The 72089-nt window shown below is 37.3% G+C and overlaps 4 protein-coding genes across 7 annotated transcripts; 1 reads left to right on the top strand and 3 right to left on the bottom strand.

Annotated features, from left to right (window-relative positions):
* Positions 1 to 1710: 1710 nt before the first annotated feature.
* On the bottom strand, positions 1711 to 6046 carry LOC105046633 (eukaryotic translation initiation factor 6-2). The gene is made up of 8 exons (XM_010925283.4): positions 5867 to 6046; positions 5409 to 5448; positions 5081 to 5177; positions 4884 to 4969; positions 4754 to 4798; positions 2701 to 2831; positions 2192 to 2302; positions 1711 to 2102 (listed from the first exon to the last, which is right to left on the bottom strand). The coding sequence occupies exons 2-8, from the start codon at positions 5416 to 5418 to the stop codon at positions 1845 to 1847; spliced, it is 738 nt and encodes a 245-aa protein (XP_010923585.1). The 5' UTR covers positions 5419 to 5448; positions 5867 to 6046; the 3' UTR covers positions 1711 to 1844.
* A 7543-nt stretch (positions 6047 to 13589) lies between these two features.
* On the top strand, positions 13590 to 18551 carry LOC105046634 (probable inactive purple acid phosphatase 2). 2 transcript variants are annotated; one of them, XM_073259794.1, is made up of 3 exons: positions 13590 to 14478; positions 17043 to 18123; positions 18230 to 18551. In XM_073259794.1, the coding sequence occupies exons 1-3, from the start codon at positions 13798 to 13800 to the stop codon at positions 18265 to 18267; spliced, it is 1800 nt and encodes a 599-aa protein (XP_073115895.1). In that variant the 5' UTR covers positions 13590 to 13797; the 3' UTR covers positions 18268 to 18551. The 2 variants fall into 2 exon arrangements, with proteins under 2 accessions (XP_073115895.1, XP_010923587.1); XM_010925285.4 differs by having other exon boundaries at positions 13593 to 14478; positions 17043 to 18551.
* A 697-nt stretch (positions 18552 to 19248) lies between these two features.
* Positions 19249 to 22447, bottom strand: LOC105046635 (uncharacterized). Its single transcript, XM_010925287.4, is given in 3 exon segments — positions 19249 to 20980; positions 21095 to 21408; positions 21411 to 22447. Coding segments are annotated over 3 exon segments (1131 nt in total). The 5' UTR covers positions 21715 to 22447; the 3' UTR covers positions 19249 to 20467.
* Positions 22448 to 22586: 139 nt separating this feature from the next.
* Positions 22587 to 38753, bottom strand: LOC105046636 (SNAP25 homologous protein SNAP32-like). Of its 3 annotated transcripts, XM_073259797.1 has the most exons (6): positions 38539 to 38751; positions 36161 to 36754; positions 24213 to 24306; positions 24010 to 24137; positions 23824 to 23921; positions 22587 to 22833 (listed from the first exon to the last, which is right to left on the bottom strand). In XM_073259797.1, exons 2-6 carry the CDS (start codon positions 36665 to 36667, stop codon positions 22734 to 22736), a joined length of 927 nt encoding a protein of 308 aa, XP_073115898.1. In that variant the 5' UTR covers positions 36668 to 36754; positions 38539 to 38751; the 3' UTR covers positions 22587 to 22733. The 3 variants fall into 3 exon arrangements, with proteins under 3 accessions (XP_073115898.1, XP_073115897.1, XP_073115896.1); XM_073259796.1 differs by having other exon boundaries at positions 24010 to 24306; positions 36161 to 36807; positions 38539 to 38753; XM_073259795.1 differs by having other exon boundaries at positions 24010 to 24306; positions 38539 to 38752.
* Between the last annotated feature and the right edge of the window lie 33336 nt (positions 38754 to 72089).

Raw genomic sequence — 72089 nt, forward strand, 5'->3', positions numbered from 1 at the left:
TGTGAACGGATGGCCATGCAAGGCCTACTCCAGCATGAGTTACATTGTAGGATAAAGACAATATGCTTTCGTGGCACTAGATCACCAACATTTGTGGATGCAAGTTTGGTTTGCTTTTAGATCTAGTTTGAATTTGATACAATTCCAGCCTGACTTAGCTTTAGGTCTATATCTAAGAGTTTGGATCCTCTATGGTGTCATTTTTGCATCACATAATCTTGTATCATCGTGGATGGCCACCACATCATTCATGTCAGAGATACACAGCTCTCATTTATCCTGAAAATATATCTGGATACTTTTCGATGCAATGTATTGTTGCAGAGATGGAGAGCCATGGATGATGCGATGACTATCCACGATGGTACCATACTTTACAATGCAAAATAATCGTGCCATAGATCTTGATCGCTATATGTAATCTGTTACCAAGTGGGTCTGTCTCAAGCCAGATCTCTTTATGTCAGGTCTGAGGTGTATGCTTGAAGAGCTAAATCACTGCTTCTAAACTGTTTCTCTTGCATTGAAACAGCTGTGTTCATATCCAAACCGATAAAAGTGTTTATGATTACATGTATGCAAAGTCACAATTCGGTGGATGGGTGGGTTACATGGAGATTCTTAAGGTGGATGGCTGGAGGACAGGATAACAGGAGGGATGGGTGGTGCAGTCATCAAAAAGTATCTCATTAATCATGAAATAACAGAATTATTTACCATGGTAACACATCCTACATCTCCACTGGATTAGTTTGGTAGATTGGATATAAAACCAGATAAAGATTCTGAATTGAAGGACCATTAAGTGTATGGGTAGCCATCAGGTGATCATGCTGGTACCTAGTTTGTCAGCTGGGTCTAAAATGGGGTCATCTAATGTAACTAGCGGCATGTTATGTGCTTTTCTATCTCAATCCATAAAGAAGAACCATTCAAGCTTGACTTTCCCCTTTGGCTTGTAAAATTCTAATGGCGGAATGATGATGATGATGATGATGTATGATCATGCCATGCAACAGGCTCTCCAGTTTAATTCGGAATAAAAATGCAAAACTCTGCATAAGATCTTAAATTAAACCAAAAGGTTTACAAAGTAAAATAACCTATAGATCTTACAATTATTATGCTTTTAAAGGGTGAAATGCTGGTAAATAATTCAAGGTCACGTGATTGTCTCAATAACAAGGACATCGTTCTGATTGGCAGCTTCCTGCAAAACTGTGAAGTCAACAAGACTGCTGGATGAGGCAGCCAGTGGCTCCCGTTAACCACATCCACCAAAAGAAGTCACATCACAAAGGTTCAAACTAAACTGCATCAAGTAAATGGTTCCCTCACATTATTCACTGATGTTGCTGGAACATTCAGCAATTTTATCTTTGAGAAAAGATGGGGGTTTACCCAGCACCACCACATACCTCCCACCATGAGAGCACCTCCGGTGTCGGCAGATTCGAACCCAGATTATGGAGGATCACAGCTTAATGCCCTCACAAAACAGACTAGCAGTGGACGCTCATGGAATACTAACATTTTTCACAACTGTGATGCTGCACAGCACTGCCAGTTATCTATAGACTGAATTATCATTCACCATGCTCCATTCCCATTTGGTAAGAGTACAAAATGTTGGGTGAATTCCATACCAGACAGAAGACAAGTGAGGCACCTACGGAAAACATTCCTTTTTTTTTTTTTGCAAAACTATCATAAACAACATAAGCACATGCATTGACATAACCATGACATGAAACATAACATCACAACATTGAACAGAATCCTTGTTTAAAGGTCCTCAGGAGAAAAATTATGTTGCATTAAAAATAGCAGACTATCTTAAAATACTAAACATAGCTGTCAATAAGTGATTTCCGCATCTCATCGACGATCGTGCTTGGTTGGGCTTCTCTCAATTTGAACACACTTTCAACAACAGAGAGCTCAGTCGCCGTGGTGTCTGACCCACAGAAGGCAGTCCAGTCATTCACAGTCATACCAGCAGCAATGACCTCACTGCCTCTGTTCACAGTCCCTGCAACAAGAGGGACTTGAAGTAGCGTAGAAAGTTCATCTTGGTCCTCGATGGATGTGTGTGGATGAACCTGTTTCAATATTTAGAGCTGGTGAGCAGCAGTTGATGCCTACAAGAAATTTTTCCCCCTAGGATAAACAAAAGGCTGAGGTAACTTACCAAGCCTCCTCTGTTTGAAAAAGCACAATAACTGCCAACAAGAATGTTTCCAGCAATTGTCTGCCTAAATACTTCTACTCCAAGAACATCTGCAATAAGCTGTTCTGTTTCCTGAAAGTTCAAAAAAAGAGCAGGCATCATGACATCTGTGATGATATAAAAATGCGGCAAACCAAAGGATGCAAAATCAGCAATGGACTTCATTCCTAGTTTCTAGGGCACAATAGATAAATTGCACCTTCATCATGAAACATATTTATTCAGTTGTTCAGGAAAACCCTCTTCGCTTCATTGTCATAAATGGTACCCTTGGAAATCTAAAATAACACTTTGGAAAAACATCTACTGATGAGATGGTCTCACATGGAGGCCAGCCACAGTATAATAGAGGCCTGCTGGCACTTCATTTTTCATATTTTAGGCCCCAATTAGTCCTTTAGCTGTCATCTTTTCTTTTAATATCTTCTAATAGAATCACTCTCCACATATTAAGGTGAACAAGAACTAACCCTGTCAAGATCAGGATGTGTAAGAGCAACATGGTCGTTGCAGGCTATGCAATTGCCTAAAGCAGACAGTTTTTCCTCAATACGCTGAACCACCACCCGGTCAGGTAGACTGTTCCTCAGATGTTGAAGTTCTAGAGGGGAAAAACAACAAAAAAAAAAGGGGCAAATAATATCAATCTCATGTTAGAAATTTATTGGTAAATGAACTCAAAACTCAAAAACAGTGTTCTGTACTCTGTCCTTTAAACAAAGATATGACTAAGGTTTCCCTAAGAAATTTCACAAAAACTACATTTAAGAAAGGAAAAGCAAATCCATGAGACATGACATGAGCACACATAATACAAATAAATACAAATGCATGTTACAGCCTGAACAGACAAAATTAATATTTATAAAGTCACCACATTTCAAAGATGTAGTAACTCATGTCACTCATGCTCATAAGTGGATTTTCAAGTCTTTTTGTTTATATATATTTGCATGTGCAGAGCACATGCGCCATGATGCTAATACAGGAGGTTATTTGGATCCCAAGGACAACATTTCATGTTTAGAGCTCTTTGGGCACAATTCTAATGCTTCAATCAGGTCGTGAAAGTGGACAAGTCAGGCTTTCACCATAATCCATAACAACGAAGGATTTTAAAATAGAGAACAGATTTTTTATTAATAAGTAACATCTTGAAAGAAAAATGAGGTCGATCACTTAAGGAGACAAAAATATCAGCATATTGAACAAAAGAATGGTGCAGAATTTAAGGCTGTTAAAAGAGTATAGTTTGACATTAGCTGTAGTATACAACAAAAGCAAAAAAGACATAAATTTCACTAACAGTAAAGAACCCAAAAGTTACACTAATGTATCAAAAAGAGATAAATATGTCACAACTCCCTTGCAATTCTTTTGCAGTGACACTTCATAAATTCTAAAATCTTATGCCATGTGATTTAGTTAAGAAATCAACTGAAATCAAAAGTATAACTAATGGATACTCGGTAAACTTCATAGGACCAGTATCTTCAAATGTTGATTGATATACTTGCTTGAGTAAATGAAAACATTTATATAACTAACCCAATGATTTAGCTTGATTACCACCTTTACTAAACCTGTAGCCTGTTAGACTGGAATGTTGATTACATATTCGAGTTTAATTACAACCCCAAAATGGACATATTTATCGCCAAAACCCACTGCCAAATTGTTGATTCAGCATCCCTGATTAAAGAAGTTTCAGTTCTATGTGCAAGATATCGCCCATCTAACATTATGATGTTAGGCATGATTAACGCCAACCTTTGACCAAAGTGGATGGCAATGATCTAGCACAGCATGCCTATGTAATGGCTGAGATATGGTTATATTTCAGTTCAAAGAACATGATAAAGGATGCCAAGGGAGTGAAGGTATCATGTAGAAATCTGTAAGAATAACCTACAGTAGATGTCAATTTCATTCCTTGGATGGTGCTTCTGATAGTTACTGAAGATAATGACAGATCTATGGCCTGACTTTACAGGCAGTAAGATCAAACAACTCCTACCACTACATTAATCCCATCTTTTTTATTTCAATTCCACAAAATTCCATAAAGTGCATCTCTCGGTTGTTCCGACATTATATTGCGTGGTACTTCCAGGCTAATGACGAATTCCATTATCTTAGTGCTTATCCTACATAACTGATGGATGAAGAAATTAACATCTTTAATAAATAGAAAATCCACCTTCGTAATCTTACAGTCTAGTACTTATAATCTTGGATGCTATTTATCACTTCTATCAGATAGACATAAGAACAAGACCCTTAGTTAATCAAAGCATATCAACTTGATCGATGATTACTGGCACAAGATAAAACTTCTGAACTGATGCCTTCTATGATGATACCAAAATTTTTAAGTCAGAGGCTCTGTTGCTCATATCCTGTAGACCCAAAAGAATAGGGTCCACAAATAATTAAAAAAAAAAAGAAATAGCAAAATAATAATATTAAAATTATCCACTAGAAATAAATAATGCTGGAAAGAAATTATGGGTGAAATTTTACCTTGGTCAGTGGTTGTATGTGGCAATAGAAGCCCGTTCTTGTTTCCTAAATAAAATAAAACAATTACAGTGAGATGTTAATAGCGGCAACCTCATGCAAGCTTTCAATGAAATGGCCTAACAACACTAACCAGCACACAGCCGCCCAATTATTCTAGTGCCTCCTATAGAGGTTTTGACCACAGGAATAACATCAGCAAGCTCAGCTTCATATGCACTGCACTTTGCTCCACATACACACAAAACAAAACAATACAAACATCAGCAGCTTATAGGAGCACCACGACATTATAAATCACCAAAAACTAAATGCACTCAACAAATTAACCTATAAAAATTTTCTGATCCTCCAATTGCAACCAAACAGTATGCATTTGTCAACTTCGAGAAAACCCCAACTTCACAAGAGTTCTCAAATTGAAGTCCTGAAAAGATTTATACGGCAGTTTTCTTTAATTAAAAAGCATTTCAAATACCATGATTCTTTAACGACGCTACAAATAAATCATAAAGTTCCCAAAATCATTGAGTTGTAACAATCACAAAAGGCAGCATTAGTTATCCTATTGATATAAAATAGACCTACTATCATATAGCAGCTATCAAAACCAATAATCTGTAGCAGCTACAAGATAGCGGCATCAATGAAAACTTACGAGTTGCCATGATGGAATTGGACCAGCAAGCTCTAAACACCTGCAACAACAATATTTGATAAAAAGCTCAAATTTCGTGTAGACATTTTTAAAATGGTAAAAAAACAAATTTAAGGATTAATAAACACACAAAAAGAGGGACGCGGGTGGAATCAATCATCAGCCGACAATCGATAGCTTCACTCCCAAATTTCGGTTCGCAAAAGACTCATAAATTTATCAAGAAACCGAGCTAAGTGAGAAAAATATTATTAGTAAATAAAATAGCCCATTCGTGTAAAATTTAACAGACCTAAGCGCTACAAACTTCAATCACAACAAAGATTTACAGTGACAACTCCTGATTCCTAATTTATCAAGATATTAATGATTCGAGTTCCAAAAATGGAGCCAAAATTGGTGTTTTCCCGAAGAAAACTACAATCTTTGATGGAAAAGATCCATCATGAAACTCTTACCAGGATCGAACGCGCGAGCTTCGGACGAGCAAGGAGGATCCAAAGACCCAAAGGGGTCGCGAGAGAAGCCGGCGAAGAGAGGAAGGGAGCCGGATCGTTTCTTGGGGAACAAGGTTTTGGAGAACTCCCAGGGTGTGGTTAAGGTTTTTTCGCTTGTTCTCGTAGGGGCATCTGGACCTTATAATCGGTGATAAGCAGCGAGGCAAGTGGATAGCAGCGCCATGTCAACCGTCCGGGCCGGGTTCGGGCCAAACCCCGGACTGAACCGGACCCACCATTGAAAGAAACTTAGGCCGGCATTTAATTTAAGTTGACATAAATGACAGCCCAAATTTTTACACTAACCATCCCCATGTGCCTACGTACATGTACATACATACATATATTTATATATACATTTGATAAAAAATATATTTGATAAATAATAATTATAATAAAGATCATCCACCCTTATGTTGTTGAGCTTATCAATTTTATTAGGAATGGATTGGCTAATGGTGCCCATCACGATAAATAGTTAAGCAATTATTGATAGATGATAAACAACTGTATTCGGAACATGACATAATCATATTAACATGAAATATTGTCGACAATAATATAAAATCAACTATATAAATTTATATAAAAATTTATAATTGATAAATAATAATTATAATAAAGGTCCTCCATTGTTGTATCGCTTGACTTATCAATTCTATTTAGAATAGATTGGCTAATGGTAACCAAAGCTTAATCTACCGCATTACGCAGTTAAGTGATTAATTGATGGGTGATGAGTAGTTTTATCTGGAATATGACACAGCCATACTAGCATGGGCTAGTACCCCATGATAATATGAAGCCGATTGTACAAATGTGTATAAAAGGCTAGTTTATATAAAATATAATAAAAAGGGTCTAGAATCAACCATCCATTAAATGAAGAAATAGATGCCTGTACAGAACTTCTAAACGCAAAATTAAATGTGCAAAAACCTAAAACTTTAAAAATTTATAAAATTATGGACTACAAATTTGTAATTAAGCAGCAAACTAAAAATTCTACTACAAAAACTTTTTAGCATGAACTCTGGATCATTCTCCATTATTAGTGATCTTATTTATCTAAAAATCAATAAATAAACCTTACATTATTTTATGGGTCAAGCATATATTAATAAATTATTTTAATTGCAAATGTCTTTTATTGCAAATAAAATATTTCATAATAGGAGTATAATAAAATAAATCATAAAATCAATCATACTTTCATATATGTAGAAATTATGTAAATTTAATAAATATGATTCTAGATATAATAAATAATTAGTATCATAAATATTTATCATTTAATCACGTCATAATTTAAAATATTATTTTTAGACTAAATGTTAAGATTATCTTTATGCATGATAGCTCTGAAATCAATAATATATCAACTACTATAACCTATTGGCAGGATACTACGCTAACTATTATAATTTATTGATGAGAGTTGTATACCAATTATTATAATCTATTATGAAAGACTACATACTAGCTACTATAACCCATTGATAAGGATCATACGTAGCTATTTGAGAATCTTCAATTATGTTTCTTAAATCATATTTTTTTTAAGTCCTATTTTCTTATAATATATTTTCTTAAATTATAAATAAATAAATATAATATTTGATAATAAAAATATAAAATTTTTTAACATAGTGTCCATAATTTATAAACAAATCATTAATAGTAAAACATTGAACTATTATTTCATAACCAATCATAGGCTCGTAACATCATATGCTTGATCTGTAATTTTAAAATTATATATATTGAATATCATTTATAATTTTAATAAATTTTTAGCATATAAAAATCACTGATAGTTTGAAAACTAGTAATGAGTATCGAGATTTCTTCCTTCTTTGATGCTGAATTCTCAAAATTTAACTACACAAATTATCTAAATTTATTCAAAATTATTAAAATCTATAACAAATAATTTTGAAATCAAAATACATATTAAAAAAAATCTAAAGGTGCATTTGGTTAGCCATTAATTTTTTTTTATTTTTTGATTTAAAAAAAATCAAAAAATAATATTTGATAACATCATAAAAATAAAAAATAAAATTTAAAATAATTATTTTATATATAAAATAAATTATTTTTATTTTTTAAAATTTATTTTTTTTACTTCCACACATCTAAAACGTCAAACCAAAAAATAAAGAGCTCGAATCCTTCTTTCTTGTCGAGCTCTTCACCCCCTAACTCCTTTCTCCCTCCCTTCCTGAACCATTCTTTTTCGTTGAGCTCTTCACCTGACGTTCTCAAACTTGCTTTTTACTTTATAGCAACGTAGTTATCAAACATATTTTTTATTTTTTATTTTTATTTAATAATAAAAAATAAAAAAATAAAAATATTTTTTAAAAATTAAAAAATTAAAAATGAGAAAGTATAACCAAACACATCCTAAAAATCCGAAAGCACGTTGAAATTAGACAAAACAATCCCATATACGGTACTCCAGAGTTTGTGGCTTCATGTCGGAATTGAGGTGGAGGAAAGATAAGATCGGCCGGCGGTGCATGAAAAGGCTCTGGCGGGCGCGCCGACATGCTATACCAGTCAACGAGCGGGCCAGAGGCCCTTACCAAGGACAGAGGTCAACACAAAGTTTCACAAGCTACAGGGGAGGGAAACTTCCTTCCATCCAAGGAGAGAGAAAGTAGAGAGAGAAAGAGAGGAAGAGAACAGGACGAAGAAGAAAAAGAAGAAGGCTGTGGCCTGGCGGCCGCCAGAGGACGGGCGACATAGGGAACGGCGGCGCAGCCGGAGGTCCGGAAGCAGGCGGCGGCGACCGGTGCAAAAGAAACGCGGGTTGGTCAGAGAACAGGGCCGAACAGGGGATCTCGACTGCGGGCTCCAGCTGCTCGCCGGCGGCTGGGGCTCCAACACGAGCCTCAGTCTATCGGGGGAAGGCAGCCGAGGAGGCTACCGGCAGCGGCTGACTCCAAACGATAGAAAAAAAAAAAAAAGGAGAAGAAAAAGACCAATAATCTGTGAAACAGGGGATTGAACAAGAGAGATTTCATGTTGCTTTGCAGTGAAAAATCTCAGACGGTGAGAGGGGAGCTACACATAGGTGGAAAGGGAGAAGAGAGATTACCTCTTCTCCGGCAAGGCCTTCCGGAAGAAGAAGAGGAAGAGAGATACCAACAAGGATTTCCGGCGGTGATTTGGCGATAGAGCTCAAAGGGGTTGCAGGGTGATCTTATATAGAGCGGAGGCTACCGTTTCCTAGCCTCCGGCGGAGTCCAAGGAGCAGGAGGAGGGGTGGAATGTGGAGGCCAGCTTTGGCTGCAGGGCCGGCCCAAAGCCCAGCCACATAAAATGGACTGGGCCGGTTTCATTGGTCTAGGCCGGTCGATGAGCCAGGCCTTATATTATAAGTGAAAATGTTAGAACAAATAAAACAATGTTAATAAATAATTAGAAGGTCTCATGCCTTCTCTTCCTACCGGACCTTTGGTCTCATTCTTCCAATTTTTACATACCCTCAGCAAAAAAATTTCAAGCACCAGTACCTTCTCCTGAATTACGGTCTTGCATCACGAACTCTTGAGCAGTCTCTCCACATGCAAGAATTGAAGCAAAAAAAAGAAAAAGAAAAAAAAAAAGAAAAAAAAGAAAAAGTGGTAAAATAAACTTTATTAACAGAATCAATTAATGAAAACTGATTATGTTGAAAAGGTATTTATAGGAGAGGTTTCATGAAGCCAAATAGCCAATAGAGTGTTCCTCAAGGGGTATTATTTATCGATTTGAGCTCGGTCTGATTCAATTTTTTTTTTTTTTAAACCTTAGGCTTTGTTGATATGTAAATTTAATGGGAGAAGATTTAAAAGTTTAAAGTACCTTATTTTAGTTTTTCAGTATTGAAGTTATTGTTGTCAATATTTAGTTATTCCTTCTGGTATTTTAACATAATTTTTGTACGGTCTAAAAATGGAAATGTAATTAGGAGTTTAGAGTAAGAGCCGGGCTTTATCTGAAAAATAGACTCGAAGGTCAGGCTGTGGAGTAATTGTGTTTACTTTCGGAAAAAAATTGATCTAAGTCTGGCCCAGTTAGACCTATGAATAGGTTTGTAGATGACTAGATACAATATAAAATCTTTATGCACCATATGTAGTGCAATAAAATTGACATGAAGTACACCGTTTAATCATATTGAAGCACATATCATACTTAATGATGAGATAGACATTTAATGCTACCCAGCTTTCTCCAATTTTCAGTGAAAAAAATATTCTTTCTTCTGTAGAACAAAGAAAAAATAATATTATTACTTTTTGATGTCTTGTATGATTTTTCATAAATATATATGATATTCTGAACCATATATATGACTTCCTGTGTATTTATGATATCTTGAACAATCTATATAGCTTTTCGATGCCTTGCATGATTTCTTATGAATATATATGACATCATGAACAATATATATGACTTTCTATGAATATATATGGGTTCCTAATACCTTATATGACTTCTTATGAATCTATATGATATCTTCAATAATATATATGACTTCTTGTAAATATATATGACATCTTGAATAATATATATGACTTCTTTATATGACTTTTTGTCAATATATATGATATTCTAAATAATATATATGATATTCTGAATAATATATATGACTTTTTGTTTGTTATTATGACCAATAAGAATTTATATAAAATATCAAAAAGTCATATATATTATTCAAGATATCATATACATTGACAGAAAGTCATATAAACTATTAGAAAACTATATTTATCATTTAGGATATCATATATATTCACAGAAAGTCATATAAGGCATTAGAAAACTATATACATCATTCAAAATATTATAGATATTTCAGAAAGTTATATATATTATTGAGGATGTCATATATATTCACAGAAAGTCATATAAGATATCAGAAAATCATATATATTATTCAGAATGTCACAAGGATATAGAAAATCATATATATTATTCACGATGTTATGTATATTCATAGGAAGTTGTACAAACTATCAGGAAATAATAATCATTCTCTTTCTTTGTTCTATGAAGAGAGATATTTTTATTATTAAAAATTAGAGAAAAAAAAATATTGAGTGGCATTAAATATCTATCCCATCAAGTATGCTACATGTCTCAATATTATTGGATGGGTGCGCTCCTATTACACCGCACGCAGTGCATAAAAAATTATGCAAAAACATCAAGACCCATGAGGTAGGGGTGGTATGGAGCATGTTTCTTGTGCTCTTCCACAATACAAGAGATGGTCACCAATGGAGTTCCTCTTATGTAACATTCTAGAGGCTCCAAGCCCCTTGGCCGCTATTTTAAGGCCTTCACGGTGAGATGTCCTCTATGGTCCAAGTGGGAATTTTATGACCTGATTATTTTCATTTATTTGGTAGACTTTGATAGGACAAAAAGAAGTATATACATGAGCTCCTCTCCCACTTAAAATCGATCTTCGAAGTGCAAATCCTATACTGTCCCGTACATCCTGTAACAAATTCACCAAAAAGATGGTTTTTTAACCTATCAAATCTATCGGGGAATTTTTTAATCTATCAAATTTTACCACCAACATAAATTATAGAAGTATGTTAGACCTAAGTTGTTAAAGGATACATCGTTGATGACTTTGATGGAAGTCATAGTTGCATGAATATATAAATAGCTCAGCCTTTTCTTTGAGTATGGTGATCATGTGCTCCTACCAAGATTTGAATCTTTAACCACCTTAAGAGGAAGCTCTTCAGAGAAGGGTGCCAACTAATGCAGCTAACAATCGCTAATAGGTATAGATAGAATTTTATGCTAGAAAAATAAATGTAATGTTACAAATGAAAATTCTTAGAGCTGCTATGATAAGCAACTTCGAAGTTGCAATTTAAGAAACCTTATTGTAGCCACCCATCAAATGAAATATAAAAAGAGGCTCCAAATTGGTTATGGTTGTCGATCTATTTTAGCTGATCAATAAATCAATTATCCAATAAGTATTGTTGGTTGACCATGAAGTACTTTGCATGATTCTTGGCATATATCAGAATTTGCATGATTCTTGGTATATATCAGCAGTGCTTGTAGAGTGAGAGATTGCTTCACTAAAACATGATGGTAGCCCTATATATAACCTATAAAAGCAAATATACTAACTTGCTATATACGTATGATGACGGTGGTGATGATGATGCATAGTTAAGATGATAGGATGTATGTAGGATTAACATATGGGATTTTTTTTGGGTATTGGCATGAATAAATGCATCTATAGCCTTGTCAATTAAATCTAAAAGTTTTCAAAAAAAGTTAGATTCAGTTTCTTGAGATGTGGTTGTTTCTTGTGCCTTTGAGGTCATGCCAAAGTATAAAACAGCTGCTTTGTTATTAAGAATCATAAAGGAAAAAAATTTTATTACATTGCAGGAATTTGTCACACCAAAAGTTTTTGAGGCACAATCGAACTACAATTTTTCCTTTGTCTTCCAAACCTGACGTTTACCGGTCAACAACCAACACTTGATGGGTAGTCCGTCGGCCATCACACGGCTTTACTTCTTGGATTGAGAGGCTACAATGATCTTTGGTGAAACATAAGCGAGCCTTCTTCTCCATCTTCTCATCTGCCAAATCCAAATCAAACACGTACTCGTCCACCAACCCAATTCAATTTAGGTTGCTTACAAAATCCAACCATTATTTTAGATTGCTTGTTTTGCTCGACAACACGACCTATCAAGCAACAGCCTTATCATGTACTCTCGATGAATCTATATCAACTATAAATTTCTCATATTTTTTTGAGATATTAATTTTTAAATATTTTTTGAAAAAAAAAATCCACACGTAATATATTGTGGATGCATCATAAAAGATTCGAGCCTAGGATCGTTGTTAGATATGCAAAATTAAGATATGTATAACATAAAAAACAACCAATTTTAAGAATCACTTTTTTATTTTGAGCCATTGATGAATTTCTCTTTAATTGACTTGCTATACTAATTATTATTTTTATTTATAGAATTAATAGATAATTATTAAAATTTATAAATTATATAAATTATCCTCCGTTCACTGAGTGCGACTAATAAACTACAGATCAAGAAACCATCAAAACATAAATTACAGAGTACGGACCGTTGGACTTACAAAAATGTATAGAGGAAACTAATCGACAGCAAAATGGTCAAATAAAAAATTAATTATATAAGCAAAACTATGCATCACAAATGCCACCTTTTTTTTTTTTTTTTTTTTCATTATACTTTGTGTCAATGCCAATTATGCCATGCAAAGCCTCCAATATAACGTGTAAGCATCCCTCTCTATACAATATTTATGCACACTTTTAGCATATATATAAAGCTGAAAATATAACTTATTATTATATCTTTTTCGTTAATACTCATTATTTTCGGCCACCTTTGCAGAATTATGATACTATAAATACATTAATCATTAATCAGCCTTCAGCCCACTCTTAATTTTCCTTTCTTTCTTCCCCCAACTTCTGTATGCCTGTATTCTTCCCAAAACAATGATATTTTTTTTTTAGTAAAAGCAATTTCTTTTCACCTGTTAATTTTTGTTTACCCAATAATATATATATATATATATATATATATAAACATGAAAATAAACCTATAAATACATCAATAACCTCAGATTTTATAATGAGGTTATTTTCTAGTTCTGTAGCTCATAATCCTCAAGTAGTCTTTTATATTATTTCCCTCCCTAAACATTCCATTCTTTCTCGGCACTCTGGTTTAAAACCCTCCTAATTCCACCATCAAACACATAATCCAACGTATAATCTTCTTCTTCTCCTCCGTCACCTCCATACCTTCTAAACCCCCATTTTCCCTCCTCTCAGATCCAATTCCATGGCTTTCCTCCTCCTCCTCCTCCTCTCCTCCCTTCCCTCCTCCCTCTCCTCCCACCCCTCCGTCTCTGCCACGCCCAAACTCCTCACCAAATCCAACAACACCGTCCACATCGAGTGGTCCGGCGTCCCCTCCCCCTCGCCCCTCGACTGGCTCGGCATCTACTCCCCCCCGGACTCCCCCGACGACCACTTCATCGGTTACCTCTTCCTCAACTCCTCCCCCTCCTGGCCCTCCGGCGCCGGGGCCATCCACCTCCCCCTCTCCAACCTCCGCTCCAACTACTCCTTCCGCATCTTCCGCTGGACCGCCGACGAGGTCAACTACCGCCACCACGACCACGATCACAACCCCCTCCCCGGGACCCGCCACCGGCTCGCCGTCTCCGGCGAGGTCGGCTTCGAGAGGGCGGCCGGGCCGGACCAGATCCACCTCTCCTTCACGGATGCCGAGGATGAGATGCGGGTGATGTTTGTGAGCGGGGATGGGGTGGAGAGTTTTGTGAGGTATGGGTTGGAGGAAGGGAGGTTGGATCGGTTGGTGGGATCGGAGGTGAGGAGGTACGAGAGGAAGGATATGTGTGATTCGCCGGCGAATTCCAGCCTCGGGTGGAGGGATCCGGGGTTTATACATGATGGGGTGATGAAGAATTTGAAGAAGGGGAAGAAATATTACTATAAGGTATGGTGGATTTGGCTTTTATATTGCTGTTCTTGATTCTATTATCGTCCCATGTTTGAAAGGCTGTTGTCTTTATATTTATATTCTTTGAATAATTTTGACTATTTTTTTATTTGATAATATTTTATTTTTTTTTGATTCCCATGAATATATTTTTTTTTCTCGAGCAATATAAATCATCCAATTTATCAAAAAAAAGCTGCTGCCTTTTTGGTGTTAAACTGCTTCTAAATCGGTAAACTTATGGATTTTGATATTGTTCATCATTTCTAAAGTTGTTCAGAAACAAATTGATGGATTATTATGTCTAGCCATCACTGCTGTGGAAAGCTTATGTTTCTATAACTCTCATCAATAGTTTAATCATACCCATGAATCAAGATGGGAAGCAACAAAAAATTACATTTTTGATTTGTCTCATGGGCATGCTTATGGTGATGCTGCAGGCTTCTGCATCCAGCTAGAATGGTCCATTGTGACATGACTTACTGCATTCACTAAATTTGTTGGCTAGACAATCTTTCGGTGCATTGTTAATTTTATCAGTTCATTGGATTTAATTTTGCTTTTGTTTTATGCACCTATTTATTTGCGCTTTTATATGTGTGATCGCTCATATACTAGGGTTCATTTTATCAGATTTTCTTGACCAAAGTGGATCTTTGCACTGAGACTAGGTTATTTGGCATGCTTGTTAGTGAGTTGTCAAAATGGTACAGGCATGCACCTCTCCATTTTTAGATTTTAGAACATCAACTGCAGGCTAAAGGTTGTGTGGATGATACTTAGAATTGCTTCTTGACAGTTATCTGGAGAATGTTCTGTCGATTGGTCTTACATTAGTTCGGGTTAGAAACCAAACAAGGCATTCTTTCTTTTACACCAGTCCTTATTGATGTTTGTGTATGGCCTTATGTTTCAATGTCGATTTCTTTCTTTTTCTTTGTTTTCCCTTTTTTTCTGGCTACCATCTTTCTGTGCCTTGTGAGGGGCTGAGAACTTGCTTGTTGGGCTTTGTTTGTGATTTTGTTCACAGTGGAAAGAGATTGGTATCGGTGGTGCCTCTGCTTTTCTTATGAATAAAAATACTACTTAATTTTCAAAACTACAGTTCATTAGCTGTTTGCTGATATTTTATGCTCTTGATGATCTTTATGCTGTTTTCAGCTAGTTATTCTTGTTGGTTTGGCATATCTTGATATTTTTATAAAGAAATCGGCTCCACTGTGATGCATATGATGCACCGCAGCATACAATGCATCACGCTGGCCGTCTACCAAGCAATTGATGGCCAGCAAATAATATACACTGCATGTATGCACAGCTTGTGCTCCTGCATATGTTATTTGCTAGTTGTTCATCTTCTATGATTAAAGCTGCAAATGGATTAGATTGATCTGTGATTCGATCTGATCCGAATTCATTTAAAAGACTTATGAAGCTAGATCGGATTCAAAAATTGGATTCGTTTTCTTTTTCGAATCGGATCTGAATTTTCTAAATTTGAATCCGATCCGTTCCATAAAAATTTTTAGATTAATTTAAATCTTAAGATATATGGCCCGACCTGATCCAATCTGAATCCAAATATAAGACTCGAATCCAGTTAGAGTGACTTACCCAAATAGGAATTTGAGCTTAGACCAAAATTTTTCAAATCCTTCGGTCTTCCTCATCCGATTCCCAAACTAAAAATCTTCAAAACTAAAAATTTTTCAAACCCTTCAGTTATATTTTCTGACTATTGTAACATCTATAACAATCCGAAAAAAAAAAGACGAGATAGATTCCTGATAACTTAAATGAAGGGCACCTTGATTATTTCTTCTAACTTTTTGCTAGATTCAATTTTTTAAACTTTCTGATTTATTGTATCATGATACAAAAACAAATTTTTTTTTTAAATTCTAATTTTATTTTGTCGACTTTAAAAAATTTTAGAGCATACTCTAATGTGCACAGATGTTGTGTCATCTACGGTATATACAGTCTTATTTTTAACTATTCATAAATGGGACAATTATATTATTATATAAAATTTATTTTTTTTTTTACTTTTCTTCTTTTGGGTAAACTCATGAAATCTTGACTCTTCTCAAAAATTATTTATTTTCTTCTGTTATTCAATACAATTAATTATTAAAAACTACATAATTGGAGGAAAAAAAAATCTTTCTTAATTATCATTTAACATTAATATTTATTAATGGTAGGTTTCAAATAAATTAAATTTATGATCCGAATTAAACTCGAATCGGACCAGCATTTCATAGATTGGAGTCAGATTATATATAGATCCAATCCGAATGATCCAATGGGTCAATAAATTCGATCATAGATCTGATCCGATTCGATTCAATTTTTTATTCGAATGGATATAAATTTAATATCAAAATCTGATCAAAAAATCGGATTGAACAGAGATCACTTGGGACCGATCCGACCTGACTTATTTGTAGGTCTATCTACGAAGCACAGGATATTGTGATGCATCAGAGAGGATCCACATTCTTTTATAAAATAATGGTTCCAAAGGACTGAATATTTTATATTTCTGTTCACAGGTTGGTAGCGATGCAAGAGGCTGGAGTGATATACGTAGCTTTATATCTCGTGACAGTGGATCAAATGAGACTATTGCCTTTTTGTTTGGGGACATGGGAACTTATACTCCGTATGCCACTTTCTATCGCGTACAGGAGGAGAGCAAATCAACGGTCAAGTGGATCCTCCGCGACATCGAAGCCCTCGGTGACAAGCCTGCATTTGTTTCACACATCGGGGACATCAGCTATGCAAGGGGATTCTCATGGATATGGGATGAGTTCTTCAATCAGATAGAGCCCATTGCTTCTAGGGTCCCATACCATGTGTGCATAGGCAACCATGAATATGACTGGCCGTTGCAACCTTGGAGACCAGGATGGTCTTATGGTGCTTATGGAACGGATGGGGGAGGTGAATGTGGAGTTCCATACAGCCTCAAATTCAAAATGCCTGGGAACTCTTCTCTACCGACTGGAACAGGAGCTCCCCACACTCAGAACCTCTACTATTCCTTCGATGCCGGTGTCGTACATTTCCTCTACATATCAACTGAAACCAACTTCCTCAAGGGCAGTGACCAGTATAATTTTATCAAAGCTGATCTGGAGAGTGTTGATAGAAACAAAACACCCTTCGTTGTGGTCCAAGGCCACCGCCCCATGTACACCACAAGTAATGAAGTAAGAGATGCTCCAATGAGAGAGAGAATGCTGGAGCATTTGGAACCACTTCTGGTGCAGAACAATGTGACCCTTGCTCTCTGGGGTCATGTTCATAGGTATGAGAGGTTCTGTCCGTTGAAAAACTTTAGTTGTGTGGATACAGCCTCTGAATTGAAAGCTGGTGGTGCACCTGTGCATGTGGTGATCGGAATGGCAGGTCAGGATTGGCAGTCAATCTGGGAGCCAAGGTCTACACATCCAGATCTTCCGATATTCCCGCAACCCGAAAGGTCCATGTACCGGGGTGGCGAGTTTGGCTATACAAGGATTGTTGCTACAAGGGAAAAACTAACCCTTACATATATCGGAAATCATGATGGGCAAATGCATGACATGGTGGAGATTCAATCTTGTCATACCTTTCAAGATAATGGTGGTAAGGTGTTTGTTGAGCCTACACTTTTATGGTACGTGGAGGGAGCAATTGTGCTTATGCTAGGGGTCTTTATGGGTTATGCTCTTGGGTATCTGACCCGGTGCAGGAGGGATGCAGTGCAGCGTGCCACATGGACTCCAGTGAAGAGCGAGGAAACCTAAGCGAATGATTTATGATGCATCCATGGAAATGCCAAGTAAGACCTTAGTTGCAAGTCATTTATGAATGCATCTGATCACTCATGCCCTAGCAACATGCATGGATCTTCACCTCTGTGATGTGGTGTTAGACTATGCTGAAAGCTGTGTAGAATGTATAAGCCACCTTATATTTGCATTGCCTAATCATAGTGATTGGGATTGTATGTTAAATGATATTGATTTGTACATTTAATCATAAACAAAAGTGAGGTGATCAAGTTTCTGGAATCGCACGAAGTTAAAAGTTTGTTCATGGAGAGTTTGAATCATAAGCTGGGATAGTATGTTACACCATTGTGCTGCTTTGATTATTTCACCTCTGGTGATAGAGGCTTAAACGTTAACATCTTCACCTGTTATGTTAAACATGTCAGACAATCTCTTTTTAAGTGTTAATACCAAATCTGTTTTGCTAATGACCGTTAACCTTATCTTTTTTTTTGAGGAACAAGAAGGAAGTTCCTCCAAAATTTGTATTATATATCAATAGTATTTACAAAATTAGATAAGGATCAATAGCAGTGTGATCCTCTTAGTCTAATATCAAAGAAGTGGAGAAGTGATACTGAAGTCAGGGTACATATGGTAAGAAGAGGAATATAGAAATTCAAAATTATACCTACTGCTGTACAGAACTGTTGTTACGATTGTTGGTAACCAGATTATTATTTTATCCAAACTTTTCGATCACAGTTTTTGGTGATCATTAATCAGTGTCCACAAGATTAGAAGATGTATCAATCTTCAAATTTCTTGCATTGAGGGAGTTCATGCTTATGCATTTTTATCTGCACCAAGCTTTGTATGTTAACCTTATCAAATGCTACAATTGGTTCAACTTTTTATGATGCAGTGAAGCTTAACTCAATATGGCCAAGTTATTAACCTACTTCCCTCCCTTGATTTGGATTTTATAATTATATGATTGTGTAATTTGCTAATGATTTTATAATTATAGTTAGTCGAGAAGACAGTCTCGAAGTACAATAGTTACATTTTTGGCTAAGCCTACGGAACAAAGTCAGCAATAACACAGCAAAAAAACGACTGAGTCATTTACCCATTTAATATATTTTTTTATCAAAATAATATATCTTCGAATTTATTTACCGAAATGATGCAAAAAATAAAAATACCATTTGAAATGATAATTTTTATATGAAAAAATATCATTCCAAATGATATTTTTTGATCTACTCAGCAATTCCTCCATAACCTACGTAGAATTAAAAAAAAAAACTTAAAATACCATACAAAATGACGTTTTTAAAAATATCATTCAAAATATCATTTTTGAAAGCGAAATTTGTAATAGTATCATTCAGAATAACACTTTTAGATGTCATTATTAAAAAAAAAATAAAAACTGCATCCTACTTGCTTCTCCTTTCCACACCCTACCTACCTCTCTCCTTCCCGACGACTTCACTGATGCCGATGCCAACTCTTTTCTCCCTCCCAACTGATGTCCTACCGTTGGTAAGCCGCGCACCCTCTCCCTCTTTCCTTCTTTCCATCCAACGCCCACCCCACCCCCCGACCCTCTTTCCATTCGATGCGCACCCACCCCTCCCTTCCCTCCTCCCCCCATCTAACGCACTCCCACCGGGCATCCCCCCTCCCTTCCCATCTGATGCCTAAAAAAAAAAAAAGCAGATAGGGCACAAGAAAGAGAACAAACGGATAGAATGCGGTTGAATTTTTTCTTCCCTCCTCTCTTCCCATCTGATGTTCAAAAATAATAGATAGGACACGAGAAAGAGAAAAAATAGATAGGATGCAGCTAAATTTTTTTTTATAACGATATCTAAAAATATCATTATAAATAATATTTTCAAAAATGATATTTTGAATGACATTTTCAAAAACGCCATTTTGAATAGCATTCTAAATTTTTTTTTTTTATTCTACGTAGACTGCGGAAGGATTAGTGATAAGATCAAAAAATATCGTTCGGAATGATATTTTTTTATATAAAAAATATCATTCTAAATGATATTTTTATCCGTTGCATCGTTCTGGTAAATAAATTCGATACATTATTTTGATTTTTTTTTTTTTTTACATTAAATGAGTAAATGGCCCGAAACAACAGCTCCTCACTTACCTTTTCTTCCAAGAGGCTAAGTAACAGCACAAGGCAATCACTGCTCTCTTCTCGTCCGCTCCATCAGCACGGGCAAGGGAGCAGAAAGACCACGGAAATGGCCTCGACTTCCATACCTGCCTCCATTCTCAGAACCACCTTCGGAGCTCCTCTCATCATCACTGAGCTGAGAAAGCCCTTCTTCTGGTTTCGAATGTTCTGTTATCCTCATACCTGTCACTTCCCGGCACAATCTTTCTATGTTACCTCTTTGATGACCACCATTGCTGTGTTCCTCGAAATGCTCTGGATATGGCCCAGAAGCACCAGCAGAAACCCTAGATTCCCTCTCATTCTCAAAAAAGCTCACTTTTTTCGTCTGCTTGGTAAATCGCAGCAGCGTTTCGATTTCTCCAAATCCTTCACTTCCATTGCCGCCGATGCCCGCGGCCTCCCCTGCTCCGAGAGAGCGCTCGTGCTTTTTCACCAAAACCTTTTCCACAAACTCCAATATCCGGACCAGTTCTCGGCTGATCGACCGCTTCCCTTCTCTGATCATCGGGTCACCGCTCTGTCATTGAAGTAAACGAAGGAAAATTATAAAGATTCTGAGATTCCATCAGAAAGCTCGCGTTAAAAAAAAAAAAAAAAAAGGAAAGAAAAGTTCTTTTTTTCTCCCTCTCACCTGGATGGAATCGAGCTGGAGGAGGAGACCCGTGGCTCTCTGGGAGAGGGCTTTGGGATCGCGGCAGGCCGTTTGGTCGGAGAGCGAGGATCGGAGGGTGGCGGCGTGGGATTTGATGGAGGCAAGGCATTTGAGGTAGCGGAGGGTCTGGGATCGCCGGACCAGGAAGAGCCGGAACCTGGCCTGGATGGTCCTCGCCGCCGCATCGCGGAGAGAAGGACGAGAGGATGGAGACGAAGACGGAGGCCGAGACGCCGGCGAGGATCGTGGAGGAGGAGGAGAAGGGGCAGAAGTGGAGGAGAGGTGGGGACATAGGACTCGAGGGCGGTGACGCGGGAAAGGAGGGAGTGAAGGAGAGGGTGAGTTCGGGAGTGGTATTGCTGCTGCTGCTCCTGATCCTTTGGCTGCTGATGGGTTGGGGATGGAGTTGGGTACAAGGGGTTGTGGGATTTGAGAGATTGATGGGAGTAGATATGAGGAGGGGATGGGAAATGGAGGAGGAGTTGGGTGGTGAGAGCTTGGAAGAGTTGATCAGCGGGGGAGAAAAGGGGAGGAGAGGGGGTGGAAGAGGAGGAACAAGAGCAGCAGTAAGAGCATTGGTGGTGGTGAGGGTAAGGCATCTGGAAGGCGGATGGGTAGAAAGTGGGGAGAGCACAAGGCGGCCACTGGAGAGGAGACGAATAATAAATTAGGGATTGATGGGGATTGGATCGGATGAGATCATGAGATCATCTTTTTCGGACAGTGCTTTTGGGTAGCAGGTTTAGGGGAATGAAATTAATGGGAGACTGGCTGATTTATATTATACAGCGTTTTCTATCATCCTAGTCTTTATTTGCTGGATGTCTCCCCTTGGAGAAATTGTGACTTACATCTGCTCCCTAAACCCTGTTCATCAAGTGCTTGTCTTCTTATTTTTTATTGTCATAATAACAGTAATAATATAGGATGGCCCACCTCATAGAATCTCTCCTTGACAAAAAGGATCGTACTGCATCAATCACGTGTTGCTCCTACTGACACTGCACGCCTTTTTTGGATTTGGATCTGCATCAATCACGTGTTGCTCCTACTGACACTGCACGCCTTTTTTGGATTTGGATCATATTGAGAAGGAGTCTCCCCCTTCCCAAGGCGCCATAGATCTCATGTTTTAAACAGTTTTGAATTGCCTGGTGATTCACATTTCAGAGTTGCATAAGAGAGAGAACCCCATGTGCACTTCGAAAGCATCCATTTTCCAAAATGAGAGTTTTCATGATGTAGCAAATTCATAATAAAGCACGCAAAATTTTACAGCTCTGTTTTTAGGCTTCATGAGTGTTATCTTCGTCCATCTTCCCCAAGGAACTGTAACCCATTCTTGCTTCTACGTTGAAATGTGCGGCCCATCTGTTGAAACTGAACTCTTACATGATGCAAATTGTGAAAGATGAGAGTGCTCGAGCTTGACATGGAAACACAAAGGACATGCGTTTAAATGGCAGCAAGATCCATAATGTGAGCATGCGACCAGCATGACCCAATTTGATTTAATGGTTGGAATGTTATGATAAAAGAAGTATGCCCTGGTCATGATCACAAAAATTGCTGAAAAACCAGCTTGCCTTCAACACAGATCCTTTGTAACATTAGGAAACTATTTTCCAAGCAGACGACGTCCTCGAATATTTGCTCCTTTCACCCTGAAATTTAGTTCATCAACATCATCCTGCATATGATTCAGAGCTCTGGTTTGCCTGCCAATTACCAAACAAAACATTGAAATTTAGTTTAACAGAAAATAGGGGGAAAGTCTCACTGGGGTAGGATTTGGTGAAATAAACAACTAATGTAGTCAATGCTCACAAAATGTGTCCTTTGTAATGCATCACTTGGTGTCAGATGGCCTTTTTATGTTAGTTTTATCTCAAATATAAGATAGTTTCTCCAGAAAATGTAAGTTCTTGATATCATGACTTATGCTTATTATTGCTATTAGGTAGCTCAACTTCTAGCAACGCCAATCTGTCATTACCCACAGGGCATTTCTTTACAAAGATTAATCAATTCTAAGTCCTGAATAAGAAGCTTACAGGGAAAAATAACTAAAAACGCACACAAATGAGGCACCCAGAAACAGATAAAGAGGAAGCATAGCAATAATGTGATTTGATGACATACATGATAGTGATCAAAAGGATACAAATAATACCCATATAATATGAGTTCCAATCCTTGTCAAGTTCTCAAGCTCTCCAGTTCAACCATTCCCATTTGAATTCAGGTGGATCCCACCATAAGATGTGAAAATGGTTGATGACTGAAAAGGACTTTGATGACTGAAAAGGATAAGACTGCAACAGGAGAGCATAAAATCTCACAATGCAAAATGTGATGCACACATCAAGCTCATGCAAACAAAGGATTGGTATCATTTTCTCTAGTAGATACCACCACTCAAAGAAAGCTTAGGCAGTCAGCATCGCCAACCTCAATACTTTCACTTTGACATATTCCTCCTCCATACCACATTTTTCCCCAGAGAGCAGAGAGCAGAACTCAACCACAAAGGTGTTTTCAGTAAAAAAGTGAAAAGGTTTAATCTCCTGGGATTGGCTTAAGCTCAGGGATGAAGTCGTAAATAGATGAAGCATCTAATCAAAACCAGCAAATATGAGTTCTCCAAATCAAAACATAGACCATGCCAAGATGCCAAAAGATGTGAAGGCAAGAAACAGACAACTGACCTATCTATCTCAGCACCCATGTCAATAGCCATGTCCTTCAGCTCACCCAACAAGTTACTCAAATCAGAAAGGGCATCATCCTGCTTGGCCTTCTCTATCTGTTGGAAAAAACAAGATAATTAGATTTAGTAGGTAATGGTCGTATATAGCTACTAAAAATTTCCTCCTCCCTACTATCAGCATTACCTCAACTTTCTCCAGTGCAGCTGTGGGTTCAGAAGGAAAAGTTCGAGGATCAGACCGAGGCAAAGGACCCAATAATCCCAATTTTTGTCTCTGCTCCATGTGGCTTCCTTTTTGTATAAAAGAATCATCTGTATATCGATTGATCAAATCAGATAACAAATCATCTAGACAGTTCACTGTATCAAAATTTATTCTAGATTTACCTCTTGTTAATACAGGCCCCTTTATTTCATGATTTTTCTTTGGCTTCCAAGTCTTGGAGAAAATGCCCCCAAGACTTCCCAAAAGCTTTTCACCCTGAAAAGAGAAACATATAAATTAAGTAGGGCATTCATCTTAAGGGGCACCTAACTAGAAAGCCTTATGTAGTATATCCACAATCTTCTCTAGGTTGGAGCAGATGGGAATTTAACAAAAAGGCAATACCTTGAAGCAGCAGCAAATCTAAAAACAAATCGAAGACTTGATGATCACAAAATTAGTACTTGAATATATTTCTAAAGCCATCTAGTACATCAATTTTTCTATAAACATGTGGTTTTAATATCAAAGGTTGAAAAAGAAAAAACTCCACATCAAGCATCCACATTTCTCATCTTCCGGCAATCATTCAGTGAGCCACAAAAATATATTGGACTTGGGGGATTTAGTTTGACATAAGACCTCAATGTTAGAGCAGAATAAATTGCATGAGAATCATCTGTAAAAAGCACTAAAAACAAAGGAATAACACTAGATGATGGATTTCTGGATTAGTTTTTCTTCCCCCAACTAACAGCCCTACTTCCAACTCACCATGGCAAACAGAAAATGCAGGGATATCTCCTAGATAGAGCCTCATCCTATTTTACTTCATTGCCAACATAAATGCTAAGGATTTCCTTATCTTCAACCATAATTCACAAAAGATGCCAACACCTGGGAAGTGAATTATACATCTGCAGCTAATTTTACACTAACAACCTCAGCATCATTGCCAACTCTCGGTTAATTTTGACCTCCCAGAAATGACAAAGTTGTCTATTTCTTACCTTAAATCTGACATTGAGGAAGAGAGGAAGCTTATAATCATAGTCTTCAGAGGGGAAATAATGACATACTATTTTAACAATTCTGCAGTATAGAATAGAAAAGATATTGACACCTCAATTAATATGATAAGGTACTTAGTGTTACCTATTAGATGTGTGCCCTAGATGTCAGATTGGCTGACACATTCCTGTACAAATCTAAGGGCAAATTTGTAATTTTGACTATAAATCAATAAATGAGTTATTCTTCTATCACATTGTGTACATTGTGTCTGTGATACATCCTTTGAGTTAGTAGGAATGTCAATTCATATTTTCAAGAGTTAAAAATTTAAGGCATGAATTTACATAACTAACTCATAAACAGCTCCTGACCATAGGATCATCACGAGGATGGTGATCGATCCGGAAGGTTGGTGTACGATTGCTTCCTTAGGGTAGATGTGTCTTGAGTCTACGGTGTGGAGACACCGGAGCGAGAGTACAGGTATTCATTGAGAACGAGAGTACTGAGCGTGACCATATCGAGCAGTCATAAGGAAGTCTACCTTCTCGTCGATGACTAGCTCGATGCTATAGTTGTGTATCTAGTTCTTTGACCTGAGGTGCATCGACAGTTCACCTTGAGTGTGTTATAGTTTGACTACACCATAACTCGGTCTCCTAGCCATTCGGAACCCTGAGGTGTATGTTGGCTGTAGCATATTCATTGTAGGAACTAGGTCACACCAAGATGGGATCTATCAACCTCGGTAGATGAGAGGAGTAGTCCTATGATGATCGAAAGATCGAGTCCTTAAGCCCATGGCTATGACAGAGTGAAATAATGGAAAAAGAGTTTTTCATTGGGGTTTCACATCGGACTCGGATCGATTGATCGATTCATATGACTGATGTTGGGTTTGACGAGTTCACCTTAACCCTAATTCAGTCGGGACTCATGATAGAGGAACTCAATCACACAGGTAGCTGCATCGAGAGGTTCATCTTCAGTTCTGATGGATTGCCACCATATACTGCTAGGTGTCACTGGTGGATTTTGGGAGCAATTAGAATGATATTGATGATCGATCATTCTAATTGTCTGAATCAGAAGAGTTCTGGTCTATTGAAAGGAGTTTCGATGATGTCGATAATGAGATCACGACATGCCTCATTACCATACGGAATTGAACCTAACTGGGTCACACAAACAAGGGTTAGAGTCTGGATGTCATCAATTGGGCTAACCCAATTGATTTGGATAAGATCCAATTAGGTTCAAGAAAATCGTGCTACCACACGATTGAGCCTAACTTTCTCCTCGTGTAATCTTTTCTATCTCTACTGAGCCAAATGTGATTTGACTCACCCAGAGAACCTTGAGAAGGTTTCTCTCAGTCTAAATGAAGCTTGTTCAGCTCAGAAAAGACTTATCTTAATTCATGAGATGAATTTAAGACAAGCACCTGCTAATTCCTGTCACCTGCCAATTTCATTTTAGGACATCTATCAAATATTGATATATGGATCTTAAACTGAAGAGAGCTCATTGGAGGATTTTTGTGAAGTATCCACATGTCAAAACCACATTGAATTGGGCGCCATAATCAGATTATGGCATGAGCCCAATTGGATTAAAGTGGGCACCCCAAATGGATAAGAATGAAAGAGTCCTGATTAACATGGACTCTTTGGCGCCACCTTGCTTGTGCTTATCCAAAGTTGGCACCAACTTTTAGAGATAAGGTGGGGTTCTTATTTGATGGGATCAGATGACATTACTCCACCAATCAGAATTTTTTCAAAATTAATTGAAATTTTTTGATTGATCGAATGATGTGGCACTGCGCAGCATACAGGGTCTATAAAATCCCTGTCTGTGCCTAGGGTTTGTAAGTTTCTGCTCAATACCCAGCCAAAACGAGAATCCTCTCCTCTTCTCCACGTCCTCCCTGCTCTTCTCTCTCCCCTCTTCATGTTCAAGGAGTTGGACGTCCATCTGGCAAAGGTCCAAGGCGTGGTGACGCCTGGAACAGGAAGGCTGCAGGACATCTTCGACAGGCTGCTGCTCCAACTTCAGAAAGAGTTCTGAAGCACTTTCAAATCAGATAGAGATCTGATTTTTGGAGCGTAGATTCGCGAGGAGAAGACGTTCCAGGTCCTGTCCGAGTGGATACCGGTAGAAGCCAGACGCTTGCGTGGCTACATCAGAACCTTGAGCTGTGCTGAGATCATCTACAGGGTAATCAGATTACCCTTGAGGTATTACTTGTTTCCTCATCACTTTTAGATTTAATTTTAGATTTTAAATATCAGATAATAAAATTAGATTTACAGACATTAGGTCTGAAATAGCGTAAGGATAAAAAAAATTTTTAAATTATTCCGCCTCAGATTTGATGAAATCTGGAAGATCCTACCTACAAAGGAAAAAGACGATTTTTTCTTCAACTGGTATCAGAGCCAGGTTGATGGCTCAGTTTCAGATCTAATTTAGATCTGATTTTAATTTTAATTTATCTAATATTTAATGATTTCAGATGTCACATCAAATGTGATAGGATCTGAAATCAAAATATTTAAAATTAAATCTAAGAAGATCTAACATGCATGAGATGCATGACTAGACTAGGATTAGTTGAATCCATGAACAGTCTTAAGTTTTATGTTTTAATGAGATTAAAATATGAATTAAATTTAATTTATTCTCTGTTTTTCTGATGTTATAAGTGTTATAATCAGATCAAAAAATATAAAATAAAATTTTAATTTTTTCATAAAATTGATCTGTTGCATGTCTAGACTAGTTGTAGAATTGTTCCAGTAACTTGTCTAGAATAGATTTAATTTTGAATAGTTCAATTTAAATCTTATTTTTCAGATATTACATGTGATGTATCAGATCTGAAAGTATGTTAATTAGATCGATTTTTGATACATGAGATGTATGCAAAGCATGTATTAGTTAGATCTTAAATTATATATGAGATATGTAAATTTAGATCTAACTAGTTTTGTAGTTAAATTTATATTTCTGATTAAGGTGTTCCTCATAGCCATCCGGTCATAAGAACGAAGTAGGATTTTAAGACCCTCTCTTCCCATTCAATGGGGTGTTCTTATGACGTGTAGGGGTGCTGCGCGTTCATCCTTAATCAGAAATCAAAACTTACTTTTCTGCAAAATCCTAGATCCTGAAATCCTAAGATTTATTTTACATGCTTTGTTTATGAACCCAAACTTAATTAATGAATTAAGCTTATGAAATTAAGTTAGGTCTAAAATTGAGAATTTCAGATCTAAGTCATTTTCATAAAATTGAATTCGGACTTGAGTAGCTCAATTAGGTCTAGCGGTTGATCAAACCGAATCAAGAGTTGGTTAGATGGGATCATGAAAGCTAATAATTGACCAGCCTAATAGGATTAAGTCTGGGTCAAGATCGAATCACATTTAGATGTGACTCGATCAAGTTAAGACCTAATTTGGCTTAGAGGTTAGAGCCTGGATTGTAGGCTAACTCAATTAGTTCTGGTTCGACAATTTGGTGTCTGAGGTAAGTTGGGCAGATGCGACCGACTGATTTTTAATTGAGAGCTACTCGACTCGAATGCATTCTTATTGAGTTAATGGCATATCCCTCCCATCGGTCTCACTTACCTGGCCATATGTGTCGACTCAGTTCTGATTAGAGGTGGCTAACAATTCGAGCTGATCCATGCCACTAGGTTAGTCATAATTTTTATGACTATGTCAAGTCAAGTTTAATGAGACCTAAATCAAATCTCCCTAAAAAAATATTAAGTCTAGGTCTTCCACCATTGTGGATGTGCAGGCACTTCCCGGGCTTGATTGTTTTCGGCTGGTTACAGTGGCTTAGTTGCACCGGAAAGATGCAACCATGTCCATTGGGCATTGGATGCTACGAATTAGAGGATGGGTTGGGCTCAATATTCCGAATACGGTGAGGGACCCAATCAGGAATCTAGTTCGTGCAAATGGTGGGTCTGACTTAACTAAGAATTGGAGTAATTTTCGGACACGGTGAACTTCATGAATTAGAGACCAAGTTTTGAGTGCACCATGATTAGAGAATCATTGGACAAGAGTTGTCCACTCATCAGTTGACCCATCACCAATAACTGTTAGGTGAGGTGATGAGCCAGTCGGTGAGACCGCACTACCCACTAAAAATTACTGATCACGAAGATTTTCACATCTCTACCAAGGGAGTGTAGGGATCTGAGAAAATAATGGGAGCCTAATTTGTTTAAAAATGAAACCCCTAAACAAATTGGTTAAGTCTGATTACAAAATCTAACTAGAAATTTTCGACTCTCTACAGGAAACATGTCTACCTCCAACCCCCTGACCAAAATACTAGACACCCACAGATTGACTGGACCCAATTTTAAAGACTGGTTGAGGAACTACAGAATTATTCTGGATTCCGAAAAATTGACTCATGTCTTGGACCAGGACCCACCTGCCATGCCAGCACGTCCGACTGCTGAACAGAGAGCGTCTCTGAAAAAATGGACGGATGATGATAATAAAGCAAGGTACTACATGTTGGGTGCAATGTCTGATGACTTGCAGCACCAATATAAGAATATTTTGACTACCCGCCAAATTTTGGCTCACCTGCAAGAGTTGTTTGGTGAACAGAGTCGCGCGGTCAAATATCAAGTCTGTCAAAGACTTTTTAAAGCCAAGATGCGTGATGGGCAGTCAGTCCAAGATCATTGTTTGACAATGATCAAGAATCTTGAGGAGCTTGAGAAACTCGATATCATCTTAGACAAGGATTTTCAGATTGATATGATCCTTCAGTCCTTATCCGATGCATATGGTTAGTTCATCATGAACTTCCATATGCATAAGATGCAGTGTACTTTGGCCGAGTTAATGAACATGCTGGTTACGGCTGAGCTTTCTATGAAGGGTTCAAAAGGCTCAATTCTTATTGTGGAGCGGACTTCTTCCAAGAGAAAGTCTTTTGGAAAGAAAAAGAAGTCTGCGAAGAAGCAGAAGGTAGACGGCAAGAAGAAGAAGACAGAACCGAAGAAGAAGGCTGCTGATAAGGAAAAATATTTCCACTGCCAATCAGACGGCCATTAGAAGCGGAACTGTCCTCAGTACCTAGCCACCCTGAAGAACAAGAAGGATGGTCCTTCTGGAGGTATGCTCATTTTAGAATCTAATCTTTCGGTTTCTTCTGCATCCAGTTGGGTGCTTGACTCTGATTCTAGTGCTCATTTGTGCACTTCTATGCAGGATCTTGAGGAGAGCAGGAGGCTGAGGGATGGGGAGATAATCCTACGCATCGGGAATGGAGTAAGAGTTGCTGCTGTGGCCGTGGGAACCTATCCTCTGCGATTACCATTAGGATTAGATTTAGTTTTAAGAGACTGTTATTATGTGCCTGTAGCAAGCAAGAATTTGATTTCTGTTTCATGTTTAGCACAAGAAGGCTACGTGATTAGCTTTCATAAGGATCATTGTAATATTTTTTATGAAAATAATAAAGTTGCAAATAATTTTGTCATTAACGATCTCTATCAGTTACATGTTGATGTATCTGTATTTAATATCAAGCAAAATGTGAATGCCATAAGAATTAAAAGGCCTAGAGATAGTCTAAATAATAGGTATCTGTGGCACCTAAGGCTAGGTCATATAGCGGAAGACAGGGTCAACAAATTGGAGAAATCCGGGCTATTGAGTCCGTTGACTTCCGAGTCATATCCAGTTTGTGAATCATGCCTTCAAGGCAAAATGACCAAGCTTCCTTTTGTGAGACATGGGGAAAGGGCCACAGACCTACTTGCCCTAGTACATACGGATGTGTACGGCCCATTTGATGTGCCGGCTAGAGGCAACTACGTCTACTTCATTATCTTTACCGATGATATGTCTAGGTACGGGTATGTATTTCTAATGAAATACAAGTCTGAAGCTTTTGAAAGGTTCAAAGAATTCAGACATGAGGTAGAAAAATAAATAGGAAAGCCCATTAAGGTTCTTCGATCAGATCGAGGAGGTGAATACCTTAGTCGGGAGTTTCTAGACTATCTTAAAGACAATGGTATAGTCTCTCAATGGACTCCACCTGGAACGCCTCAACTCAACGGAGTTTCAGAACGGAGAAACCGGACCCTATTAGATATGGTCCGTTCCATGATGAGCTTCACGGACCTCTCTGAATTTTTTTGGGGTGTCTTATGACAGCAATTTATGTATTGAATAGGATTTCCTCTAAAACTGTTCCTACCACACTGTATGAGATATGGCATGGTAAGAAGCCAAGTCTGAATCATCTCAGAATTTGGGGTTGTCCGGCTCATGTCAAGAGATAGCAGACGGACAAGTTAGAGTTCAGGTCTTTTAGAGCTCGGTTCATAGGATATCTTAAAGAGTCATTAGGATACTATTTTTATATTCCGGAAGACCACAATGTGATTGTGAGTCGAAATACTATTTTTCTTGAAAAATAATTTATTTAAGATAGTGGAATCGGAAGAATAATTAAGCTCAAGGAGAATGTCTCCCAAGAGCAACGAGCTAAAGAACCTGAGGAACCAAATCAATCAGAACCAGTCCTAACACAACCTCTTCCACCTCGTAGATCAACTAGGATTTTCCGTCCTCCTGAAAGGTACTTAGGTACCATACAAGAGGATGTAGAAGAAATGTTCCTCACGAAAAATAAGATTTATGGTGATGATCCCAAGACCTATGACGAGGCGATATCAGATATCGACTCCGAGAAATGGTTAGAGGCAATGAGATCAGAAATTGACTCGATGCACTCAAACCAAGTCTGGGCCTTGGTAGATCCATCTGAAGGTATTGTACCTCTTGGGTGTAAATGGATCTTCAAGAGAAAGATAGGTGCAGATGAAAATATGGAGACATTCAAGGCTAGGCTCGTAGCGAAAGGTTATAGTCAGCGCGAAGGCATTGACTATCAGGATACCTTCTCGCCCGTAGCAATGCTAAAATCCATCCGCACATTGCTTGCTGTTGCAGCCTCTTTCGATTATAAAATATGGCAAATGGACGTGAAAACGGTGTTCTTAAATGGACATCTTGAGGAAGATATCTATATGGAACAGCCAATTAGTTTCACATCCAGTGATGATGATCACAGGATCTGCAAGCTGCAAAGGTCCATTTATGGACTTAAGCAAGCATCTCGAAGCTGGAATACTCGTTTCAATGATGTGATCAAAACGTTTGGTTTCATCAAGAACGAGGAAGAACCATGTGTGTTCAAAAAGGTCAGTGGGAGCGCAGTTGTCTTCATCGTATTGTACGTAGATGACATCCTCCTAATTGAGAATGACATTCCCATGTTGACCTCAGTCAAAGTATGGTTGTCTAAGGAGTTCTCTATGAAAGATCTAGGAGAGGCATCCTTTATACTGGGTATTAAGGTCTATAGAGATAGACCAAATAGGATGCTCGGACTTTCACAGAAGATGTACATAGAGGAGGTGCTAAAAATGTTTAGCATGGAAAACTCCAAAAGAGGTTTATTACCTTTTAGACATGGCATTCATCTCTCCAAGAAGATGTGCCCTAGAACACCTGAGGAGATTGAACGCATGAGCAAGATCCCTTATGCTTCGGCAATAGGAAGCCTCATGTATGCCATGCTATGTACACGACCTGATATAGCCCATGCTGTGAGTGTCACAAGCAGATATCAGTCAAATCCAGATGAAGAGCACTAGACTTCTGTGAAATGTATCCTTAAGTACTTGAGAAGGACTAAGGATATGTTTCTAGTCTTTGGAAATGGAGAACTCCAGATTCAGGGATATAAAGATTCAGACTTTATGTCTGATATAGATGATCGAAAGTCGACATCTGAGAGTCTGTTCATTTACAATGGTGGTGCAGTCAGCTGAAAGAGTTCCAAGCAGACGGTGATTACTGATTCCACTATGGAGGCAGAGTATATTGCTGCATCGGAAGCTACGGAGGAGGCATTCTGGTACAAGAAGTTTACCGCAGAGCTTGGAGTGATGTCATCGGATGCCATATCTCTTTACTGCGACAATAACGACGCCATAGCCCTAGCTAAGGAGCCAAGGTCTCACCAGAAGTCCAAGCACATTGAGCGGCGATTCCATCTGATCCGTGATTACCTCGAAAAAGGTTATGTCGATGTCAAGAGAGTCGACTCCACAGGCAATGTGGCAGACCCGCTGACAAAGCCATTAGGCTCGTAAAAGATCAAAGCCCACATTGAGAAGATGAGACTTAGATATGTAGCCAATTGGCATTAGGTCAAATGGGAGTTTGTTAGATGTATGCCCTAGATGCCAGATTGGCTGACACATTCTTGTACAAATCTAAGGGCAAATTTATAATTTTGACTATAAATTAATAAATGGGTTATTCTTCTATCACATTGTGTACATTGTGTCTATGATACATCCTTTGAGTTAGTAGGAATGTCAATTAATATTTTCAAGAGTTGAAAATTTAAGGCATTAATTTACATAACTAACTCATAAACAGCTCCTGATCATAAGATCATCACGAGGATGGTGATCGATCCGGAAGGTTGGTGTACGATCGCTTCCTTAGGATAGATGTATCTTGAGTCTACGGTGTGGAGACACCGGAGCAAGAGTACAGGTATTCGTTGAGAACGAGAGTACTGAGCGTGACCATATCGAGCAGTCATAAGGAAGTCTACCTTCTCGTCGATGACTAGCTCGATGCTGCAGTTGTGTGTCTAGTTCTTTCACCTGAGGTGCATCGACAGTTCACCTTGAGTGTGTTATAGTTTGACTATACTATAACTCGGTCTCCTAGCCATTCGGAATCTTGAGGTGTATGTTGGCTGTAGCATATTCATTGTAGGAACTAGGTCGCACCAAGATGGGATCTATCAATCTCGGTAGATGAGAGTAGTCCTATGATGATCGAAAGAACGAGTTCTTAAGCCCATGGCCATGACAGAGTGAAATAGTAAAAAAAGAGTTTTCCATTAGAATTTCATATCGGACTCGGATCGATCGATTGATTCATATGACTGATGTTGGGTTCGACAAGTTCACCTTAACCTTAATTCAGTCGGGACTCATGATAGAGGAACTCAATCACACAGGTAGCTGCACCGAGAGGTCCGTCTTCAGTTCTGATGGGTTGCCACCATATACTGTGCTAGGTGTCACTGATGGATTTTGGGAGCAATTAGAATGATATTGATAATCGATCATTCTAATTGTCTGAATCAGAAGAGTTCTGATCCATCGAAAAGAGTTTCAATAATGTCGATAATGAGATCACGACATGTCTCATTACCATACGGAATTGAACCTAACTGGATCACACAAACAAGGGTTAGTCATCAATTGGGCTAATCCAATTGATTTGGATAAGATCCAATTAGCTTCAAGAAAATCGTGCTAGCACACGATTGAGCCTAACTTTCTCCTCGTGTAATCTTTTCTGTCTCTACTGAGCCAAATGTGATTTGACTCACCCAGAGAACCTTGAGAAAGTTTCTCTCAGTCTAAATGAAGCTTGTCCAGCTCAGAAAAAGTTTGTCTTAATTCATGAGACGAATTTAAGACAAGCACCTGCTAATTCCTGTCACCTGCCAATTTCATTTTAAGACATCTGTCAAATGTTGACATATGGGTCTTAAACTGAAGAGAGCTCATTGGAGGATTTTTGTAGAGTGTCCACATGCCAAAACCACATTGAATTGGGCGCCATAATCAGATTATGGTATGAGCCCAATTGGATTAAAGTGGGCGTCCCAAATGGATAAGAATGAAAGAGTCCTGATTAACATGGACTCTTTGGCGCCACCTTGCTTATGCTTATCCAAAGTTGGCGCCAACTTTTGGAGATAAGGTGGAGTTCTTATCTGATGGGATCAGATGACATCACTGCACCAATCAGAATTTTTTCAAAATTAATTGAAATTTTTTAATTGGTCGAATGATGTGGCACTGCGCAGCATACAGGATCTATAAAATCCCTGTCTGCGCCTAGGGTTTGTAAGTTTTTGCTCAATACCCAGCCAAAACGAGTATCCTCTCCTCTTCTCCACGTCCTCCCTACTCTCCTCTCTCCCCTCTTCACGTCCAAGGAGTTGGACGTCCATCTAGCAAAGGTCCAAGACGTGATGACGCCTGGAACAGGAAGGCTGCAGGACATCTTCGACAGGCTGCTGCTCCAACTTCAGAAGGAGTTCTGAAGCACTTCCAAATCAGATAGAGATCTGATTTTTGGAGCATAGATTCGTGAAGAGAAGACGTTCCAGGTCCTGCCCGAGTGGATACCGGTAGAGGCCAGGCGCTTGCGTGGCTACATCAGAACCTCGGGTTGTGCTGAGATCATCTACAAGGTAATCAGATTACCCTTGAGGTATTACTTATTTCCTCATCACATTTAGATTTAATTTTAGATTTTAAATATCAGATAATAAAATTAGATTTACAGACATTGGATCTGAAATAGCATAGGATAAAAATTTTTTTTAAATTATTCCGTCCCAGATTTGATAAAATCTGGAAGATCCTACAAAGGAAAAAGGTGATTTTTCCTTCATTATCCACACTAATTCTACCATTTTCTATGGACTGTAAAATGTACTGTAGTAGTTCAAGACTGATAATTAATGCACTTAGTGATCCTTCTGTCCCAGTGCCAAGATTGAACAATTATTAATGTGAGATAGTCACAACCACTTGCTGAACAATCTAACTGAAAAATATGCTAAACCTTAAAAGGTCTAAGCTCAAAATAAAAAGCAAAGAAAGCGGTAGCAAAAATCAAGATAACAACGAAACATAGACCCAAGAACAAGTTATTAAAAATATGATCACAATACATGTTACCAATATGAGTTCCACAATAGAAAAGCATGAAAGTGGACAGACACAGTAGTTTTAGGGCCTTAGAGGTAAAGACTTTTATAAAGAATATCATGCTCACAGTATCTTATGAAATAATTTTATGACCTATATTTGAGTTGCCTGACAAGAAATAATGAAGTATCCATAATTCTGCAAATTTTCAAGGAAAAGGGCTCGACATCTTGCTAGATTATCATGTCCAGATAGATCTAGTTGAACATAGAACTGCATGAATTAAACAAAGCATACCCTACTGAGGTCATGATCAATGTCTGCAGCAGTTAGATGAGCCCGAGTAATTTGTTGGCCCTGCTGATGCAAGGTGACAAGTGTCCTTGAAGCATCTTCTCTCATCTCTTCAGCAATCTTCAAACAGCCATTTATTTTATGTGTAGTCTCGTCAGCCTTGTACACAGCATAGTTCTCTAGCTCTTGCACAGACTGGTTTTCAAAACCCCCCCCCAAGGCATGGAAGTCATTTTTGTATTTGTTCCTTGAAGCCGAAAAGCCTGAATATGATGATGAGGAAGAAGTACCATTTCCTTCATCTCCATTGTAACTAAATTCGGAGATTGTTTTTTTTGCCTTGCTGATCACAGGGGCTGAGGAAGCTCTTGCAGTCGTATGATTCAAGTCAGATTCCGAATCAGAATCAAAAGGGTTGTAACCCGAAAAACCAGGATCAGGAGAATGTTGCTTAGAGACCTTAGACACAGGTGTCTTCATTAGGCTAATTTTAGAGATATCAACAGCCATAATTGCTGAAAATGCTGACAGAGATATCAACCAAAACAGCACACAATCAGCAGAACTCTATTCACCACAGAAATCTGTCGATGGTACCTGGCAACAGAAGAGGCTGCCACTTTATAACATTGATGCTTTCTTCTCTAATACTGGTTTCAACAAAATGTTATGAAAAAGAAAACAACACAAACACAATATAGGACCAAATATATAGATGGACATGAGGAGGTAAATGCAAAAACTAACATCACAAACAAGATGAAAAGACCATGTTGAAACAAAAAACTGGCTGAACAAGTTAACGACCAAATCAAAACTTAGCGATGATGAGAAAAAAGTTAACATTAGGAATTATTTAATTAAATAAACAGATCAAAGTGATGGTAAACAAAGAACATGGACAGGGTAAAAGAATTGCAAATACCAGTACGATATAGCCCAGTGGTCAATAAGATAGAAAGTGCAATGGCAAAATGAGGAAAGAAACAATGCTAGATGTTACAAAAGAGTATTGAGATGCTTTGATATCTGAGATAAGAAAATTTATCGGTGGATCAGAGATTAGCAGAATGTTGTTAACAGGCTTCAGAATTAATAAATAAGTTTATGCAGTGATCTCCTGTATGATAGAGTCCACGAAATTATTAAGCAATACTTGAAAACCTAATGAAGGAAATAGAAAGTATACTCAGAAATATCAGTGAACATAAGGGGATAGGAACAGAAATCCGAAGCATATTAATCAGTTATAGAGAAACCATATCAACAGCACATATGTTCAAAACCAAAGGAGTACTGATTCCTCTAAATGATAGTAACACAAGAAAACCGAAAGATTAAAAGCAATGGCAGTTCACAAAAAGCAATTGGCAATTGGAATGAAAATCCAATTACAGGAAATTAAATAGGTAAAAAAAAAAAAATCAAGAAAGTATTATGGTAGAACCATAGAAATCAAATATAGGTTTATCTTCAGAAAACCAAAATGCTTCGTCAAGTAAGTGGTGGTGGTCTTGCTTCACCTTTTCCTCTTTCTGCAAAAATTTACGAACAAATCCTACAAAAACAACTACAGTAGGCAATAAAATCAAAATGTTAAATGAAATTAGATATCACACTCTTTCTTATTTAAGAAATTAGCAAATAATAAAAACAAAAGCAAGTAACTAAAATACAAAGAATTAAGAGCAGAGCAAATCCTCGATTCCGTAATTTAGAAACAAAAGTAGTTGAATAAAAGACACATGATTCTTATAAGACCCTAAACTAACGAACTTTCAGCCCACACACGCACTTATTTAAAAAAAGAACAAGATAAATCCCAAAACATCACCATCAGTGAAAAGTACAAACCCTAGAACCAAAAAGGAAACGGCAATCAAAACCCAGTAACCGAGACCCGAAGTCACGGAATCAGAATCAAGTAAAGATCGGCAAACGAAGAACCTTGGAATTGAAGATAGGAATGATTCAAAAATAAATAAGACCCAGAGGAAGCGAAATGAAGTCTTCACATTTCCTTAACAAGATTCTTAAACCCCCCAAATAAACATCCAAGAGAAAGAAAAAAACGAACAGAAGAGATCGTAAACGCTCAAAAAAGAAAATATACCTAACCAGCAAATAACACACTTATCAACCCGATCATAAACTATAGATCGAACTGGGCCCAAAAACTACAAATGGGACGAGCATTCCAAGAACTGAAACACTTTCGAATACGATTGAAGTCCTTCTCATTATCTTCAATAATTCAAGAAATAATTAATAAAATAGCCGATTAAAAGGCCTAATTCAGAACATAGATCAGAAAACCTGTCCGAAACCAAAAACAAGAGATCGAAGTAATCAAAACTAAAGAACGAAAGGGAGAAAAATACCTCGAAAAGCCCGAGTTCCACGACCACGGCAAGTCGAAGAAACGATGGAGGAGGAGGAGGAGGAGGAGGTTAAAAAGACGAGCTTTTCCTCGTCACCCACGCGGCGATCTCGTCGAAAGGGCGCCGCGAGACTTTGGCCGCCGCGGTGAGGGGGCGCGGAGAGGAGTGGGAGGGGAAGGGGTGGTAAGGAAAGCAGAACGAGGCCTTTAGTCTAAAGTAATTTAGATCTATTAATATTTATATACAATATTGGGTAATCTTATGGATTTTTCAAAAAATTGGACGGCTCAGGTTAAAGATGGTGCGTAGAGTAGACGGTTGAGATCTTCTCTCGCTTTGCTGCGAGCCTGCATCAGAAAATCAGACCGTTGGGACCCTGTCGCTCCTTGTCGTCACAGCTGTCTGCGATCGCAGGTATGCGGTTGCTAGAAGAACATCAGGGTGCAGAGATCAGATGGTTCTGATTGAGTGATTAATGATGACATTCTATGGTTGTTGGCCCAATCCATGAATTCGCTAGGATTTTGGACCTAGACGTCCAAACAGGCTCTTAGGGGTTTGAAGCCAGGATACTTTTAGTCTACTTCAAAGGGAGGAAAAAGCAAATGAGAGGTTCAGTTTTTCTTCTTTCTTGCACTAAACTTGAGAAAGAAAAGTTGAGGGAAGGAGAAGAAGACTTTTTTATCAATATTTAGAATTATAGATTTTCTATGGTCATATGATTTTTTTCCCCCTCCATGCCTAAATCAAATGGCCATGTTCGGAATGGGTTAAAAGAATCACAAGCACCATTTGTGAAAAATCAGAATATTGCTGGAGATGCCATGGGCTTTTTTGAGACTTGGAATGAGCTTTGAGGTCATTGTCCTTACGAATGACAGATACTGATGAACTCAATGTTCAACTACCATGCACGCCTCGTCATGATCTACTAGTTCGCTGACAGAAATAGGGGTTAAGATTGCCTCAAGCTTATCCATGGCAGAAGGGGGAAGTTTGGGCATTTGTTTCTTATTTTTCCGTTTAAACATTTTAATTTAGTAATTCACTTATGTGATGAATACATTGGATAGTTTTTGTGGTAGCATGAGTCGTCCATTAGAAAAATGTCTTGTCGGACTATTTTAACGACAAAAATAGAAACTAAGATTTTTGTCTGGCTTTATTCCATCAGCGAACTCTTTAAATATGTTGGAGTTCTCCTCCTACGCATCATGAGTTACTAGCAAGTAATCCGCGCCATGCAGCGGATCAAAACAAAAGATCGGTAATAAAAAAAAAAAAAAAAGCATAATGGTCTCCGAGCTTTAAAAATTTTAAGCGACTCACCATTCTACTCAAATACAATCTCCACATGCGATCTCATCATACCATCATTCCAAGCCTATAATCTATAAATCGATGTAGATAAGCCTAATCTATCGATTATTTCTTGGAATATGACTTTCGATGAAATTTCAATTTTTTTTTTATTTTTATAATTATAATTAGCTAAAAATCAATAAATCAATTAGAAAAACATAAAATTCTATAATTATTTTCAAAACCTAACAAAGCAGTATATGATGGTATTATCTTACACTGAATAATCTACTAAATTTAAAATATCCAATATACAATTCATTCCTAAATCCCTTAAAATATAATTACAATAACCTAAAAAAGTTAAATTTCCATCAATATTAATTTTTATCATATTATATTATCCAAAAATATTAATTTTTTTAATCTACAACATCATACATCATTTTCCATCAATACTGTTAAGTTATATTTTTAATATAAATACAAAAAAAAAAAAAAATATAACAAAAATTCCGACAATTTTTGGTCGGATGTTACCTCTATATCTCCTCTAGCAAGTAACCCACGATATATGCAGCGGCCCCAAATCAATCAAAAAAATAATAATAATTAAAAATAAATAATAATTTTTAAATATAATGATAATTTAAAATAAATAATAATGATATTTATTTATTCAAAAAAAACTATTTCAATTCTGTTTCTCCTTCCTAGAAAAATATAGTCATAAACCATATTAAATAAATCATATTAATAAAATATCATATGCAATAAAAAAGGATTATTTGGAAGGTGGTTTTTCCCACCAATGTATGTAAGATTTTTTTTTATTTTTTTAAAAAATATTATTAAATCATTTTTTCAATATCTAAATAAAAAAAGAACCAAATATTATAAAATTCTAATATTTTTTACATAAATTGTTTTATAAGGATGCCTACATAATCCTCTACACGGCCAATATTTTATATGTTTAGAATGCATAAAATTCTTATGCGGTTAGGGACTTAAATAATCACACCTCATGCAAACCATCTATTTTCCTTCTCAACCCTTCCATTCCTGCTGCCCTCCCTGCACCCCCCTCTCCGATCTCCTCCCCCCTCTTCGATCTTCACCCTCTCCGACCACCCCCCTCTTCGATCTCCACCCTCTCTGGCCAACTCTGCTCCCTCTATGGCTAGTCCATCCCCTATTGCATCGATCTCGCCACCCAACAACCCGCATGGAACAGTGATGCCCATGCCGACGAATCCACCACTTCTCCGAGTAGATGGACTTGTGAAGGTCGTGATCGGCATCATTCCTCTCCTCTTTTCCTTCTTCCCTGAAGATAGGAGGCTGTCAGTTGCTATGAGAGCCTCTCCTCTCTATTCTCAACTGGGATTGGCCCATCTCCGATATCATCTCCTTCTCTGTTCCCTTTTCCTTCTTTCTCCGATCATCCCCCTTATCTTTTTTTCTTCTTATGTCCCTCAACCACTCTTCCTCTCCAAAACTCTAGTCCCAACCGAAACCCTAATGCCCTCCACCACCATCCCCACCTTCAAATCCTAGCCCTAATCCTCCCCACCACCATCTCTTTCTCTTACCCACTTTGAAACCCTACCCTAACCTATGAGTCTCTTCCTAATCAAAAACCCTAGCTCTCTCCATGACCATCCCCACCTTCGAAGCCTAATCCTAACCCTAACCTGAACCCTAACCTAACCTAACCCTAACCCTAACCCAAACGGCCACCCCAACCCCTATCCACAATTAATCCATCCCAGATCCTCATCCTAACCCTACTCTTTCCTCCCCCACCTAGGTAACCCTAACCCTAATCCTCACCACCACTGTCCCTTCCTCTTGCCCACCATCGAAACCCTAACCCCACCTCCACTGGAAACCCGAACCCCACCAACCATGCCATCCTCACTTCCTTATCCTAACCCTCCTTATCCCTCCCATCCCTCCCCCACCCAGGTAACCCTAATCCTAATCCTCACTACCATTGTCCCTTCCTCTCACCCACCAACGAAATCCTAACCCCACCTCCCTCGGAAACCTGAACCCCACCAACCCCACCATCCTCACTTCCGAACCCTAACCCTAACCCTAACTGTGACCCTAACCCAAGCGCCCGTCTCAACCCTAATTGGATACAAACTCATTCACAATTGACCTAATCCAATTACTCATTCTAACCCTAACCCGAAACTGAATCCTAACCTTAATCCTGGCCCAACCAAACCACCTTCCAACAACCAATAACCCACAATTCGAAACCCAACACCCAAATAACCCGAACCCAACACCCAAATAAACCGAAACGCGATAACCCACCACTTAAAATCTGAATTTGATAAACTAATACACTAGTAACTCGATAACCCAAATTTATATATCCAAATCTGTGGATCTGAAGCTTTGAATAACCAAAGAATGCTCGAACCCAAATTCTATAGCCCAAAACCCAATAACTCATACCTGTAACTAGGGATGACAAAAATCGATCCAACTTGTCAATCCGATCCGCATTCGATCTGCTTTAAACACGTTTGAATTTGGATTAAATAGATTCAGATCGTAAATAGATTGATCTATTTAATCTGTTTAATAATCAAATCGGGTTCAGATTTCAGACAGCTGATCTATTTAACCCGTTTAATTTATTTAATAAATGAGTTGGATCGAGTCGGATCAGGTCAGGTTGGATTTTTTTTAAACCTGTTATAAATATAAATAGGTTAAATAGGTCGGATCGGATGATCTGTTTATTAAATAGGTCAGTTTTAGATTTGAAAATCTAACTTATTTAATAAACAAGTTGGATTCAGATTTGATATTTTCTGATCCGATTTATATCTAATCCGATCCGTTTATGATTCGATCCGACCCAATTATCACCCCTACCTGTAACACGAACCCACGTAGAAGCTGTTGGACTTTAGTAGTGCCATTGACCATGGAAGAGTCCACGGCGATTCTTGGGAATGGATGGCTGCTCTATGCAGCAACCTCCAAAAAATCCCATGATAAAAAATCCCATGATGATCAACAATGTTGATTGGACATAAACCCTCTCTCTTCCACCATGATGCAGCATGGGAAGAGGAAGACTACCATAGCAGCCCCCATTACTCTAATGGTATTTAAAAAAAATAAAAAATGAATGTATTGAATACTCCCTTCTTCCTCAGATGATGTAGCAAGGGGTTCGGATGATTGCAGCACACCTACAGCAATCACCCCAATCTGTCTGATGACATTGTAAAATGAAAATGGGAGGATATATATCTACTGTAGGTTAAAAAAGAAAAGAAAAAATTTCACCACAGAAAATTTCTTCCACGCACAGTCTCCTCCTATCATATGGAGAACATATACATAGATCCTCTCTTCCTTCCTCTATCGACCAGTCTCCTCCATCATCACCCTTTGTGAGACTCTACAACCCTCCATCCAAATTACTATCATCTCAGCCTGCCAAATCTATTATCTAGCTATCTATTATCAAGCAGTCTAGATCCATAATTCAGGTAGAATGATCAGAAGATCTGCTCTCCCTCTTAAATCGATCTCTGTCACCCAACAAGTGGGTCCTGCCATCAATAGATTATCCAGCAAGTAGATTTTAATCACATGATTCTTTTTTCTTTTAAATATAAAATATATCAGGCATTGGTAGGATCAGATGGCAAACAGGATCGGCAAGTGGCTTTTAGAACCAACATGTAGATTTGATTGATTTTTTTATTATTTTATTTTTATTATGTGATATTTTAAATTTTAGGCTCATTTATTGTGTGACATTTTACATATTATCCTCGTTCGCTAACATCTGACATTGAAATGTGAACAAATGAGCCATTAGATGGCTGACACATGGAATGCTAGATGTGCGATACTTGTCGCACCGAAAAAGCACTGGCTTTTCCTTTAATATATTATGTATATTTGATATTACTATTCTAGATGCTAAATTAAGAGTTATTCTAATGTGCAACACTTATCACTACAAGAAAATTCACTTTTTTTTGGTGAAAAAAATTACCGCCAAAAGTCCAAAAATCGCCAGCAAAAATATTTTGAGGCGACAAAAAAGTTACTGTGAAAAGCTCGTTGGGAGATATTTTTCATGATGAAAAAAAATTTGCTGCAAAAAACTATATTTTTTACGATGAAAAATATTTTGCTGGAAAATATCAAATATTTTGCGGTGACATCAACTAAAGAGCATTAATTTTATCACGTTATCAACATATCCGCCGTAAAAATACAAGCCGTATACATATTTGGCGGTGAAATTTTTTGCCGCTAAATGTCATTTTTGGTGGTGAAAGTTTTTGCTTGTAAATAGGGAGTTTTGGCGGTGAATTAACTGTCGCTGGAAAAAAGTTTGACTTTTAATGACGATTTTTGTTGCCGTTAAATAGTATTAGCGGCAAAATTTTTCTCCGCTATATATTATTGGTGGCAAAATTTTTCGATGCTAAATGTCTCTTTTAGTGGCGAAGTATTTTGCTGGAAAATAATTAGTTTTTGCAGCAAATTTACTATCGCTAGAAAAGGAATTTGACTTTTAACGATGATTTTTATCATCGAAAAAAATATAAGCAGCAAAATTTTGTCACCGCTAAATATTATTAGCAACAAAATTTTATTGTCAGAAGATGTCTATAGAATTTTTGCGGCCAAATATATCATCAAAAAAAAATATATCTATACTTTTAAATGTTATTATCGGTGAAATGGAGTCATTGGGAAAAGTCTAGATATTTTTTGTGGCAAATGATGTTGCCGGTAAAAGTTTGCCACCAAACACTGATTTTAAATTTACCTATTTTGCTAACAAATCTAATATTACAATAAATAAATAACATTTAGTATACCACCACATAAGATTTAAAATCACATTACAATATTACGAATCCTCCATGTATCACATTTGTCAACATAGTTTTAAGAAACAAAGTACTCCATATGGTCGTTAATGATGCATAACCAAAAAGTTCTGCATGTCTAACAAGATTGAAAAGTCTAAAACAGCAAATAAATCCTTGACCTAGTTCTTGAAATCTTCTTTGATGGCCAACATCTTCCTATCTGCAACATTAACATACAAAATACAAATTAGTTTAAAATTAAGAGCTGTGATTAAAATTCGGCAATATTTCTACTAATATTTAAACTCAACCACAAATCAAGAGAACAAACTAGTAACCACATCCATACTATTAAGTCAATAACCAAAACCAAATCCCAAATAATACTACTAAGAAGGTATTTCAAATACTTTTTCATCCATTGATGCCAAAATAATAAATACATTTTCATTAAGGATTGTCAATTATTATACATTACTTACCACGACGTAGATGGAGCTGATGATGACAATAATCTCCTCACCAAGTCTTCCAACTCTTGCTGTCAAGCTTGCATTAACTATTGTCGAGCTTTCATTGTTTGAATCAACTCACGCTGCGTTTGCTAACTCTTCACACAACTCTCTATTAGAAGACTCTCAAGCTCTGGTTTTTGATGATAAGCCAACAGATTTCGGCCCATGCCCGAGTCAACATACATATCCTGACCATGTCCCAAGAACAGTATCACAGATTTTGCTTTGAGTCAGTGGTTCAGATCCTTCTTTGGTAGGCTGTGCTTGCAACTCCATCATTCGATTCTATAATTAAAAATAAAAAGATATCTTGAATCATGAATAATTAAAAAAAATAAATATAACTAATCATATTCTTATATATCTTGATTCATCTAAAAACTATCCCTTCTTCTCATTATTGTCAGATGTATGTTCTAGAAGTCAATATGGCTGATACATTGTAATAAATCTATGATATAATTTTATACTTAATTCATTGATTTGATCAATAAAGGATAAATTTGATTTTCATTTAAGAATGATGTGTTCTTAAATCGTCTATAGAATTAACATTTCGATACATATTCTCAAAGTATTGAGAATTAAAAATATGTATATAATTCTTAAATGCTCAAAATCATAGTATCATCATGAGGACGGTGATCGATCCGGATAGATCGATGTACAGATCATTTTTTTTTGGATAGATGAGTCTCTGATCTATAGTATAGAGACATTGAGCGACGAGTGTAGATAGTTGTTAGAGAATAACTAGTACTGAGCATGACCATATGAGAGATCATTTAGATTTCTACTCGATCGTCAGTGATTATCTCGATGATGTAGTTATGTGAATAATTTTTTGACCTATGATGGTACGACTGCTCACAGTGAAGCTGCTAGAGTTTGACTGATACATAAATATGATCTCAATGAGTCTTTGTAGTGGATATTGATAATAGTTGGTCTACTATAGGAGTAAGGTGTGCATCTAGATAGAATCTATCGATCTTGACAGAGAGAAGTGGTCCTATGAGATTTGAAAGGCTAAGTCTGAGAATCTGTGACCGCAGCAGTGTGATTGATGAAAATTTTTTTTTATAAGGATCATAATTGAACTTGAGTTGATCGAATCTATCATATGACTGATGATAAGATTTGATGATTTATTTATGATCTATCATCTAGTCGAAACTCATGATAGATGGACTAAATCACATGTGAACTATACTTTAAGATTCTTTTTCGATTCTGTTGGGTTGTCACTACATACTATTAGGTATCATTAATGGATGGTGAGGCTCATTAGGATTGCTCAGGATCGACAATCCTTAATGAGTTAGAGTGAAACTGTTCCTACCTATTGAAAAGAGTTTCAATGATGTTATGATAAAGATCATTGTATATCTCACTGCTAGATAGAATTGAACCTATAGAATCATACAACAAAGGGATTAGATCTGAAATAAGTAATTGAACTTGTAAAGTCTCAATTGGATTTAAAAAAATCTTATTGGATTCAGGATAACTTTGCTAGCATATGGTTGAATCCAATTTTTTCTTTACATTTGAATTTTTTATTTGATAAGATTAATTTAAGTTTAATTATCTATTAATAATCTCAATAAATTAGATTCATTGGGCTCCAATTGTTGAGTGCCTAGGATTTTGGATCAAATAAATTAAGGGTTCAAGCCCTTAATCAATTTTTTTGATAGTTTTGATTGGACGCCACTTGATTTGATCAAGTTGGATGTGCACACATTAGAGAGGGCATATGGACCTGATTGGGGCATCCCATGGCAGCCATGTGGCATGTGTATTTGTGGGTGCAAGGGCTTCAAAAGTTGGCACCTAAAGGAGGTCAAATAACTAAAAGAATAAGGATTCCTAATGTAAGTAGGACTTGTATTAAGTGGTTGTTTGATTTTGAATAAGATTCAAATCTTATGCCTATTTAAAGGGGTCTTCCTTAAGACTCCTTAGCTCTAAATTCTAATAGCCCATACCTCCCTTAAAAGCTCCCCACGTCCCCTCTCTCTTCTCCCTCTCTTCTCCCCTTGAAGTCCAATGCCCAAGGTGTTGGGCGTCCCACTTCTCCATGCCCAAGAGGAGCTTAGGCATCCCTTTGTTTATTGATTTTTTAGTTCTTGATTGCTTCATAATCAAAGAAAGAAAAGTAAGAGAAGAAAAAAAAAGATCAAGAAAAAGATTAAAGAGTTGATCACGATCCAGACTTCGTTCAGATTCGCAGGCTAATTATTCTTATAGAAGAAGGATCAATATTAAAGAGGATTATTCCAGACTGATCCTGAGTAGATACCCATAGAGACTGAGTACTTACACAGCTAAAAGAGAACCTACTATCTTTTAGATCTAAATTTGAAGAAAGAAATTATGAAATGGGTATATGATTCAATCACATATTCAATTTCAGCATAAAATTAAGCATGTGTTCAATTGTAGTATATAAAATAGATCTTTGTATTCTATATTTTATATATGCATAATTAAGATTAAAAGATATTTTAATCTTCTATTCTGCTATATTATTTAGAAAAAAAAAATTGAAACATACATGCATGCCTCGATATGAAATTCCAACAGTGGTATCAGAGCCATGGATTTTTACATATATGAAATTGACATACATGATTTGAAAAAAATTTCAAAATCTTATTTTTTTTGATACATAAAATATATAGATGATTGCTTTAAATCTAAAATTTATCTTAGATTTAATTTTTAGATCATATAATTGATATGTGTTAGCATGCATATATCTGAATTTTGTTCTAGAACAGTTTTTAGTTCATATTTATGCGATATGTAGATGCATGCATAAATCTGAAAATTAATTTGATCTGATTTATGATTCATATATAAGATATGCGATTATATATTTAAGTTTAAAAATTATTTTCAATATGATTCATGATTTATATATGAGATATATGATATCATATTATTATCTAAATTTTTGTTTAGATTTGAATTTTATATACATATATGAGATATATACTTGTATGTTAAATCTAAAAATTAGTTTCATAATTTAAAACTTATCATTGATGCAAAGAATTTAGATCTAAAATTTAATTTTAAAATCTAAAATTTATGTTTGTGTATGAGGATTTTGGTCATGAAAAAAATCAAAAATTAGATCATATAATCAGATTGCATCTAGGATTTTTGATTTAAACATAATGGGTCTAATTCGATTAAATAATTGATCAAACTGAGTCAAGTGTTGATTATGGTTAGATCAATTAAGTTATAAGATCAAATAATTATTGTTGATCAAATTGATTAAATCTCATGTGTAAAATCGATTAACCTAAGGATCTAATTCAGCTCGATAGCTTAAACTTAATTCGCTTCAGTAACTTATTTGGACCAATTGACCTATTGGTGTCTAAGACAAGTAATTGAGAGATAATTATTTAATTGATTTCATTCATTGATCTGATCAATTTATTGATGTTTAAAAAAAGCAATGGGGAACCCCACCGATCTCCACTTATCTGATCAATTTGGAAGATTGAGTCCTGAATAAGGTTGCTTGGTGGTTTGGTTTAACTGATATCAATTAGATTGATTATATGATGACTGATTAGATGAGATCAAATCTAAATCTTCTCATAAATATTAAGTCCATAGATCTTTTATCGTTGTAGATATGTCGACGTGCTACTGGTATTGATTGTTCTCGATTGGTCACAGTAGTTCAGTTGCACCGAAAATATGTAACCACTCTATTAGCAAAGAGTAGCTCCAGGGTAAGGATGGAATTGGACCCAATAAATGTTAGATGAGGATCCCAATGATGGCCTTACACCTGCTTGTGAATGGTAGGTCAGGCTTAACTAAACAGTGCGGTCAATAACTGTTACGTGAGCCCACATGACTTAGAAACCAAGTCACTGCAACATGCTTAGAAAAGTATCTGAACAAAAAGTTGTCCATGCATCGGTGTGTATGTTATCAATAACAGTTAGGTAAGGTACGTGGCATCGATGGAACCGCAGTACCCACTAGGAATCCAGTTATTGTGTCAAAATTTTTGTTTTTTATCTGGAGAGTGGAGGGATCCAAAAAATTAGTAAGAGTTATTGTTTGCATCTTAAAGTTCCTAGAAGTAAATATAAATTTAAAGTATAAAAATTTAACTTGAATCTCTACTCTCGCAGTTAAACCATATCAACTTCAAACTCTCTAGTCTATATTTTTAAATCCAATCATTTGACCAGAATATACTATAAAGACCAGCTAAGAAACCTCAGGATTGTCCTAACTTTTGAAAAACTAAGTCATGCACTCGATCTGAAATCCCTAGTATTACCAAATTGTCCTACTGTAGAGCAAAGAACTACTTATAAAAAGTGAACGGATAATGATAGTCGGATCAAATATTATGTGCTGACATCCATGACAAATAAGTTACAGAGCTAGCATGAGTATATGCTCACTGTCAGGGCTATGATCACTCATCTACAATAGTTGTATGGTGAGCAGAGCGGTACAACGTACTTCAAAGTGTCCAAAAGACTCTTCAATCTGAAGATGTGCGAAGGATAGTCAGTCCATGAGCACTCTATAACAATGATCAAGGACATCGAGGAGCATGAGAAGGTCGGACTTGATATGTAAAAGAAATTACAAATAAATTTGATCCTTCAATCTCTTATTAGATCATATAGTCAATTTATTATAAATTTTTATATGAACAAATTTGATTGCACTATATCCGAACTGGTCAACATGCTGGTCACTACGGAGGAAACCTTGAAGAGTTCAAGAGATACTGTTCTCACTGTGGAGTAGACTTCTTCGATCAAAAAAAAGTTTGATTGGAAGAAAAAGAATAAATCTGCTAAGAAGCAGAAGAAAGAAAGCAAACCAAATAAGGACGTTCCAAAGAAGGCTGAAGCAAAAGAAAAGTATTTCCACTGTGATGCTGACGGCCACTGGAAGAGGAACTGTCCACTCTATCTGGAGAGCCTAAAGATCAAAAAGAATGATAAACCTTAAGAAAGTATACTCGTAATTGAATCTAATCTTACAATTTTTTCTACTTCTAGTTGGATATTAGATTCTGGTTCGAGTGCTCATATATGTACCTTAATATAAGGTCTAATAGAAAGTAAGAGATTGAGGGAAGGTAACATGATCCTTCAGATCGGCAATGGAGCAAAAATTGCTATAAAAGTCATTGACACTTATTCTCTTCGATTACCGTCGGGATTAGATTTAAAGAACTATTATTGTATTCATGTAGCTAATCAAAATTTGATTTTCCTGTCTATGCTAGCATAAGATGGTTTTGAATTTAATTTCAATAAAGATTTCTATTCCATTTACTTACGAAATAAATTGGTTGCACGTGATCTTCTAATTGATAGTCTATATTACTTGCATATTGATGTGAATGTGAATTTGAACGAGCAAATAGTGAGTGCCATAGGTCAAAAAAGATTCAGAGATAAAATTAGTCAGAAGTACTTATGGCATCATAGACTAGGCCATATTGGAGAAGATAGGATAAACAAATTGAAAAAAAATAGGATCCTTGGCTCTCTTGATCTAGAATCGTATCTAGCTTATGAATCTTGTCTTCAAGAAAAAAAATGACTAAGTTATCTTTTGGAGGATATAGGAAAAGGGCCACTGAGTTACTTATCCTGGTACACATCGATGTGTGTGGGCTATTTGATATGCAGGTCAGAGATGGTTATAGCTATTTCATCATTTTTACTGATTATCTGTTATGGTATGAGTATGTGTATCTGATGAAACATACGTTTGAAGTCTTTGAAAAATTCAAAAAATTTAAAAATGAAGTAGAAAAATAAATAAGCAAATCCATTAAAGTTCTTCGATCTGATTGAGGAGGTGAATACCTTAGTCAAAAATTTTTGAGATATCTTAAGGACAATGGTAGACTCTCAATGGACTCCTCCTGAAACTCTTCAATTTAACGGAGTATTCGAAAGGAAGAATAAAATCCTATTAGATATGGTCAGATCCATGATGAGCTTTACTGATTTATCTTTATATCTTTGGGGATATACCTTATTAACTGTAATTCACCTATTGAATAGGATTTCATCAAAATCTGTTCCTACCACATCATATGAGATATGGTACGGTAAGAAGTCGAATCAAGATTATCTTAAGACTTGGGGATGTCCGGCCTATGTTAAACGATAGATGACTGATAAATTAGAAGATAGATCTATATTAACTCATTTTATAGAATATCCAAAAGAATCAATGGGATACTACTTGTACTTTCTGCAAGATCACAATGTGATTGTGAGTCAGAATGCCATATTTTTAGAAAAACAGTTTATCTAGGATGATGTCAGTGGAAGGTTAGTTGAGCTTGAAGAGAAGTTTTCTGAAGAGCAAAGAGCTATAAATCCTCAAGAACCCATTATTCATGAGTCAGTAGTTGATGTTTCTCTATCACCTCGTAGATCTAGCAGGATATCTCGATCTCCTGAAAGATACATGGGTATGCTTACGGAGAAAGTAAAGAAAATGTTCCTTATGAGAGATAAAGGTCATGATGATGATTCTAATATCTTTGACGAGGAGATGTCTGACATCGATTCTAAGAAATTGTTAGATATAATGACATCAGAGATTGACTCGATGCACTCGAACCAAGTATGGACTTTAATGGATCCATCTGAGGGCATAGTATCCATTGGGTGTGAATGGATCTATAAAAAAAAAAAAAGGTGCCGATGGTAAGGTAGAGACCTATAAAGCTAGACTCATGGTAAAAAATTATAGTCAGCGCGAGGATATTGACTATCAGAAAATCTTCTCATCCGTAGCCATACTGAAATCCATCCGCACTCTACTTATTATTGCAGCTTATTATGATTATGAAATCTAGTAGATGGATGTAAAAACTGTTTTCCTGAATGGATATATTGAGAAAGATATCTATATGGAGCAGTCTTTGAATTTCATATCTAGTGATGGTGATCACAGAGTCTATAAGCTGCAAAGATCCATATACGGATTAAAGTAAGCTTTTCGGAGTTGAAATCTTCATTTTGATGATGTGATCAAATCATTTAATTTCATCAAAAATAAAGATAAAACTTGTGTATACAAAAGGGTCAGTGGGAGCGTAATAACATTCCTTATATTGTACGTGGATGATATTCTTCTCATTAGGAATGATATTCCTTTGCTGACCATGATCAAAAGATAGTTGTCCAAGAATTCTCCATGAAAAACTTAGGAGAAGCATCCTATATTCTTGAAATAAAGGTCTATAGAGATAGATCTAAAAGGATGCTAGGTCTGTTACAGAAGCAGTACAAAGAGGAGATGTTGAAAGGGTTCAGCATAAAAAACTCTAAAGAGGACTTCTACCTCTTGGGCATAGGAGTATGCCATGCTATATACTCTATCTAATATAGCCATTGTTGTGAGTGCCACGAGCATATTTCAGTCGAATCCAAGCTAGGAGTGCTGGATTGCTGTAAATACATCCTTAAGTACTTGAGAAGCACTAAAGATCTATTTTTGTTCTTTGGAGAATAGATAGAGTTAGGAGTGGGTGAATATATGGATATTGATGATAGAATGTCTATATTAGGTTGCATGCTTATGCAATATTGGTTCAGTACGTTGGAAAGGTTTCAAACAACCGATCAATGGAAGCTGAGTATGCAGTAGATGTATAGGATGAAATCTGATTTTAATATTAGTTGTAGAATTGAATGTCATACCATTAGATGCTATGATAATATACTGCAAAGATAATGGCGCCATAGCTTTCGTTAAAGAGTCTAGGTCTCATCAGAAATCCAAGCATATAGAGCAGCAGTATACGTGACTACCTTGAAAAAAATATATCAAAGTGTGAATAGTAGACTCCACGAATAACGTGGCAGATCCGCGGATAAAGCAATTGAGCCAGCCAAAGATGAAAATTCACCTTGAGAAGGTGGGACTTAGATTAGTGGCCGATTAGCTTTAGTCCAAGTGGGAGATTGTTAAATGTATGTCCTAAAAGTCAATATGACTTACATATTGTAATAAATCTAGAACATAATTTTATACTTAATTTATTGATTTGATCAATAAAAGATCAGTTTGATTTTTATTCAAGTGTGATGTATCTTTGTATCATCTATAAAATTAATATTTCGATACATATTCTCAAAGTGTTGAGAATTAGAGACATGTATATAATTCTTAAATACTTCTGATTATAGTATCATCATGAAGATGGTGATTGATTTGGATAGATCGATGTATAGATCACTTTCTTTCGGATAGATAAATCTCTGATCTATATCGTAGAGACACTGAGCGACGAGTGCGAATAGTTGTTAGAGAACAACTAGTACTGAATGTGATCATATGAGAGATCATTTCGATTTCTATTTGATCGTAGTAATTATCTCGATGCTGTAGTAGTGTGAATGATCTTTTGACTTACGATGGTACGACTGCTCACAGTGAGACTGCTGGAGTTTGACTGACAGATAAACATGATCTCAATGAGATCTCGTGGTGGATGTTGGTGACAGTTGGTTTACTGTAGGAGTAGGATGCGTATCTAGATGAAATCTATCGATCTTGATAGAGAAGAGTAGTCCTATGAGATGTGAGAGGCTAAATCCGAGAGTCTGTGGCCACAGCAGTATAATTGATGGAAAATAGTTTCCATAGGGATCGTAATTGGACTTGAGCTGATCGAATCTATTATATGACTAATGATAAGGTTTGATGATTTATCCATAACCTGCCATCTAGTCGGGACTCACGATAGAGGGACTAAATCACATATGAACTATACTTTAAGATTTTTTTTTGATTTTGTTGGTTGCCACCACATACTACTAGGTTTTACTAGTGGATGGTGAGAGCTCATTAAGATTGCTCAGGATCGACAATCCTTGATGAGTTAGAGTGAAACTGTTCCGATCTATTGAAAGGAGTGTCAATGATGCTATGATAAAGATCATTGTATATCTCACTACCAGATAGAATTAAACCTATGGGATCACGCAATAAAGAGATTAGATCTAGAATAAATAATTGGGGTTATAAAGTCTCAATTGGATTTAGAGAAACTTTATTGGGTTCAGGATAATTTTGCTAGTACATGGTTAAATCTAATTTTCTCTTTACATTATAATTTTTTATTTGATAAGATTAATTCAAGTTTAATTACCTGCTAATAACCTAAATTAATTAGATCCATTGGGCTCTAATTGTTGGGTGCCTAGAAATTTGGATCAAATGAATTAAGGGTTCAAACCTTTGATCAATTTTTTTGATAGTTTTGATTGGGCGCCACTTGATTTGATCAAGTTGGGTGTGCACATATTAGAGAGGGTGTGTGGACCTAATTGGGGAATCCCATAACAGCCATTTAGTATGTGTATTTGTGGGTGCAAGGTCTCCAAAAGTTGGCACCTAAAGAATCTCCTAAAGGAGGTCAAATAACTAAAGGAATAAGAATTTCTAATGCAAGTAGGACTTGTATTAAGTAGTTGTTTGATTTTGAATAGGATTCAAACCTTATGCCTATTTAAAGGAGCCTTTCTTAAGGCTCTTTAGCTTTGAATTCTAGCAGCCCATGCCTCCCTTAGAAGCTCCCGACACCCCCTCTCTCTTCTCCCCTTGAAGTCCAACGCTAAAGGTGTTGGGCATCCCACTTCTCTATGCCCAAGAGGAGCTTGGGCATCCCTTTGCTTGTTGATTTTTCAGTCCTTGATTGCTTCATAATCAAAAGAAGAAAAGCAAGAGAAGAAAGAAAGAAAATATTAAGGAAAGAATCCAAGAATTGATCGCGATCCAGGCTTCATTCAGATTCGCAGGCTGATTGTTCTTAAAAAAGAAGGATCAACTCTAAAGAAGACTGTTTCAGACTGATCCTGAATAGATACCCATAGAGGTCGAGTACTTACACGGTTAAGAGAGAACCTACTCTCTTTTAGATTCAGATTTGAAGAAAAAAATTATGAAATATGTATGTGATTCGATCATATGTTCAATTTCAGCATAAAATTCAGTATATGTTCAATTTTAGCATATGAAGTAGATCTTTGTGTTCTATGTTTTATGCATGCATGATTAAGATTAAAAGATATTTCAATCTTTTATTTCACTGTATTGTTTAGAAAAAAAAAATTTAAAATATACATGCATGCTCCAACACGAAATTTCAATAATTGTATCTTGTACACTTGAAGAACTCAATTCTGTCTGGCTCCTCCCCAATCTCCAAATCTCTTTGTAAAGAACAAAAATATCGAATACATTTAATCCACATATTATGATAATATGTATATTTATTTCATAACATAACTTAATAATTACAACATACCTGGGCATAACGTGCAGAAACAAATGATTTTGAGCCCACATGATGATTATACAACATCTTCCGCCGATTGGCAGAATTTATAGTAGGCCGTTGCATCATTTAAAATGTATAACAAATATTAGCTCATATATATGATTTATTTTGAAAGATTTACAAGAACCAAACTTGGTATCCCTGAAAATTTTCTTCCTCAAATAAGTTACACAGAAAATCCCAATCATTTGGGTGTACATTGGTATAAGGTGTATGCCGTGCCATATCACGAGTATCAAATTTTTTATAATGCCTATGTAGAGTATGCCAAAAATCCCTATAGGCCTTTTGCATCACTCTCTCACAACATAACTTCACATGTGGCTCATTGAGATCGATATTAAACCTTGTCTTTAAAAAAAAAAAAGTGTTATGCAAATATCAATGAAGATATAAATATAAAGAGTCTGATCAATTTCTTACCAATATACGATCATAAAGAGGATTCTTATCCTCCTCTATAATCTCACTCCAATCTCACACTTGGAGTGGGGCAAAATTTCTAACAATAAACCCCAACTCCGAAACAAACTTCTCAGCATTTTCTCCAATCGGACTTCCTTTATCTTCATTGTGGATTCCTTCTGGAATATCCCATGCATGCCTATGTTTCACCTTTTGCACGACTTGCCAATTTTTACCTAATTTTGTGTCATTGACATAAAATACTTGCTTCGCCTAAATTGCTAGGACAAAAGGGTCATTCCCATAACATTTATTACTGATATTAATCAATGTGAAATACAAATCACTCTGAATTCTTTTCTTTTCTTTTAATCAGTATCAAACCATTCACACTTAAATATAAGAACACGATGGCAAAATTGGTACTTTAACTCAATGATATTTATCAAAATCTCAAAAAAAATCAATGATTTCACCATCATGCTCTCCTTCCACAACTAAACCACTATTTTGTATTTGACAACGAGCCTCTCGATCTTTTGTATGAAACCTAACTCCATTAACAATGCAAGCTGAATAGGTTCTCATACGGAAACCAGGACTGCATGTTAATGCATATAATTCATCAATGGCTTCTGAAAACTTCATGTTTCGTAGTTGCTTCATCTAAAAGAAAAATCAACATTTGTAAAAAACATGAGAAAGTCTTAGTATGACATTCTTACAAAAGTTTCTATATATAAATAACGTACATGTTTTTCAAGCCATTGAGGAAATTGTTCTCTTTGTCTTTGATCTATTTTCATCACTTTCTTTCACCAATTTGTCCCTATGAATATTATAAAAAATATATAAATGAGACTATTATAATTATGATGTAAATAAAAATATATTATTGATGATAATTTACTCAAAAAAATATTGTAATTCTTCACAATTATTCAGGACATACCATATAATAACATCACGATCACATTGTGTTAGAGACTGAGTCTCTAAATATCCAAATAGACGAACTTTATGTTAGAAAGTAGATAACTTTCTTTGCTTCTTCGGAACTCCTTCATAATTTCTGTCATCTCTGTTAAATTTTGTTTCAATCCCATAAAGATACATTGCAACAGATGTTCAGCATTCATTCACAATGTAACCTTCAGTGATTGATCCCTCTGGATGAGCTTTATTACCACATAATCTTGCAAGTCGCCCAGATTTCTGTTTAAACTCACATAATTAGTACTTGATAATATCATAGTGCGTAAATACTAACATAATTATTAATTAAATTATTAAATTATATTAAATATTATCATTCAATTGAAAACATCCATCTATTTTGCTTCGGCCCATAGAGTTTGGCTTCTTCTGATAAGTGAATTATCAAGTGGATCATAACATCAAAGAATGCAGGTGGAAACTTTTTTTTTCAATTTATATAGTATCACAACCACCTTTTCTTGTAATATGTCTAATTCTTTGACATTCAATGTCTTAGCACATAACTCATGAAAAAAATTCGCTAACTCAATCAGTGCAGTGACCACATCTTTATGCAAGCATCCGTGTATTCCAATGGGAAGCAATCGTTGCAACAACACATGGCAATCATAACTTTTAATCCTGAAATCTTACCATCTTCCACACTTACATATCTTGATATGTTTGAAGCATAGCCATCAGAAAATTTAATAGATTTCAAGAATTCCAATAAACCTTGCTTGTCCCTTCAACTCAGTATATAATATGCAGGAGGCTTTACAAATCTATTTTTCGGTGGTTGTAAGTGTAGTGCTTTCCTTGTTTTCATATCCGCCAAATCCATTCGTGCTTTAATAGTATCCTTTGTTTTTCTCTTAATATCAAAGATTATTTTTAAAATATTATCACAAATATTTTTCTCTATGTGCATGACATCAAGATTGTGATGCAATTTCAATTTATGCCAATACGGTAATCCAAAGAATATGCTCTTTTTAGTCCAGTTTAATTCTTCAGGAGTATGTTTTCTTTTCCTCGTATTTGGATGCTTCCCATATTTCAAATCTTGAAGTTGATCCAATTGTTGCAACACATCTTCCTCGGATAACTCCTATGGTTTGGATCGAGCCTCCAGCTGACCATCAAATAGTTTACTCCTGCTCCAACCATGATCTAAAGGAAGATATTGGTGATGGCCCATATAACTGATTTTATTTCTCAATCTCTTAGATGATGTTTACTCATTGCAACATGGATATACCATATATCCTTTTGTACTCTGACAAACTACCATATGCAGAGAAAACATTTTTGATCCATTAAATAGCTGTCTTTAAGAAAAATATTTGTTTAGTTGAGGCATCATATGTGTCAACACCATTTTCCCATAACTCCTTCAATTCGTCTACCAAAGGCTACAAATAAACATCAATGTCCTTTTCCAGAGCCTATGGTCCAGGAACTAGCAATGATAACATAAGAAATGATTCTTTCATGGTTTTTCAAGTTAGTAAATTATATGGCATAAGTATCACTGACCACATACTAGAAGAATTGCTTATCTTATTAAATGGATTAAAACCATCAGATGCAAGACCAAGTCTGACATTATGGGGATCATTTGCAAATACAGGAAACTGTCTATCAAAATGTTTCCAAGCTTTAGCATCGGTCGGATGCCTTAAAACCCCTTCAGTATTCACATATTTTTCAGCATGCCATCTCATATCCAAAGCTGTATGCCTTGACATAAATAATCTCTACAACCTTGACTTCAATGGGAAGTAGCATAAGATCTTATGAGAGATCTTCTTACCCTTGCCATCATTTATTTTCTATCTAGATGTTTTGCATGTTGGACATTCATCTTTATCTTTATGCTCCTTCCAAAATAATACACAATCATATTTGCAAGCATGAATGCACTCATACCCCAATCCCAAATCTTGTAAGATCTTTTTAGCCTCATAATGTGACTTTGGGAGCATTGTACCTTCAAGAAAAGCATCATTCAACAATTCAAGTAACATATCAAATGATTTGTTACTCCAATGATTATTTACCTTTATATAAAGCAACTTCACAATAAAGGATAATCTATCAAATTTCTTACAATCTGGATACAAGTCGCATTGTGCAATTCCCTCAACAATCTATTAAATTTTTCTCTCTCCCTCTCTTTCAAGAGCTTGATGGCTGCTAGTTGTATCTGAATCTCTGATATTTGTGAAAGTTCCTTCTTGAAAGTCATTCAACATGTCCAATATTTCATTTTCTTCTTCTTCTTCATTAGAAATTATTCCATCGTCACCCCATGCATCATTGATGATAGTATTAACGGTAGGATAAGTATCATGGAAAGACATTTTCTCCATGAAATATCCACCCTGTATAAGTACCTTGAATTCCATTTATATACAAATCATCTTCCACTTCATCCAAATATTTGTAATATACATTCATGCACTTAAGACGAGGACACCGAACCATATTATCTTGACCCATATGCTCTTTGGCAAACCCAATAAACTCCTTAACTTCATCACCATACTCTTTACACCATCTATGCCTTAATTTTATCCAACTCTTATCCATTTTTAATACCTGTTAAATAAAATCATTTTGTAAATAGTGATAGAATAGATTATGCTGTTAGTAGTATGCAAAAAATAGAATTTGTAATGAAATTTACCCTACAGTAGCAATGCTTTCCAATAATCAAAGCAAAGACAAACAAAATCCAAAATTCAAGAAAATTATTTGCAAAATCCAAAATTTTGCTAATCAAAGGAGATACATAATTTTTCAAACCCGTGAAAAAATTGTTGACCTCCCGTCAATTCAAGCAGAACATATGCCAGTTAAAATGTTCTTCAAGGATCTAAAAATAATAATTTAGTCTCCTGAAATGGAGTTAGTATTTCTTCAATAAACTACAAGAAAATGAAAGGCGTACAGCAAGCTCTGTTTTCTTCTTGAGCTACATGTCCTTCTAATGGTTACAAAAGATGAGAAAAAGGGGCGGCAAACCCCTTCCCCTCCGAAACCCTTGAAATTTCCCCACACGCTCTCAGCCCCCTCCGAAACCCTTCTTATCTTCCCCCCTCCCCTCCTCCCACCACCCCCCTCCCAGCCCCCTCTTCTCCCCCTCGCCCCAACCCCTCCTCGGCAAACCCCTCCACACTGCCCCTCCCCCGCCACCTCCCCAGGGCTTCCCCTTTGCCGCCACTGCGCCTTCTCCCCTCGCGCCGCTGCCGCCCGCACGCCGGCTGCCGACCAAACCGTCACCGTGGCCAACCCCATTGGGTAGATCAGGAATGCGAGCCCTACAGCAGTCCCGCCTCCTCCGCACCCTCCACCCCCCAGTGGTCCCGCCACCTCCGTGCCGCCCACCCCCACCGGCGGTCCCGCCTCCTCCGCGCCCTCCACCCCACCCCCCGGACGGTCCCGCCTCCTCCGCTCCTCCCCGCTTCGACCCCTGTCTCCATCTCAGAGAGAAAAATCAAAAAAAAAAAAAAAGACAACATCGAGGAAGGAGGAACTCACAGGCTCCGAAGCTCGCTGTCGTCGGCTCGCCGCACGCCGGTGTTGTCTCAACGCCGGTGCTGCTGTTCCTCTCCTCTTCTGCCGCTTGGATGCCACTCGCCTCGCTGGTCGCGGTCGCCCCAATCGGTCAATCCTTAAACCCTAAACGCGAAGAAGAGCCGAAGAAGGTGAGAAGACGTCGAAGCCCTTCATGGTATGCGAGAAGGCGGGTCGGATTTTTTATTTGCTTCGGCACATGGTGGCAAGGTTGAATTGATTATAATTTGGACCAGGTCTATGGTCCATGGTGGATAACACGTCACACCATTCCTTGTATTTCACCGATTCTCGATTGCGCATTCTCCACCATGCATGTGCTTGGAGACTTACCCCGGTCCACTTGAGCCAGGTGCATCCAATAATTTCTCGGGGGAAAAGCTTTTTAGATGGAAGATTTTAAGCTCAATAGTTAAATCTGATCACGAGCTATGTCGGCCCAACCCCATTTCTTGGTCGTGTCCTGACGTCAGATCCAAACTCAACTTAATAAAAAATTAGATCGGACTGAATTAGATTCATAATAAAAATTTTTTATCAATAAGTCATTTATGCTGGGTCGTTCTATGTATAATCAGACTCTAATTTAAAAATTTTAAATTTAAATCGAGTCCGAATCAAATTTAGATCAAACATAACCAACTACATCTTAATCTAATAAAACTTCAATCTTTGTTTAAATCTTGTTTCAATTTCAATAGGACAACAAAAAAAAAAATCACGAACGTCTGTAGCATGTACCTTTTATACGATTACTAATCGTATTGCACATATAAGATTTAGATTAAGGAGGAAGATCAGGCTCCACTATCCCAACATCGGCTTAAGACGGATACGGATTGGATATAGAATTTTTAATTAATAATTATGTTAAATTTTATTATAAAAAAATTATATATTATTTTAGTCTAAACAATTGTACTAATTAATTTTTTTAATGATAACAATATTTCAAAACAACATCATAAAAATTTTAAAAATTTAAAATTAAATTATTTTTAATTTTTAATATTTGATAAATATTTTTAATTTTTTTAATATTAATGATGATGATAATTTATTTTGATGTTAATTATTTTGGAAGGTGAAGCAGCGGGAAGCTTGGATGCGGCCAAATGGGGAAAGGGAAAAATATTTACCAAGGGAACGGAGGAAAGGGAAAAAGCTTTACAGGGTAAAGTGCTTTTTTTTTCTTTTGCAGTGAAAATAAAGTCATCAGGAAAAGTAATATTTTGCATCGGAAAAAAATAAATATTTTATGATAAAAATTATGTTATCAAAAAAAAAATATATTTTTTTTGCTGCAAAAATAACATCGCTGATAAAAATATAATATTTGCATAGAGAAAAAGATATATTTTTTTTACGACGTAAATAAATTCATCGATAAAAATATGATATTTTACAGCAAAACTAAAATCATAGATAAAAATTAGCATTTAACGATAAAAAATATATCGCAAAAAAATATACATTTTGCAGTGAATAGTTTCACAGCAAAAGGTTAAAATTTTTTTGTGGTAAAATTTTTTGCCAAAAAAAATTGGTGCCAAAATAGAGAACTGGTGTGAAGAATTTAGCGACGAGATTTTATGATGAGATTATCGTATTGCCGTAAGAAACCATCATTTTGCGATGAATTTTTTGTCACCGGCAAAAATATGATATTTTGTGGCAAAACTAAAATCATCGGTATAAATTAATATTTTATTATAAAAAATATATTATTGAAAAAATATAAATTTTATGATGAATAGTTTCGTCGTAAAAAGTTTAAAATTTTTACTGTTAAATTTTTTTGTCGGAAAAAATTGACTCCAAAATAGAGAATCGGTGCGAAATATTTTACGACGAGATTTTGCAGTGAAATTATCGTATTGCCATAAAAATTATTATTTTGCGATGAAGTCTCTATCGTCGGCAAAAATATCATATTTTATGATAAAACTAAAGTCATCGGTAAAAATTAATATTTTATAGTAAAAAATATGTCATCAGAAAAATATATTTTTTACGATGAAATTTGCCACAAAAAATTAAAATTTTTTGTAATGAAATTTTTTGTAGAAAAAAAATAGTGCTAAAATAGAGAACTGGCACGAAGTATTTTGACGTGAGATTTTGCGACGAAATTATCGTATTATCGTAAAAAATTATCATTTTACGATGAAATTTTTATCACTGAAAAATATCAATTTTTTATGATAAATTTTTTATCATCATAAAAAAAATTTATTGCTAAATATCAATTTTTTTATAGTGCACTAAGCACAAATTTTTCTTGAAGGTGATTCAGCGTTGGTGATTGGATGGATTGTGATGTAGAATCAGCTAATAGAGAGTCATCTTTTGCTGAAGGACTTGTGGAGGTTATCTAGGATGCGCGTCTCTTTTCATGCCTCACATATCTATTCTGAGGTGGATGGAGTAGCGAACTGAGTGGCTTCATGTGTTGCAAATCATTATAGTGACATGCTGGTTGGATTGGGCTGGCTTCCAAAGCAATGTTTTTGGGCTGCCATAGAGGAATGAAGGGATGAGTCTCTCTTCTTCATGCTACATGCCATTGTTTTTGGTTGACAATGTGGGGGTCATCCCCTTGTGAAGGAGGTAGGTCTAGGTGAATGTTAATAAGGTGGCATTTGATGTATTGTGGAAAGCTTATTGTAGCAGGACATTGGCCTATGCAAAAGGAATGGAATCTCAGCCCTCTGTTGGTACAAAAATCATGTAAAATGTCATTGATGCTGTACTTAAATGCCATACAGTAGTCATTATCTTATTATTACATGATCAACTCTTGGAATTTGGGTTTATTTGGAGGAAAGCTTGTTGCAGCCATCCAAGTTTTGTCCAGTCTAGCTACGTACATAGTGCTTCCTTTTTGTCTCAGCTCCTAAAAGAATGCATTCCAGAAATGTTGTATAATTTGTGTTTGTATTTCTAGGATTGAGCTTCCTTGCACTGCAACTAAAGTTATAGACTTGCAGTGCAAACTTCAACTAAAAGGCTCCAAACAGATCCTTGACTGGATGCAGATACTAGCCGAGTGTAAGGTGACACACAATTTGTTCAACATGGGCCATGTACAAGGATCAGACAACATCTATGATTAGCTATGGCGCATCCCAATTTTAGTTGGAGGGCGTCAGGCACTCATCTGGCTGGTGATATTATTTTAAAGTGATCTTGCTGATGCTCAGAAAGATGTTATTTAAACAGGATACAAACTGCAAAGTGTAATATCTAAATCTTTGCAAAAGATGGTGTCATGGCTGATTGAAACATATGAATGAAGTCGAGTAATAAAACATATTTAAATATTTTACAAAGTGTAATTTCTGAATCTTTGCAAAAGATGGTGCCATGGTTGATTGAATATACTAATGAAGTCGAAGAATGCATGCATGAGATACATTATGCAGTCGAAGAAATGCATGTGTGTGGGAGTGAGTGCATTCATACAGATCCTTGCAGCAAATTGAGTCAAACATTCTGTATTACATATAGATTCTCAAAATTTGCTTTCCCTCCATGATGGCACTATCAATGAATTCACAATCTTGATTTATCATTGGTTGTCATTACTCAGCTCACACTCTTGACCCACTACATCCAAGCTTTATCAATATTTATTCTTCACTTGAATGATCTGATAACCATGCTTTGTTGAAAACCTTGAGACTGCATCTGTAGAAAGAGCTAATTATTGGAATACAGCAACTTAGCAATCGACAAAGTAGAACAGTCACATTACAGCTTTCACAAATACAATAATGCATGTTGTTGTGTGACACAAGCCAAATAAAAATTATCATTTAAATTTACTGATATGTTAGGCAAAATTATGCCATACTCCTTATCACCATGTTACTTGGCTTGCTTTGCCATGCACCATGTACTCAGCATGCTAGGAATGGATATGCAAAGTTTTTCTGATGGAAGCAGGAGGGAGATCCACCTTTTTTTTTTTTTTTTTGGTAAGAAGCATCAAGCTTTATTAAAGAGTGACAACAAAATGGCTTGCAGGAGTAAAAGTAACAACCCTGTGAAAGAGGTTAGATAATTTTAAAGTTTTATATCCAGATCGTACTACAATATTCATGCAAAAATCAAAAATCACAAATAAATCATATTTTGCATCATTGCTTATTCAATATGATAATCCCGTAGCCCGCAGGATGTTTGATCCTTTTTCGTGGGATGTCTAATCTTCTCTCTCCTCATCCTTCTCCTTAACGTGGATGATTGATAAGAATCGTTCACATCCTTCTGAGAGTTGAAGAAAAAGACCAAGCCACCTTTATTTATACCTGCACTTATCTTATCCATCCAAAGACTTACTCTTAATTAGAGTCGAACTTCTAGTTCAAATTTTATTAGAAATAGATCTCTTTAATTAATTGAGTTCACTGTAATTGATTTGTTGGGTGGATGTCTGGCCAGGACACCACCTCCCAAGACCTTTTCAGTACCACGCGATGCAGCAGGAAGAAAGAAGAAACAAAACAAAAGAAAAAATAATCAAAATACGTGGATCAGCCACAAAAGGGCTCGCCTCCACGGGACATGCAAACTTCACTATGAAAAAGAAATTTTACAAGAAGAGACCTCACCCTCAACCCTTATACACCCAATTCTCTCTCACATGAAGTTCCCCTCACAAAAGCTCTCTCTCTTTTGGAGACCCCCCTGAACCCCTGAAGAGCCTGACGACCGCTGTCCAGGAGCCTCCTGCTCCTTCTCTCTCAGCGCCCTAGCCTCTCTCTCTCCTCTGGTTCGTACGGCGGCGAGAAAACCCGAGCCCCACTTCTCTGTTCGTCTCAGGCCTTTTTAAAGGCTTAAACGGGTTTAAAACTTGATTAGAGACGGATTAGGAGTCCTAAACAAAGCCAAAAAATCTCCGGACCGTCGGATCAAGACCGGGAGCCACTTGGGCCGTTGGATCGTGCTCCGGTCCATGGAATAGTGCCGTGGACCGCGAGAAATGCGTGGGAAACGCCCACGCGGTCCACAGACCGCGCCGTGGACCACCCGGTCCATGGTGGACCGGGGCAAGGGGCCAGCAGGCCGCTGGGTCGCGCGTTCCGCGCGGGCCTGGGTCGCGCGTCCCGTGCGGGCCTGGGTCCCGCATCCCACGCGGGCCTGGGATGCGCGTCCCGCGCACCGCCGCCTGCGGCCGCGCCACTGCCGCCCGCCGCCGGTCGCCGGCGGTCCTCCGCCACCTCGATTCTTGTGCCGACTTCAAAAGCTCGTATCTCCTCCATCCGAGCTCCGATTCAGGTGATCTTGGTCTCGTTGGACTCCGTTTTTTGCCGTGAACCTCGCTGTGAATTCAATACGGGCTGAATCTTGAGACGTCAAATCCTAACAATCTCCACCTCGACTCGATATTCGGCCTCCTCCAAACTCCGAGAGCTTCTGGATCTCCTCGCCCCCATGCCCTGGGGCAATCACCTGCTGATCATGGATGGACAAACATGGGAGTCGAGCCAGGCTGCTCGATCCCATCTCCGTCGTATGCTGTGCTCCTCCTGACCTGAGACCTGCTCGGGGCATCATCCTACGGCAATAGGAATCTTACCTTGCGACATCGCCTCTCGTCCTCCCGAGTCTCCTGTCTCGTGCTCGATCCGCCTCCTGGAGCTCCACCTCGCTCTGGGCTCCACCTGGCACCCGATGCTCCACCTCGCACTGGGCTCCCTGTCAGGTAATAATGTCCTCTGCTCCCCTTCTTCCCCTCCAGCACAATCCTATCGCCGCGTAGCACCCTCAGGATTCCTCCACCAGCTACCGTCCTGTAGCCTCTCGAATCCAGTCTGCTAAGTGAGATAAGATTCCGTCTGAAATCGGGTATGTATCGGACCTCCCCCAATCTCCTCACTGCACCGTCATGTGTCCTCCAGCTGACCGTCCCAATACCTCTGATCGCACAGCTCGATCCATCCGGCAGATATACAGTGCTCTCACTGTTCTCCAGGGAGTCAAACTGCTCCTCTCTGCAACACACATGATAGGGGCATGCAGAATCTAATATCCACTGCTGGGAAGAAGCAGATACCTCGTCAGATATCTCAAAGACATCTCCATCAAAATCACTGCCGGCCGTCGCTACAGCAGCCACCGTCCGATTTTCAGTTCTGGACAATCTCTGGCTAGATGCCCCAACTCCTCACACTGGTAACACCTGATTTTGCTCAAGTCCCTCCTGGACTTAGACCGCCCTCGTTGCGATCTCCTGTCGCTCCGTCTACCGCCTCCTGCTCCTCCAGAAGCCACCAAAGCTGAGCTATCGACCCCTGAGCTCGAAGCTGAGTTCTCCCTCCTGAGAACCTCATTCTGGAGTATCGCCGTGGTGACCTCGTCCATCTTGATAGTGCTCTTCCCCACTAGAGGAGCAGTCACCAAGGACTCGTACGAAGAGGGAAGCGACGCCAGCAAAACCAGCGCCCTGGTCTTCTCCTCAACATTCTCGCCAACGCTGAGAAGGTCAGTGAGGATCTTCTGGAAGTGGCTCAGATGCTCCTGCACGCTCTGTCCCTCAGTCATCCGCAGTTGGTAAAACTGCCTCCAAAGGAAAAGAGTATTGGTGAGAGACTTCGCCATGTATAACTCCTCGAGCTTCGACCACAGCACCATCGGGGAAGTCTCGCTCAGCACATGGATCACCACCTCATCCGCCAGGTACATGCGGATGGTACTCACCGCCTGCATCTGTAGCCGTTTCCAATCCCGCACCTCCATGGTGGTCGGCTTCTCATCGCACAAGAGAGCATCGATCAACCCCTGTTGGATGAGCACGTCCTTCACCCTTGCCTGCCACAAGGAGAAATTGCTCTTACCATCGAACTTGTTGATCTCCATCTTGATTGTTCCTGTTTTCTCCATCTTCAGTCTTGCTCACCACCACTGCAATCTGCGTCCTTATACTGCCTTGCTCTGATACCACTTGTTGGGTGGATGTCTGGCCAGGACACCACCTCCCAAGACCTTTTCAGTATCACGCGATGCAGCAGGAAGAAAGAAGAAACAAAACAAAAGAAAAAACAATCAAAATACGTGGATCAGCCACAAAAGGGCTCGCCTCCACGGGGCATGCAAACTTCACTATGAAAAAGAAATTTTACAAGAAGAGACCTCACCCTCAACCCTTGCACACCCAATTCTCTCTCACATGAAGTTCCCCTCACAAAAGCTCTCTCTCTCTCTTGGAGACCCCCCTGAACCCCTGAAGAGCCTGGCGACCGCTGTCCAGGAGCCTCCTGCTCCTTCTCTCTCAGCGCCCTAGCCTCTCTCTCTCCTCTGGTTCGTACGGCGGCGAGAAAACCCGAGCCCCACTTCTCTGTTCGTCTCAGGCCTTTTTAAAGGCTTAAACGGATTTAAAACTTGATTAGAGACGGATTAGGAGTCCTAAACAAAGCCAAAAAACCCCCCGGACCGTCGGATCAAGATCGGGAGCCACCTGGGCCGTTGGATCGCGCTCCGGTCCATAGAATAGCACTGTGGACCGCGAGAAACGCGTGGGAAATGCCCACGCGGTCCACAGACCGCGCCGTGGACCACCCGGTCCATGGTGGACCGGGGCAAGGGGCCAGCAGGCCGCTGGGTCGCGCGTCCCGCGCGGGCCTGGGCCTGGGTCGCGCGTCCCGCGCGGGCCTGGGTCCTGCATCCCATGCGGGCCTTGGACGCGCGTCCCGCACGCCGCCGCCTGCGGCCGCGTCACTGCCGCCCGCCGCCGGTCGCCGGCGGTCCTCCGCCGCCTCGATTTTTGTGCCGACTTCAAAAGCTCGTATCTCCTCGATCTGAGCTCTGATTCAGGTGATCTTGATCTCGTTGGACTCTATTTTTCGCCGCGAACCTCGCTGTGGGCTCAATGTGGGCTGAATCTCGAGGCGTCAAATCCTAACATGATTTAGTACATACGATTGACCCAAAGAGTTAAATCCGATTAAGTGATAATTAGGCTATATATTAGGAGTCAAATCTAATATTCTCCCACTTGGCCTATATTATTACTTAAAAGTAACTCTTTATTTTTTCAAAAATAATTTACTTTAAAAATAATACTTCAATTTTCAAAAACAACAGTCCTGAATCAAATTTTGAAAATGACCCGATGAGTGCGCACTCATTTTTAAAAATTTATCCAATTATCTATTCCTTGAAAGATCCTTTATACTTTGATTAAGTAAAAATCATTAATGTAGATCATGGCGGTTATACATGTCAATTGACATATTCCCTTCCATGTATCATGACATCAATAATTCTCATTTAACCTTGTTGGAATTTCGTGTCGAGACATGTATGTGTGTTTCAAAATTTTTTTTCTAAACTATGCAGTGGAATAGAGGATTAAAATATCTTTTAATATAAATCATGCTTGTATAAAATAAAGAATACATGGATCTATATCGTATGCTAAAATTGAACACATAAAGAATTTTATACTGAAATTAAATATGTGATCGAGTCACATATCTGTTTTGTAATTTTTTTTTTCGAATTTGGATCTAGAAGAAAGTAGGTTCTTTCTTAACTGTGCAAGTACAAGACCTCTATGGGTATCCACTCAAGATTAGCTTGAAATAGTCCTCTTTGGTGTTGATTTTTTTTCTCCAAGAACAATCATCCTGCAAATCTGAACGAAGCCTGGATCACGATCAACTCTTTGATCCTTTTCTTGATCTTTTTTCTTCTCTTCTTCTCTTGATTATGAAGCAATCAAATTTTGACAACTAGTAAAGAAAAGGGGACGCCCAAGCTCTTTTTGGGCATGGAGATAGAGGATGCCCAAGCTCCTTTGGGTGTTGGATCCAAAGGGAGAAGAGAGGGGGTGTGGGGGGATATTATGGAAGGCGTGGACTGCTGGAAATCAGATTATAAGAGCCTTAGAGAAGGCTCCTTTAAATAAAAAAAATATTTGAATCCTATTTAAAATCAAATAGTCTCTTATTATAAGTCCTACTTGTATTAGGAATCCTTATAGTCATAGATATTTGACTCATTTTAAGAGATTCATTAGGCATCAAATATTAGAGGCTTTTCATCCACTTTTTCACACACCACATGGGCCTTAGGGGACGCCCCATGCTGGTTCTTCACGTTCTCTTTTAAGTGGAAATGCCCAACTTGATCAAATCAAGTGGCACCATAATGTAAATAATCAAAAAAATTGATTAAGAATTTGAACCCTTAATGTATATAATCCAAAATCCTACGCACCCAACAATTGGAGCCCAATGAATCTAATTCATTTAGGTTATTTGTAGATAATTAACTTGAATTAATCTTATCAAATAAAAAATTCAAGTGCAAAGAAGAAATTGGGTTCAACCATGTGCTAGCAAGGTTATCCTGAATCCAATAGGATTTCTCTAAACCTAATTGAGACTTTATAAGTCCAATTTCTTATTTCAGATCTAATTTTTTTATTGTGTGACTTCATAGGTTTAATTCTATCTGATAGTGAAATATACAATGATCTCTATCATAGTATCATTGAAACTCTTTTCAATGGGTCGGAATGATTCTACTTTAACTTATCAAAGATTATAGATCCTGAGCAACTTTAGTGAGTTCTGACAATCCACCAGTGGCACCTAGTAGTATGTAGTGCCAACTCAGTAGAATTGAAATAGAATCTCAAGGTGTAGTTCACATATGATTCAGTCTCTTTATTATGAGTTCCAATTAGATGACAGGTCATGGATAAATCGTCAAATCTCATCATCAGTCATATGATAGATTCGATTAGCTCAAATCCAATTGTGATCTTTATAAATTTTTTTTTCTATCAATCATATTTCTGTGACTACAAGCTCTCAAACTTAGCCTCTCAAATCTCATAGGACTATTCTTCTTTATCAAGATCGATAGATTCTATCTAGATATGCACCCTACTCCTACAGTGGACCAATTATCGTCAACATCCACTACAAGATCTCAATAAAATTATGTTTATGTGTCAGTCAAACTCCAGTAGTCTCACTGCGAGCAATCATACTATCGCAGGTCAAAAGATCATTTATACGACTACAGCATCGAGACGATCACTTATGATCGAGTCGAAATCCAAGTGATCTCTCGTATGTTCACGCTCAATATTAGTTCTTCTCTAATAACTATCTGTACTCGTCGCTCAATGTCTCTACACTGTAGATCTGAGATTCATCTACCCTGAAGAAAGCAATCTGTATATCGATCTATTCAGATCGATCATCATTCTCATTATGATATTATTATCGAAAGTATTTAAAAATTTTATATATGCCTCTAATTCGCAATACTTTGAGAATATGTATCGAAGTATTAATTTTATGGATGATTTAAGGGCACATTACTCTTGATTGAAAATAAAACTTACCTTTTTATTAATCAAATCAATGTATTAAGTATAAAATTATGTCCTAGATTAATTACAATATATCAATCGTATTGACTTCTAGAATATATATCTAACAAATCCAGTCTTATATACTGAAGTACATAGGCTATCAAAAATCATAATGCCTATGATAATGATCCCACTATTATGATGCTTCTGTTTACTTTAATTTTGACAAAAGTCAACCATAATATATATAAACAATAATTAAACAAAAATAATAGTAGTCATTAAACTATTAAGAGATCTCAAAAATAATTGTCTATTACAAATTAAATATCCTAATGATAAATGCCCATAATTTTTACACGCTCTTTGAAAATTTTGGGTACTAAATCTTTAGTCAAAAGATCAGTTGTCATACAAGCAGTACCAATAAAATTAATAGACATCTGATGACTACTAATTCTCTCATTTATAGCAAGATACTTAACATTAATATGCTTGTTTGCATCAATCATCTTGCTGCTATTAAAGAAAGAAACTGCAGTAGAATTGTCAGAATAAATTCTTAACGGCTTAAAAATAGAATCCATAACTTCGAGTTCTGAAATAAATTTTCTCAACCTAGAGCATATGAGGAAGGCTCATAGCAACTTATATTCAGCTTTCATAGTAGAGCAGGCAATAATGCATTGTTTTGTACTCCTCCATGAAATTGTTCCACCAGCCAACAGAAAAATGTAATCTATTATGGACTTTTTACTATTGAGGCAAATATAATCTGCATCTGATGATAACTGATCACCTCCAACTTACCAATCATCCTATAAGTGAGCATGTAGTCCTTAGCCCCCTGAAGATAGTGCATCACCTTTTTGGCATCTTTCCAGTGGTCCATACCTGAATCACGTCGATATCTACCAAGCATTCTCAAAGCAAAACTAATATCAAGATGAGTATATACTTAAGTATACATTAGACTACCTACTGCAGGTGTATAAGGTATATCCCTCATCTAATTTCTCTCAATCTCATTTTTGGGATACTGAAATTTACTGAATTTATCATCCTTAATAATTGGTACTTCACTTGATGAGCAGCTTGACATTCTAAATCTTTCTAAGATCCTAGTAACGTATGTCCTCTGAGATAAATCAAGCAACCTCTTATTCCTATCACGATGA

The sequence above is a fragment of the Elaeis guineensis genome, chromosome 6 (assembly GCF_000442705.2).
Source record: "Elaeis guineensis isolate ETL-2024a chromosome 6, EG11, whole genome shotgun sequence".
NCBI lineage: Eukaryota > Viridiplantae > Streptophyta > Magnoliopsida > Arecales > Arecaceae > Elaeis > Elaeis guineensis.

Coding starts and splice junctions, on each gene's coding strand:
- LOC105046633 (XM_010925283.4), bottom strand. Junction 4,970..5,080: donor GGATCAGAAAATTTTTATAG/GTTAATTTGTTG, acceptor AGCAAAGTGCAG/TGCATATGAAGCTGAGCTTG. Junction 2,303..2,700: donor CACATCCTGATCTTGACAGG/GTTAGTTCTTGT, acceptor TTGAACTTTCAG/GAAACAGAACAGCTTATTGC.
- LOC105046634 (XM_010925285.4), top strand. CDS start 13,798: ATGGCTTTCCTCCTCCTCCTCCTCCTCTCCTCCCTTCCCTCCTCCCTC. Junction 14,479..17,042: donor GGAAGAAATATTACTATAAG/GTATGGTGGATT, acceptor TTCTGTTCACAG/GTTGGTAGCGATGCAAGAGG.
- LOC105046636 (XM_073259796.1), bottom strand. CDS start 36,667: ATGGCTGTTGATATCTCTAAAATTAGCCTAATGAAGACACCTGTGTCT. Junction 23,922..24,009: donor CTGCACTGGAGAAAGTTGAG/GTAATGCTGATA, acceptor TTTTTCCAACAG/ATAGAGAAGGCCAAGCAGGA. Junction 22,834..23,823: donor ATGGGTGCTGAGATAGATAG/GTCAGTTGTCTG, acceptor GGTAATTGGCAG/GCAAACCAGAGCTCTGAATC.